The sequence below is a fragment of the Zonotrichia leucophrys genome, chromosome 4A (genome assembly GCF_028769735.1).
Source record: "Zonotrichia leucophrys gambelii isolate GWCS_2022_RI chromosome 4A, RI_Zleu_2.0, whole genome shotgun sequence".
NCBI classification, from domain to species: domain Eukaryota; kingdom Metazoa; phylum Chordata; class Aves; order Passeriformes; family Passerellidae; genus Zonotrichia; species Zonotrichia leucophrys.
In genome coordinates, this window is record NC_088174.1 from 3,058,707 (window position 1) to 3,124,488 (window position 65,782).

At 43.8% G+C, this 65,782-nt stretch overlaps 3 protein-coding genes across 3 annotated transcripts; all 3 read right to left on the reverse strand.

Moving 5' to 3' along the window:
* Window positions 1-349: 349 nt before the first annotated feature.
* On the reverse strand, window positions 350-22,579 carry LOC135447794 (putative bifunctional UDP-N-acetylglucosamine transferase and deubiquitinase ALG13). Its single transcript, XM_064712868.1, has 24 exons — window positions 22,529-22,579; window positions 22,139-22,366; window positions 21,739-21,822; window positions 20,952-21,002; window positions 20,127-20,173; window positions 18,954-19,026; window positions 17,537-17,618; window positions 17,009-17,189; window positions 16,225-16,300; window positions 15,409-15,517; window positions 14,141-14,205; window positions 13,164-13,264; window positions 12,433-12,557; window positions 11,517-11,751; window positions 10,637-10,808; window positions 8,579-8,711; window positions 8,309-8,344; window positions 8,119-8,174; window positions 7,390-7,452; window positions 6,972-7,032; window positions 5,538-5,660; window positions 2,418-2,458; window positions 1,389-1,572; window positions 350-1,280 (listed from the first exon to the last, which is right to left on the reverse strand). The coding sequence occupies exons 1-24, from the start codon at window positions 22,577-22,579 to the stop codon at window positions 1,015-1,017; spliced, it is 2,643 nt and encodes an 880-aa protein (XP_064568938.1). The 3' UTR covers window positions 350-1,014.
* Window positions 22,580-23,870: 1,291 nt separating this feature from the next.
* Window positions 23,871-26,302, reverse strand: LOC135447891 (UDP-N-acetylglucosamine transferase subunit ALG13 homolog). The gene is made up of 4 exons (XM_064713072.1): window positions 26,125-26,302; window positions 25,612-25,771; window positions 25,303-25,441; window positions 23,871-24,035 (listed from the first exon to the last, which is right to left on the reverse strand). Exons 1-4 carry the CDS (start codon window positions 26,203-26,205, stop codon window positions 23,924-23,926), a joined length of 492 nt encoding a protein of 163 aa, XP_064569142.1. The 5' UTR covers window positions 26,206-26,302; the 3' UTR covers window positions 23,871-23,923.
* Window positions 26,303-43,860: 17,558 nt separating this feature from the next.
* Window positions 43,861-44,398, reverse strand: SERTM2 (serine rich and transmembrane domain containing 2). The gene has a single exon (XM_064713073.1). The coding sequence runs from the start codon at window positions 44,265-44,267 to the stop codon at window positions 43,992-43,994; it is 276 nt and encodes a 91-aa protein (XP_064569143.1). The 5' UTR covers window positions 44,268-44,398; the 3' UTR covers window positions 43,861-43,991.
* Window positions 44,399-65,782: the final 21,384 nt, after the last annotated feature.

Genomic DNA, 65,782 nt, shown 5'->3' on the forward strand with positions numbered 1-65,782 from the left:
CCTCTCCCAGTTCTGTGCTTAATCCCCTTTTCACCACCACCTGTTTTACAGAAAGGAAAAAATATTTTTTAAAAAAAATCACCAAACAGTAGACCGGGCCAATAGAGCTGATTTACATTTTGTGTAGAAGGCTATTTGAGGGCCAAGCATGTTGTGCCTGAGTTTAGAGGGCAAAAGGTGCAGTTACCAGGAATTATTCTGCTTCCATTTCCATGCTGAAAGCTTTTGCTGCTTTCTCACAGAAGGCTAGAACAGCCTTGTCCCACACCAGTGCATTTCTTCACTCCAGGCTGTGGGATAGCTAATTGCCAGGAACATTACCTGCCAGTGATAAATGACCACTCATTTTCAGGTGTTCAATGCTTTTATTTTGTGCTGTCAGTGCAACTTAACCACCACGGCCACCACCATATGTGCAACAGCTTTCACAAAACAAATCTTACAAATATACAATATACAACAGATCAAAACATTATTCTTACACTTTCCACAGCCATGAAACCTAAGCACCACAAAGTCAGACAGAAGAAATAAAAATATGTGTTTCAAATATGTGACCACTAGAGAAAGCAGCTTTGTTCTGCAAAATCTGAAAAATTCAACTTACTTTAAACATTATTATCTCCCTCTAATGACCCTGTGCCCAGTGTTTACCCAAGTTGTGATGGCAGTGGTTCAGTGCTTCAGCAAGAATCAGGTGTTTAAGTGCTCAGTGCAAGCCCTCAGAGACACACAACGTGTCTTTAGTCACAGCAAGCTTTTCCACATCCTTCCTCTACTCACATCCAAGCTGTTCCCTGCACTACAGTACTTTTCTCCTATGCTTCCCTAATCAACTAAAGCAACATCTTGTTATCTATCAGTAGCATAAACCTAAACAGAAACATGGAATTTGAACACAGCTTGAGCAAACTGACTCAACCCTCTAAGAGAGGGTAACATTTACAAAACAATATTAACAAGAGCTGGCAAACAAGAAAGGAGAAGCCAAGGAGGAGCCTCCAGCTCCCAGGTTTACATTCCCTGAGGTGCATCAGGAGGTGCAGGGTTAGGGGAGGCCATGTAGCCCACCTGGGGTGGTGCTCCTGAGCTCCCAGCCTTGGCCACAGGTGGGGAATTTCCATGGGGAGGATTTACAGGATGCCAGGTGCCAACGTAGCGGTAGGCAGGAACCACAGAGTCAAAGCCAGGCACAGGCTGCTGGCTGTAGGGGTCTGACACCACTGGGTAATACACTGGCCCATAGGACAGGGGTGGAGGCTCTGTGTTTTGGAAGTTTCCTTAAAAAAAAAACAGAACAAAAAGCACATTCACACACTTCAGCCACACTGATGGCCTTTTTATGTAGAATTTCATGAGCATGAAGGCAGCATTGCTCAAGTACAAACCATTTGCTGATGCCTCCAAGGGGACCTGGTGGACCTCAGCTTGCCCAGCATCAGGGAAGAGCTGGGGCACTGACTGATCCAGGACTGGAGCTGGCTCAGCATAGGCTGGGTAAACTTCCACTGGAGATGGAGGCAGCACTGGCTGCACGTACATCATGGAAGGCCAGCAGCTCTGATGGCAGTACTTGCAGGAAAAGGAAAAACATGGTCACAGCCACACACTCGCCAGCCCTCCTCCAAATCACTGCTACTTTCAGAGCTAAAGTTAGAAAAAAGTGATTTTTTTTCCTCCCTACCCCTTTTAAGGCAAATAAACAAACACAAAAACCCATCAAACCAACATAGCCTACCAGGAAAATACCTGCAGCAACAGCCACACTGCTGTTGTGTCTGAAGTCTTTACAGAGAAAGAAAATTCCCACTTATTAACTTTGTCATAATCAGAGAATTTCCCCATTTCTTCAGTTGCAGGAGCTCACATTGCTCTTTTTACTTCTCTGAGCAGCAGCACTAACACTGCACTTTACAGGTACAGAGAATGCTTCAGCAGAGCAGGTTTCCAGAACAGAGAAATGGTGCTAACCAGTCTGAGCTCAGCTGCACAAGCTCTAGAAGACTCCATCCACACATCTCTAAGTGGTCTTTGATTTCTTATCCAAGTACACAAATTCTTTTTAAGAATGGCTCAGGTTCTTCCCTTCTCTTCATAGAAAGAATACTTATCCAACATCCAAATACAAAAAAAAAAAACCCAAAAAACCCAACAAAACCCCAAAAAGCTATCAGTAAAACTATAAAACCACCACAACCCACAGTAAAACAATTAATATGGTGTACTTCACATTTTGTGGTAGAACTTTACTTCCTGAGCCAGGCTTTAATCTCCACCAAGAAAGTCCATCCATATTAATAGTTCAGTGCACAAAATGCACATTTAGGACACTTGAAGTTTTGAATATATCAGTAAATTTGTCAGAAAACCCAGCAGTTTTTACAGGCAATTGCTATACTCATTTTAAAAGCACTTACTTGCAATCCCATATTAAAATAATACCGCAAGACCTTTGTATCTGAAATTAAAGACAGGACATTAAAGAGCAGAGGAACATAAAGCAAGAAGCAAAAGCAACTTACATTAACAACATTTTACCTGAAGTTATTCTTACTTAATGAGTAACAGTATTTCAGCATTACCTTTTCTTTAGCATTCTTTATCCTTAAAAATAAAAATCCTTATCTTGAATACAAATCATTGTTAAACTAGTTTTATCTTTTAAATTAAACCCAGTTAGATGTTTGTGCAATGGCAGAGCATTTGTCTGGCCAATTAATTATTTAATTCAATGATTACATTAGCTTTAGTTTTGGTTTATTCAACTTGATTACTCAAGTGATAACTCAGTTTTTTTACAAAATAATAAAAAAAATTGTCTAAGCAACTAGGACTTCACACAGAACTTCTCACCAAATTTTGCACCCCTCCAACTGTTATATTAAGCTCAGTGGGGGCAGGAATAAGGAATAAATTCCTTCCTCACAAGGGTACTCAGTTCCCTACTGTCTTGCAGAGTCTTTGACTTCTGCCTTCCCTGTACTGAATAATTTGTCCCCAGCCAAGTAAGTGACATGCTGAGAAACAGTCCCAGGTGCATGAAGAGACTTTGAAACCTCTCTCCAAAAGCAACAGGGTTTTGAACTTGGAAACACATTTCCAACTCTCCTAAAGCTGTGAAGCAGCTTTAAACCTTTAAAGTTGACCCACTGAAAGGACAAAAAAAAAAAAGAAAAAGAGGGTGTGTCTTTAATCCCATGATAGAGTTCTGGAACTGTGCATGAGAAAAATTGATTTCTTAGATTTCAATCCAGATTTGCTTTGAAGGAAGAGCATGTGACCTATTCCACAGCACAGCCTTTGAGCTCCCAGCTGTACTAAAGCCAAGGGAAAGCAGGGAGACAACTCAAAAGGAATTTTCTAGGGATTCAACTCAGCAACACCTCCAGAGCTACCACATTCCATCTTCACAAACACCCACCCTGCCCCAGACCAGGCTCCACAGTGCCTCCCTGCCCACCCATCTCCCGCACTTCACCAGCCCTGCTTCTGTGGCACTTTGTGTTGTGCTTTGCTGCAGGAAGGCAAAAGCATCAGCAAAGCAAACCACAATTTTAAAATGCACGTGGATTTATGCCTCTGTTGCTGCTGCCAATTCTCAATTCTTTTACTGCTCAGCCCAATTATCAGGGCAACAATCCATGCAGCTGTTTCAGGAAATGCTCACAGATCCTTCCTTCCTTAGTCCTGGAGGTATTGGTGGTCTGGCTTTAACACTGACCATGGTCAGTGAAATAGTAAAAATAACTCAAAGGCTTACACAAGCGCAAACCTTTTAGTATCCAGCTGAAATTTCATCTACATCTGGAAGTTGGATGTTTTTTTAAAAACCCAATTTTGTTCTTCAATTGTTTATGCAAATCTATGCAAAGCAAGCATAAGAGCTGAATGAAACAGCTGCTTCCATAGCAGCAATAACAGTACAAAGGAACTGCTGGGAGACTGAAGTGACAAAGTGACACTGGAAACACTGACATCTGTAGAATGATGGAAAAGAAACCAGTACAGTAGGAAACCAGTTTGTGTTTAGATTCCTCTTTTAGATGTCTGGAAATCAAGTCCATCTTCAGTAAAACATGTTGCTTAGGAAGCAACAGCTAAGCCATAAAAAGTTACCCATTCTGATATGAAAATATAAAGATCACATTGATGCCTGATAAAAATCTCATCTGGTGATAGAGTTTTCACTGTGCTGTTGGGAAGCTCTAGCCAGTACTGAACACTCTGTTTCTGGAACACGGCAATTTCAAGCAGGCTTTTATCAACAGCTCCTTCAAATACAAGGCACCACGCAAGGGCAGGACACTTGAGGTTAATAAACACACTTGACAAATCCTAAATGCCATTAAAACAAGATACAGGATGCTATGAAAACTGGAATAAATGCAGATACAACCAATGCTAGAGCCCACAGCAGGATTTCCTCCCAGGTCCAGGACTCCAGTCTATTGACAAGTCCTGCTCCCCATCTGTACCAGGCCTGGTGTCTTTAGCAAAGCACACAGAACTCCAGATCAAGCACACCCACATATTTCACCCTGCCCTACTCCAAAAACCTGCTGGGCTTCTTAACTTAAAGGCCATCCAGATTATACTCCAGCAATGTAACATAACAGTACTGCATGTAGCATTTAACAAGCAACCTTTAAAATTCCTACAGCCTGTGCCAAGGACAGGACCAATATGATGTGGACTGACTCAGCTGAAGAGCTCCAGGCAGGGTCTGGAGAGGTTATTAATCCACATCCACTCCAGATTCTTGTCAGTACACTTCACACCCCATTCTCCCAAGTGGGGAAAGCCTCAGTTAAAGGGCATTCAACTCAAGCTGGAAAGCAGGAGCTCTGATGTGTGCATGGGGTCAGAGTGATGCTACCACAGCAGGGAAGGGAGCCAGAAGAGCCAAGATGAACAAATCTTGGATTTGAGGGCACAGGGGAGGCAGCAGAGCAACTGCAGAGCACAGCAGCAGCAGTGTGAAAGCAGCAGGCTTGGGCTCTGCACTCACTGCTCAATGTGGACATGAGACACTGTCCCAGCTGATGGCAGTGTGTGACAAAGCTGCACACACAAGGAACAAGCTGACCCCACACTTCAGCCCTGGTTTGTCATATCACAGAACTACAGCTTGGAGCCATTAAGGAAAACAACTAAAATGCCCCACTGTGCAACAGCACAACTTATAAACACACAGCTCTTATTTTAATCAGTTATCAGAAAAGTGGTTACTTTGCCACAAACAAGTATGATACAGGCCAAGCACTCTCTCCCTGGGCTTTCATTTATTTAAGGTACTGTCTAGAGCTACAATAATCACGTATTTGAGTCAGATACAAACTCTGTTCCAAACTGGGAATGAAAATGTTTCAGCATAAGTACTTATAATATTATTTCTCATTCCCTGCAAGTTGCAGAGAGCCATTTCTTCTCACTATGTATTCTCACTTGGTGTTCTGCTAAGCTTCCAAGGAGAGCACAAGTCAGAAGTGCACTGGAGAGCAACAGGAGTAAAAATACAAACCACCATCATTAATTACCTCGAGGCAAATCACTGCCACTGGGATCACAGGAGTAAGCTGGAAGCACAGCACTGGCTTCTCCCACCTCACTCACTGGGGGAAGAGGAGCTGAGTAAACTGGGAATGGCACTGAAGGAACTGCTACAATTGGAAGGAAACAAATGTCACTCAAAAGGTTAACTTTGCCATAATATGTCAAATGAATAAGGTGTTAACTTACACAATTCAGCATGCACTTTGACATCTTGGTGCCCCTAAATACAGGTTCTAACAAAATACTGTTCAGTAATCACTTTGAAAGGTGTACAGAAGAAATTTTATAACTAGATAGGAAGGTTTCCATCTCTCAAGCCTTAACTGCACTTCTATCTGCAAGCTGTATATCCCAGTTAAAGGAAAAAGAGTATTTTTCAATTATTTCTTCATATTAGAAGGCAGGCCAGACTTCTCTGTTGTAAGAGAACAACAGCTTTAGGCTAATCACCTGAAGTCCTCAGAAGTGTGACAGTAAACCCACAAAAACAAGGGAAGGTTTGAGACATATCAGAACAAAAATCATCTGGATAGACAACTGTTAAATATCTTTTAGGTAGCCCACACCTCTAACACAGCAGCAGCTTGGCACCAGTGTGCAGACAGCTTTGAGAACCATGCTGACTAAACTCTCATACAGAGTAGGAGCAAAAAAAAAAAAAAAAAAAGAAAAGTGACACAGAACTGAGCAGAATGGAAGGTGGAGATGTCTTAGATGCTAAATGAAAAGTTACAGAAGACAGGAAAAGTGCTTTCTGTAAGAAGGAAAACAGAATTTTTTCATAACTGCCATTTTCTAAGAGCAAAGCAAATAGAGGACCTAAGGTGAAGAGTGCACCCTGTGCACCCACAAACCTGATCTCCCTGCACAGAGGAAACTAAGGGTCACAAAAATAAACTGGAACACCGCAGCCAGTGACTGTCCTGGAAGGGATGGTGCTCTAGAGGCTTGCTACCTCAGCTCAAGAGGAAAATTAGCTGTAGGAAAGGGGAGGTGAAAGCAATCACACTGAACTTCTGCCTTCTGAAAAGAATTTTCTAGCAAACACTTGGCATTAATGGTTAAAAGGTGGCAAGGGGGGGAACCCAAAGCAGAGAACTCCAATTCCCACAAAAATTCAGGGGCAACAGCCCCTTCAAAACAAGAAGCCAGCAGCCAAGTTACAGCTATGTAATCTTAAACCAAAGCAAGTGACACTTTTTTTTAAAGCCTTTTAACACTTGTTTTGGATGGAGGGAGAAAGGGAGGGGAAAATGTAACTGAAAACTTGGAAATCCAAGTCCACAGCTGCAGTCTGTACACTCTACCTGGCCTCCCCACAGAAAAGGGAGATACTATGACAGGCTGCACTGCTGTTTGTGGGGGAGCTGCTGTAATGACACTGGCTGGAGTGGAGGCAGCAGAATTTGAAGAGAGACCTGTAGCTGGAGCAGTATAAACATCTGGGGAGGTGGAAACTGTTGCAGAGTTCACCAACACCTGGAAAAGAGTCAAGAGTATTCAACAGTCTGCCTCTGCAACTGGCTTTGACAAAGACTATGAAAAATACCACACACTTCAAAAATTCTCACTTCACACAAATCCATCTTGTAAATCCTAGCTGTAAAGGCACTAACTATCCAAACTCTGTAAAAATTGGCTTGAAAATACCAGTTTAGAGTTACAGACACCTGCAAGGCATCTTCTGCTTTGCTTGTATTTAGAGGGAATTGCATTCTCTGCTGCCAGAGGCTGTGAGGGGTCCCCAGAAAGTGTCACAGTCCAAGCAGAGTGGTCACCTCCCTGCAGGGCCACCACAGTGCAGTGTGAGATACAGCTCAGAGTAGCAGACACTACCTTCTGGGGATAGCTGTAGGAAGCCGCTTCATCTGGAGGTGACACCGAGACTGGCCCCTCTTCCTGAAGGGATTCCAAAGCACAGCATGGTCCATTTCAGTGGCAAAGAAGCCACAAGGCACACACACCACACCCCTAGCTTTTATTTTTAAGTTTACAGACTATACACCCAGAGTGTCTCTTGTAGCTCCATTAAACACAGTTTTATTCTGGCATGCTCAGGACTGCTTTCACACTCACTGTGGAGCAGCAGGTGACTAAAGATTTAGTTTCAAATAAAAAAATATTAAGTTCCAAGATAAGTTCTATCACAGATGAGACCTCTCCAGTCTCACAGAGAGATCATATTATATGAATATTATACATATACATATTATATGAATATTATACATATACATATTATATGAATATAACCTGAAGGGTGGCCGGATAAAAGCAAGTTCTGTCTGGAGCAGAGAAAGAAAAGTAAACAGCACTCAAATACACATTCCCTCTTTGCAGAGGGAAAGGTGGAAAATCATTAATGCATCCAGTGCAATTCAGACTGTACCTGCAGACTCAGATAAAAACCTCACCATTCACAGAGGAAAAGGATGGTGAATATAGAAAGGAATGCTGATTTCATTTCTTTTATTAAGTCTCTAACCTACTGTGCATCCAAGGACAGTTTCCATGAATGCCACACACCTCAAAGATCTCAAATCTGAACAGTCTGTGAGTAAAACTTACCAAGTTTGCTGCAGGTTCTGGTGAACTAAACACTGTTGTAGTTTCACAGTTGGGATCTGGGGAACATAAGCAAAATTAATTGAAAAGAGCTGCACTAAATCTAATCCTTCAGAAACATATAAAGAGCTCATAATTGAGTGTATTACATGATAGAACATGTTCTATCAGTAAAGACTAAACTTTTACTTACCTGAAGATACATAGATATATTCCTCATGAAATTTCCCTACAAGGGAAAGAGAACAGGAAGTTTTGATTCAGGGGGAAAAAAGGGGAAGGCAAAAAAGCTTAAGCCTGGAGTTACTGCAATTATACTTCAGTGCATCTATAAATAACCTGCTTTCAGTATCATCTCACTTTGTCAATGTGCTTTTCATTGTCAAAAGTAGGTTCCTTACATCTCCTAAAAGATAGAATCTCTTAAATATTTTTTTTGCCCATTAATCCTTCAAGAACTCACCGTTTTCACTTGCTTCTTCCTCTTCCTCTAAGGCACTCAGAGTCTGCTTGTTGGATGGAACAGAGTTTGGACCTCTCCTTGCTACCCAAAATGCCCCTGGACCATGGACAATGGGAGCATGGCTAGTGTGGCTCTGAAAAGCAAAGTCAGAAGCACACATTTAGAAATAATTCAGAACCTTTCCATGCCCTGTAGACAGATACACAGAACCAGGCTGGCAGACCCAGCTTGCTGCAACCAAAGCTTACAAGAAGCATCATCTGTGTGTCCATTCTAATGCAACAAGCATTTCTTTTCTTTTCCTCCTGTTCTGCCTTGCACACTTAAGGCAATTCAGAAGCTTTACCACTGTCCTATGCCAGGCAGTCATGCTGCTCCCTCCCAGAACTCAGCCAGCTTTTTCCCAAGCTCTAACAAAGCTGCAAAGGAAGGAGCAGATCCCAGGCAAGGCTGCATTAGTGCATTCCTCATTCTAGAGCATTCCCCCCACACCAGCAGCAGATCAGTTCATCCAAACACTGATCACCATGAAGAAAGGTCATCTTCAGTCCCAACTAGTGGAAGCAGAAGGTGGCTGCTGGCACAGAAAGCACTGTCTGCACTAAGCTGATCCACACGTGCAACCCTGACTATTTCAGAGAGCAGCACACCCCAAGGCTGCCCACAGCACTCCATTTTTCACAAGCCCTTTGCTGCTGCACTGAAATCACTCTTTAGCTGCATCACAATTTAAAAGATCATTTCTCTGAAGGAGCAATGTAGGGTTGAGATCCTTAAGTAAAATAAGTTGATTCACTCTTGTGGTGGCTAAGGTGACACTCAAAACTCTCCTCAGAAGCCACTGGTGACTACGAGATCGATAAAGCGCTCAGAGAGGCTTGAAAGATTTCCAAGGTTGAAGCAGAGATGGTAAGTCAGAAGATTCTCCCACCAGGCCTCTGGCAGCATGGCAGAGTCCTCTGTGAGATGCATCTTTCCCCAGGAAATGTCACATTCCTTTACTAAACAAGACAAGGAAGAGACAGAGAAAAAGCTTTGGCATTGACAATAACAAAGTCACTGAATGAACATGAAAACCTATTCATTAGAGCTGCAGGCAAGTCTAGCAAAGGGGGAGAAAAAGCCACTGAGCTGTATTGATTTCATGTTGGAAAAAAGAAATTGCAGGATAATGTGTCCTTCTTCCTTGGCACTCTTGGAGGAAAAATTAGAGCAAAGACTACAGATCTAGTACATCAGAGCAAAGAAAAAATGACTGGTGCTGAAACAGCCCTAAGCATATTCTCTCTTCCTCATTTAAATATGAGTCTAACAATAGTTCACTGCATCAACACAGAAAAAAAATTCAAACATACCAGGTTGGTTTTGGTTTTTTTAAAATCTGTTTTCCTATTCAGATACCTATGTATAATTTTTTTTCTTTTAGCACTCCCAGTTTTGGACTAGGTTTAGACTACAAATAAAGAAAAAAAGGCATTTTAAAGTTTAAGAATATGCTTTGCCACTTTATCTACAACTCAACAGAAAGACTGCTTTAAGAAAAGTCTAGGTTTGCAATTTTTTCCTGTTTTGGTAGCAGAAGAAACTGTCAGGAACAACACATTAATCCAAGACATCACAACTACAAATTCATAAGGAAAAAACCCAGGCTATCACTATCCAGTTTCTGAATCTTGCTCCCAAAATGATAAATTATAGCGTGGCAAACAAGTGAAAAGCTTTCTCCCACAATATTTAGAGCTAGACACGCACAGGAGGAAAAGATTTTGTTTCCAAACTGCAATAGAAAGGAGAAACATGATTATGTTTATGAAAATATGCTTAAAAGAAAACAAGCGTTGCTACTGAGGATACAAAGAAGGGAATATCTAGAAAAACTGATATTTTTTAAGAATGTTTTACAGGAACTAGACTAATTTCAGTCTTCCATTGTCAAAAATACATTCACTGCTAAACCTTACTCCAAGAAAACCAAAAAACCCTGCTCTATATATTGAGTAAAGAATCACTGTGCATTTAGTTACCGCCTCCTCCTCTCTCTGAGAGGCTTCAACTTACCCTTTGTTCATAACTCACAGGCAGAGCAGGAAAAGCAGTGTCATCTCCTTCGATTTCACAGAAGGTGACAGTTTCCTCCGGGCCCTGGGGCTCCTCGGCAGCCCCTGGCACGAAGCCGTACTGGCACTCCTTGCTGGCGCACGGCAGCGGGCGGCGGCTGCGGCTGTACGAGCTGGGGAGCAAGAGAGGGCTCAGCAGCCACCACCACCTGCACTTCCACCTGCCTCTGGCTGCTCACTTTGAACCCAGCTCCTTCTGCAGAGCCACCAAGAAACCTGCTTTTTCACACTCTGCTGCCAACAGGCAACTCGTGCCCCAGCATCCTGGTAGAGCAATTTTTGGTGGAAGAGGTTTGTTGTCACTCACCAGGACATGTTATCATAACTCTGACAAGCCCCTCTTCCCTGGGCTGGGGTAGAATGCTATCTGAGGGCCAAGCTGGTATCTTGCCTCTTAGCTGCTCACAAGACTGATTTTACTTTTTTTTATCCTGCCTGAAGTTAGTACAGCACTCTTTATTTTTGTTGCTGTTTTGAAGTATTTGAGACTCCTGGGCCAGCTCAGTAACATGGGACTGGCTGGGAGCAGCCTGTGCTATCAGTGGTTTGTGGACAACATTCTGATGCAGTTTAAGCTTTTCTAGAGCTTCCCTTGTTCTCTCTCCAGGTGATATATATATACACACCATGTCTACAAACCACGTGCATACCCATGCCTACAAACCAGGCAGATCCCCTGAGTTTAAAGGGGAAAAGGAGCAACTACCAGAAGTGCCTCTCAGCTGTAGTTTTATCTGGACAGCACAAACTCTCTCCCAACCAGTGTGCAGCAAGAGGGAATAGGAAACAAGCAGCCAGCTCATGTTTTTAAAGGTTCCTACCTGGGCATGCCGGAGTCGCGGTGCTGTCTGGGAGGGTTCTGCTGGTGATAGGGTTTGTAGGGTGCCATGGCTGCAGCTCCCTGGGAGCAGTGGATGGGAGGGAAGCGCCCTGAGGGAGCACTGTGCTGCAGCCTGGGAGGCAGCACTGGCTGGCCCCTGCTGTAAGCCACAGCCATGAACACTTCCTTCCCACGGACCTTCTTGAGCATCCTCTTCCGTGTTTTTATATCCATTTCTGCAGTTTCCATGAGACAGAAAAGAGATTTGCACCTTAAACCTGAGCCATGGCCTCAAATGATAAAGTGAGGAATTAATATTTGAATCCATAGAGAAGAAAACCAGTGGCTTGTTCCAGAAAAAGTGCATTGTAAATGTGGACACTACAGACCCTTCTTTAAAACAATCACAAAGGAATTCTACATGATACAAGCATCTAACATGGGAGCACCTTCATAGCTTCAGCTAATCCAACCAGTACTCAGTGTTAAAACCTCTCTATGCCTGCTGCATTTATTCATAAAAGTAAAAAACCTCACCACTCCTCCTCCAAATTAAATTGAGCCCATATTTAAGTGGGTCCCTGCTCCATCCATGCATCTCTGCTAATGCCAGGTCAGACAAGCTCTCCAGTTCACTAATATGTCTTTTTAGATGGTTCTCAAGTGGCAAATTTGTTCTGGGCAATTTTGAGCAATACCAAATTTGCCCTGTATTTCAATAGATTTGCTCTATTGAAAAGTTAAATTCATCTCTGTCTGAAAGATAGCTTTCTATAAAACCCCTACAGAGGCCAAGTTTTACATTACAGGGGGAATTGAGTCCATTCCAATATCCAAAGACTGCTACAGTTACAACTCCCATGAGCAACTCCCCTACTTCCCCAGGGAAGAAATGTTTCTGGAAGCATTGTACAAACCTATTCCTGAGAAGTGTCCACCTGTTACTTTCTGATAAGCTCCTCTTCTGTTGTGAGCCATATTCCAAGCAAGGACAGGAGCCACTTGTGACACTGGCTTTAAGTTTGCCAAAGGAACTGTGTGCCTGCAGGAAGGACACACATGTTAGCAGTGCCCCAGGGATACACTCTGCACAATAACATAAGCTGAAGCAACTCCAAGACAGAGGAAATAGCTTGTGAAAATAAATAATCTGCTTCTCTGGCACCAAGCACACACTACTGCTACTTGTTTAATAAGAAAAGACAAGCTAGGCTTTAGGTTAAACACTATTTTAGTTTAATCACTATTATTTCCTGGGTCAAGTCTCTCTCCCCAGCCTGCTTCTGTGTGCCTCCAGAGGTACACCTAAAAGCAGGGTACAACACAGAATTTTTGCAGGATGTTGGCAATCCCAGCTTTGGAGGAGGGTGAATGATTGAACAGCAAGGGGGAGAAAGTGATTAGATTCACCAGAAGTGCCAATTATTTTGTTGCTTGGGTACAGCATAAAAACTCCAGAGAAACCCAACAGAGGAGGGCAATTTGCTCTCTGTGAATTAAGCCCAAGCTGTAAAGATCACTTTTACATTCCAGTGAAGGAGAAGCAGCAAGGTTTCACATAAAGCATTACAATAATGATTTTGGTCATTAGAAAAAAAAGAAAGCCCTCAACCATAAAGAGTTTAAACTCAAAGTCATCACTGCTTACTTTTCTGCCAGCTCCTCAACAAATACAGTCAAAGTGTTGCTATCCTGTCCAACTTCCTGGATGTGAGCATTGTAATACTTCTCTCCTGGTTCCAGACGCACCTGGAGGGAGAATAAGGAAAGCTCTAAAAAACTTGAGCTGCATCAGGATATTGCCCACAAACCACTAACACAAAAGGCTGCTCCCAGCCAGTGCCATGTTAGTGAGCTGGCCCAGCAGTCTCAAATATTTCTTCAAAACAGCAACCAAAATAAAGAGCAGTGTACTAACTACAGGGAGGATAAAACGACAAAATCAGTCTTGTGAGCAACTGAGAGGCAAGATACCAGCTCCTTAACTTATTTTTATCCCCTGAGCCCAGCAGATAAGTGCCAAGGAAGACTGCTGCTTAAGAACTTGAGGAGAACAGAAGATAAAGTAAGGAAAGCTTCGCACAGTAAGAAACAAATCACTGAGTGAATAATTAGCACTATCTAAAGACTGATTAAAAAAAATGTGCCCTCACTATATATGACATCAGAATACAAAGAAAACAGATCTTTCTTTCAGCATCTCCTGTCCAGATCTACTCCTCCCTTTTTAGCTCTTCCCTTTTTATTTTATAAAAATATTTTGCTACTTCACTTTTGAGAAAGATAAGACTATCCAGAATTGTTGCTTAGCCCAAGTGAAAAATCCAAAGACAACTACATCAAAAGCACCCCCTGTGCATTTTGAGCTCTGCCTGGAACTTCCACACTCAGAGAATGTGGAGGACTGGTTTACATTGAATCCCCAAACTGCTTTTCTATCAGAAACTACCAAGTTTAAAGGTAGATTTCAGAAAGAAATTTCATTTAAAAGAACACCTACAGGGAAGAGAATTAGAAAAGCATTAGAGAATGCTATGAAGTCAAATGACTTCACTGTTTATCATAGTCCATTTAAAGTAGTTTTAACAGCTAAACATCAGAAGTGAATCTCCTTTGAGTACTGACCTGACACTTATCTCCTAAATAGTACTGTCTCCCAGCAAACACCATGTAGTCAGTTTTTTGGAGCTCTAAAAAGAAATGAAAAAATAAATAAATGGTGAGGAAAAGCCTTTAAGCTACTGTTCTTTCTTCACATATCCTACAAGTACTTCATGACAGCAGCCAACTACAATTTATAGGCCAATTGAGTTAAATAATTTCTGTGAACACCAAAATATTCCCCATAGTAACAGAGGAGTAACTCTAGGTGTTCTTACAATAGACCATAACCAGGCTAAGTCACATGAGACCAGCAACAGCCAGATAATGCAGCAAGCAGCACTGCTACAACACTGCAGCTTCTGTGGTGGCACAGAGCTAATCCTGCATTTAATATAAATCCTGGAATTAAAAATGTTGGACATCTCTTATCTTGCCAGAGTCCCAGTGGCACTTGGCAAAACATGAAATGTCATCCAGGAAAAGCTAACATTGCCTAAAGTCTCCTTGCTGTTAGATTTCAGCTTTTTTTACCTCTGTTCCTTGCCTGGCTTTTCTGCACGTCAGTATTCTACGCAGATAATTGGTTACCACACTCTGTTCCAAGAATTTTAATGATCCTCATTACTGATTACTCCGTGGTGAAATGCTGGAGTTCTTCAGCATGCAAAGCACTTTGGGTCAGACATCAAGCATCACTTAAAAACTTATCTTTCTTGGTAACTTCTTGCTTTACAGATCAGCCACAGCGAATGCCAAAAAGCAGCCAACCTCTCCCAAGCCACAAGAACCACGAAATCTCTGCAGAATGTTCAGGCCCAGGAGGGCTGGGAGGCAGGAGAAAAACTTATCTGACAGATCTCAATGCTAAATTTGAGATCTTCATTATTATACAATTCTGAGGCCAAAATCGTGCTCTAAAAAGAAGTCTCTGCACACATGCTGTAACAAAAAACTCTTGCATTTGAATGCTTTCCAATACAACAGAATGGCAACAGAGTTCTGTGCTCTGCTGTGAATCCTCCTATTTCCTGTGTACAGTCAATGAGTAGCAGAGATCAGATTTTTAGCAACCTTGCACCATTACACAGTTATCAAAAGCTGGGTATTTTGTACTTTGAATGCCAGACAGGACACCAAGAGCATGTCCTACCTACAGCTGTCTGCTGGGTTCACCCCTGCCCTTCACATTTCAGCTGTGCAGAATCAGGTGACAGGACTCAAGATTCATAAATTTAATGTTAACCCTACTGCAGGAAGAGTTTTTTGGCTTTTCCCTTTCCCAAAGATACCTTTTCTACTGTCCAGCCAAACATCAAACTCCACATTTCGATAGATGGTAGAGTCCAGTGCCTTTAGCACTTTATAAGGAACAGGCATCTTTGGAGGATTTTCTGGAGGCTAAAAACAGAATTGGAATGGAGCATTAACAAGTGCATTTCGTGTGTTCAGCACAGTCTCTATTCTGCCAGCATCTGTGCACCATTTAAAAAAGTACAGATGCTATTTTCCAAAATTTTCACTTCCACTGTATTTCCCTAAAAACTAAAACTCAAAGAGTATGAAAACAGATTCAGGCACTCAGGTGCTGAGCAAACTGACTCTGGAAAGCAGAACAGGCTCAAGAGTAACACTTGGCATTGTTCTGTACTCAAAATGAATCAAAGGAAGCTAACCAGATCAATGATGCCACAGCTTCAAAAGTAAGTGAGCATTTCAGTTATTACATCTGAAAACTCTGCACAATTTCCAGAAGTATTCTGAAGCAATTTATACTATGGTCAAGACAAAAGTGAACTAATTTAAATCATATTCTGGGAAAAACAAACAAATCAGGAAACATCTGCTAAGCTCCATCTTTTGGGAGAAATAAAAATCAGCTAGAAAGGGACTAGAGAATTTCAGAAAGTAAAAGAGGCATTTCCAGTTTAAGAGAATCTCAAGGGCAAAACCAAAAGACAAGTAGATGGAAGAAATAAACCACCTACTAACCAAAAATACATTTTTAGAAAGTGGTAAAGATGATTTAGCCCTAACAAAGGTAACGCCATACAACAGGAAAAAACCCCCAAAAGCAAACCAGAAGGATTTTTCCTGAAGTGCCAAACCTTTTGTTCTTCAATTCCTTGTCTGAACTTGGTTTCCTGGGGATTGTCAGCATCGTTGCCTTCCCAGTCGTCCAGTCTAAAAAATTGAAAATAAGATTACAAAAGCTACAACACACGAATTCCAGCCAGGATTAACACCACCAACTGTTCAGACAACCTGAAAAAGCACCATGGTGCCATCAAGTGGCACATTTTGCCTTAAACACCAGCAAGGTGCAATGCAGTGCAGGACCAGCCTTTTCCAAGCTTTAAGAACTTGACCTTTGTTTGTTCCAATACCCATCCCTAAGGAGGGCTTGCATTAGGAAAGGGTGAAGGTGATCCCACTGACTGAATTCTTGCACTGTCAAGGACAAAAAGACACTGTGCCAGGTACCATCAAACCAATGCTGTCTGCAAGCATTCAGAGGCAGCTCTCAAGCCTTTCAGAGCTATGGAGGCTTAGAAAAATAAGTCTCTCATTAAAAAAATAATTTAAAAAGCCCTAATGAATAAGGAGCAATTTTACTTACAAATAAGCTGTCATTTTACAGAGTAACACACAACTACAGAACAGCCTGCAGCAGAGGACAGTCAATTATGTGGCACTTCCCAACTCCAAGAACAGCACACTCTCTTCCGTTATATATTTGAGCTTTGTGTTTGTGTCATAACATAGGAAAAGAAGAGTTAATACTCCATAAAAATTCATAGAAACTTGGAAAAGTTGTCTTCTGCAAGGTTTTTAAGGTGTTTCTTATTTTTTTTGCTGTCCTCTTACCAGATCCCCTTCCCAAAATACTACCTCTTTTCTGATGGATTTCGGGGCACTTTTTCATGGAGACAACCAAAGTTTGCATCCTCACTTCCTACAGGAGCACTGTTTCTGTTCTTCTTGGATCCACTTCGAAACACCTCAACTGCAGACCTTAATTCTTCCTCATCCATGCCAAACACATCTTTGTAGAGGATCTCATATAATACAGCTGAACAAACCAACACAAAGCTCAACAATATGAGATCCATAAGAACTCCTGCAGTTTAAGGCAGGCAGATCTTCAGATATTCTCTACTGTTAAAGGGCTGTACTGACATCAAATGCAGTTAAGGACAGGATCATAAAGTAACTTAGTTGGGAATAAGGGACCTCTGGAAGTCATTTAGTTCAAAAACTCACTTAACAGGTTAAAAAAAATGAGTCTATGCATAAAAATATACCAGAAGTGAGCTTCCATCTCTCTTCTCCCCACCCCTGAAAACTGAAACCAACCCTGCCTCTAAACATATGAAAACACACAATTCTCTTTCACAGAAAAAATTATTTCAAGTTTACCCTGGCAAATGGCAGCATTTTCCTGAAATTGTTTTGTATACACAGAGTCATAGTGGCCGTTACCGGAACAACACAGTAAAATCTGGGAAAATGAAAAAAACAAAGTTTTAAGGCTGGAATAATGTAATCCCATCAATTATGATGAATTCAGTAAATTCTGATATCATTTTATTCTACGGTTGACACCAACTCACCAAGAAAACAGTAAATATTCTCATGTTAAGCATAAAAAAGCTGAGCTTTTTTTGAGCTGTACCATCAGCTCAAAACTGAAATTTAGGTAAAGTCTCTATGCAACTTTGTTTCATACAAAGAAAAAAACTCCATCTGTATATCCTGCTGTACTGAAATAGGAGTTTGTTTCCAAGATCACCATTTGCTCAGGAGGTAAAATAAATACAACCCATTGCAGGCAGCACCCCAAGACACACTACCCCAAGTGCCAAAGGCACATTTCATCCTTCTCTGCCTGCAAGAGTAGAAGAGCATTTACTCCTCTAGCCCTTAAAAACTTGCTTTTTAGAAGCAGAAGAGATGCTTTCTGCATCACAGGAATTGACACATCATGTAAACATGTGCCACCAAACTTCTTGGCACACAACCACAGCCAATTGCAGCGGGCAGGAGCCCTGAGGCAGCTGTCAGCACACTGCCAGCGAGGATGCTGCCCAGAAAAGCAGCTCCCAGAAGGAGCCCAGATGCCAGGACTCTTCATTCTGGGTGCTCTGTGGATTCTGCCAACACAAGCTCTCCTCTTGTGGTGAGGAGGAGCAACACCAGAAGGAGCTGCTGCCCAAACTCAACAGTGTAATGCCAGACAGCTGCCAACACTTAATGAGACTTCTGGTGGGAAAGCCTTGAGCACTTAGACCATGCTGTTTGATTTTTAAACTCAGCTCATTCTGGAATTAAATTAAGCTACACAGGAAACTGGGTAGATGAAGAAAGAAGCACATGTAATGAAGACAGCAATGCTCATCAACAAATCAGTAACAGCTGCAGCAGCTCAGGTTCAGAGCAGACTGGCCACCTTTGCAAATCTAGCAGCCCACACTGAAATCCACGCCACAGCAGCTTCACTGGCATCATGCCTGAAGTAGCCACATAATTGTGCACCCACATCTACACAGCTCCAGAGGGGCCAGATGCAAGGTAATACACAGTATTTGTCTTTATGCTCCTTCCTTTGGCTCCTACTACTATCAGCAGTTCTGATGTAGATAAGCTGTTCCAATAACTCTCACTCTGAACTGGGATCAGTTTGTAGATCACAAAAATCAATCAATTCATTACAATCATCCCTTCCCATTAACTTCCCCTTCTCAGGGAAAAAATTACACAACCCATCCAGCTTCAGTGAAAGTAAAGGAACAGACTGGCAGGGGAACAGCAGGAGATTTCCCTCACTTCTACTGACCTTGTCTTCAAAGCCATTGTCTGTAGCACGTGTGGGTGCCTTCCCAGGGTACCGGTACACTATGAAGTCTCGCCTAGGTATGCAGAGGGAAAACAAGACTTGCAAGAGCACACTCTCAGTAATCTATCTTATGAAGAAGTTTCCAGGGAGCAATTTAGAGCTGTTGGTTTACAGAAAAATCAAGCAAAGCACTTTCCCTGATAAATGAATGCTACCATAAAGGAATAGCCAGATGAGCAAACCTATCTTGAGAGGGAAACAAAAATTATCTGTGAAAGGCCATGACGATTACTCATAGATTAAGTCAAGTACTTACACTTACAGAAGGGTGTTCTAGTCAGTCTAAGTGATTTAGGCACCCTGCAAAAGGACTAGAACCTCAGTGCAGGGAGCTAGTAATTCCTACTTTACTTTTCTTACTATTCAGTAAGAACAGGAACAATAATTATTCTTACTATTCAGTAAGAACAGTAATTCCTGCTTTACTGTTCTTACCAGTCACTTAATTCCTATTCTTACTATTCAGTCTAAGTGATTTAAGCACCCTGCAAAAGGACTAGAACCTCAGTGCAGGGAGCTAGTGATTTCTGCCAAACTTCAATTGCTCCTTTAGTACTGGGACAGAGTGAGCCTGCAAAAGGAGGCTTTAATCTCCCACCACTAGAGAGCCAGACTGCTTTTTACAATTGGCATCATTTAATTAGCTTAATTCAGCAAGACAGCAGCACCTGCACAGTTCTGTGTTACCTCTGAAATAAACAGCAGTGTTTACACACCAGGTAGGGCAGGTATTCCTCACTGCTGGAGCTTTCAGTAACACCTACATGAGTTTTAGCCATGCTTGTAGCTATCACACAGTGCTTGCACTGCACACAGCTCCTCAGTTTTGCCCATTTTCCAGTCTTCAACCACTAGAAGCAAACACCTGACATTCAAGTTTAATATCAGCAAAATGATAGCAAACAAGGATTTCTGGAAACTGACCCTGCCCTCAACCCCCATTAGAACAGGGGCTGTGATGGCACCATTTACATGTCAGTTAAGGTTTTTAGGGAAGCATTTTTCATCCTGTTTCATACATTTGCCTCTCAGTGGCAAACACACAAAGTTTTGGGGCCAGAATCCCCACACCAAAGGGCAAAACAAAGTAAACCTTAAGAAAGAGGTACCTACTTGTACATCATTGATAAGGCACTTATTTCCAGCTGGCCAGCACTTTCCTATGCAATATGATGAGATTATGTGAGATAGAAGAAGAATCTAAACATCAACAACTATATTCTACATTTCTGTAATATTAGAATTCTATTCTACTATTAAAACATCTGTTCAAAATCATCAGTTTGTTAAAGCAATAATGCACTGAAAGTTGATATATAAGGATTTGGGGGAGAGTGAGGTAAAAGGAGTCTGCTACATAGGGTGGATATAAGGATTTGGGGGAGAGTGAGGTAAAAGGAGTCTGCTACATAGGGTGGCCACATTTACCAAAATTTTTAAGACTGAGCTGCTCCAACACATCACTTTAGATTTTTTTTTTTTTTTTTTAAACCCACATTTGTTTCAGAAACTGCTGCACTCACCAAGGTTACTGGATAAAGACTAAAGAAATAGAAATCTGAACAGTAAAGGAAGAAGCAGGGAATTGTAAAGCCTGACAGATATTTCATTTAAGATACATGCCACATATTTATTTTTGTTTCTTCTTAAAGAGTTACAGTTAGGAATAAGCTTTTTACTGTCCAGCCTGCAGAGACTGGACTGCTCCTCTGCACCCATGCAAATTCCCTACTAAAACTGGTATTGTTTACACATGTACACTTTATTCACATTTATCAGTACAAACCCTTAGTATTACTTATGTAATTGATTCCCCAAGATCTGGGTCTATCTAAAAAAACCCCTCAAACTCAAATAACCACATTTCAAAAAACTACCTAAACACCTTCCTCTTCTCTTAAAATTTAAATCTCTTAATAAGTCCCAAATCAGGCTTACCTTTGGATCTCCTAGTCGTTCTAGATATTTCTCAAATGAGCCTTCCACATACTTCAAAAAAAAAAAAAAAAAACCAAAAAAACAAAGAAGAAAACAGATATAAAAATTACAGCAGTTAGAAAACAAAGTCAAAATTAAACCTAGACAGTACTTAATAGCTACCAGCTGTTGTTTTGGAAGGGGCAAGGCACATAGAACATAGGAATGATTTGGGGTATCAAGGTGAGAATACCAAGAGATCCTAAAAAACATTAAGGATATGAGTCCAAGTAATATTCAAGTTCCTCCTAGATTAAATGAGGCACTTCAATGTGATTAGAGAGAAAACAATGAAAAGCCCCATAACACCTCAAAACCCTACAACACTACAATGCACACACACAAACTGCCACAGAGAAAACCAACCAAAAACCATATCTCAAAACTCCATGACTTTATGAAATTATTCCAGAATTTCCCACCATCTTTTGATATGAATTTCTTGCTCCAGAAACCTACACATTTCCCACCTACTAAATTCTGCAATGGTCACTTCACAGAGAATATGCTACACAAATAACTTGCCCCATTCACTACTAACTGGTTTCAGAAACTTCATAACCAAAGGCAAGTAAAACTTGTGTAACTGCAACTCAACATAAGGAAGCAGTCACCCTGTCATTTCCCATGTCTTTCAGGCATAAAGTGCGCCAAACCATCGTGTTCTCGGTGCTAAACTACTGACCCCCTCCCACAGCACTTCCCAACCGCACGCACCCAGCTCAGACACAGAACTCGGGGTACTTACGGATTCAAATCTCGACTGGTGCTGCCTCATATACGAGACGCAAGCTTTCCTAACTTCTGCGTGATGAATTTGAGATGAAAACAGCTGGGGAAATAACGGTAACAAAGAGATAACGTCAATAGTTTAACTCACGCCTCGCGTTAGGCATGAATCCTCCAGTCTAACGCCACCACAACAGGAGGCGGTGCAGAGGCTGGGGACACCTGGGGACACCTGAAGCTGAGGGGAGCCCAAGCGCCCGGAGCCGCTCGCACCCATCCCCACACACATTGCCAGCCATCCCTGTGCCACCTCCTCGCTCTGGGCTCACGGCCGGGTCTCCAGGAGCTCTCTGGGGGCACCCCCGGCCCGCCCCGGGCCTGAGGCGCCCCGGCTGCCCCCAGCCCGGCCGCCTGCGCACCTGCTCGGAGACGGCTCGGAAGAGGCAGGAGGCGTCCTTGGCCGTCATCTTGCGGTACAGCCCCAGGCTGCCCAGGTACTCGTCCATGGCCACCTCGCTGAAGGACTTCTGCCCGAAGTACTTCTTGGAGCCTTTGTGCATCTTCCCGGCCGGGGCGGCTGAGGCGGGCGCGGAGACGCGGGCGAGGCGCGAGGCACCGGGCGCGCGGCCGCCGCTAATAAGGCGCCGCTAATGAGGCACCTCGCCCACCTGCGGGACGGACAGCCCGGCCCGGCCCCTCGGATCCCGCCGGGGCTATTTTAGGTTGGTTTAGGGCAGTTTTTAGAGCGCCTGGTGCCCGGCGTGGGTGCGCATCCCAAGCCCGTGGGAAGTGGCTCCTCCCGTACCTGCCTTGGCTGAGCTCAACTTCATGGCTCGGCTGCGGGGAACCAGCGCGGACATCGCCCCGGTGGTTATCCAGGATTCCTCTGCTCTCCCGGGCTGGAAGCGAGTTGCTAGCAGTGGGTTTGAAATAACTCCATCGAAATCGTTAAGAGAGTGAAGAATCTTAGTGGGTCCTAATCAAGTATTTGGGGCAAACTTTGGGGGATTGGCAAAACTGAGCCTTGCACAGCTGTGCGGCCTGATTTATTCCACCTGTGGCCCTTTGTGCTTGATTTGAATGCTTCTATGTACATTTAACTTCCTCATGAAAATTGTACTTAGACATCCAATGGGCCAATTCAGGAGTTTCATTTTCTTGTTTTAAACAACAAAAGCAACACGCCCCCCCCCCCCATGTCTTTGTGGGAAGGGCAATTAGCACCAATTATGCACTTCTAAAGTTCTAGAGCATTAGAAACCTAAGAACATGCATGAACATTTTTAAAGTTTAAACCCCCTTTGGTTTTCAAAATATTTACTTGATGAAATCGATGTCACACATCATTGTTAAATTCGATACTCTGAATGGGAAGCTCTGATCAGCATCAAAGAATCCCAGAAAGGCTTGGGTTTGCAGGAACCCTAAAGTTCATCTGGTTTCAACACTCCTACCATGGGCAGGGACACCTTCTAACATTCCAGCCTGCTCCAAGCCCTGTCCAGCCTGGCCTTGGGCACTGCCAGGGATCCAGGGGCAGCCACAGCTGCTCTGGGAACCTGTGCCAGGGCCTGCCCACCCTCACAGAGGAGAATTTCTTCCTTACATATAATGTAAATAGGAAACACTGGGTTATGATGGGGTAACACCATGCAAAAGGAGCAATTGCATTGCCAAGCCCATTCCTGTCCTATGTTTTGTGGGTAAATCACCCAAACAAAGGGCAGCAGTTTGGCAGCTTGTAACTGTTTTCACCTGGATGCACCACATGCCTTTTTCCCTTTTGAGCCTTAAATAGCTCACTTTTAAGCTCTCTTTTCAGTGATTCTGTAAACACATGAACCAAGAGCCGAAGGCATCTGCAGGACATCACAGGAACATCAACAAGGACAATTTATTTACACCTGGACTTGGCAAAAAAGGTCAAGAGACCACAAGGCATATGCCATGCCTGTAAAGAAGTAGTTTGGCATGTCCTCATCCGTGGAATTACCATCTCAGTGCAGCTTTTGTGATAGAAATATGTCTGTCCGCTCCCTCCTTAGTGGCATTGTTCTCTTTTATGCAGAAAGCTGAATGAGTTTGACACTAAATTGTAAGCCATTTAATATCAGTTAATATTAAATGATATTTTCTTTGAGTGTTTGCAGACCTTAAGAGGAGATGAGACATTTTATTCCAACTTTTTTATTTCTCTTTTTTGTTTACTGCAACCCAAAAACTTTATCCAAGAATGAAGCAAACTTTTCTGGCTGTCCAGGAGGAAAAGGTTTCAAAGCTGACAAGTCCATCGACTGCAGCGTCTCCACAAGAGTGCTGTAAAAACAGACCAAAGGCAAAAATTAAAGAAGAAATAGCCATCCCATAGGAAATTTTTAAACACAGTTTTCTTTCTATGCACTCATATGTAATTCTTTAGCATGGAAATATTAAATAAGGATATGTATGGAAAGGAAGAAAATGCCCAGAGCAGCAGGCCCCTGCCAGCACTGGCTCGTAGGCAGCATTGCTGAGAACACACTTCCATCAGCTTTCTGAGACAAACTCAACTTTGAAACTTTTTAATCTTCTGTGGTTGCAATGCTGGGAGACTGAACAAGATCTGAAGCTCTGCTCCATAAACCATAAGAGGAAATCCATCCTAACTGAACACATGGCAGAGTTCTCCCCTGATCACAGAGCCAGAAAGAACAGCTACATCAATCTGTTACTTGCTATTATCAGGCTGAAAATAAAGCTCAAATGCTTGGCACTGCCCAACACAAAGAAATAAAAATTCCAAAGCTGACAGAAGCACCAAGATAATGAGTTTAAGAAACTTGCTCAATTTAAATGAATGCCAGGCCTGGTCTGTTCAGAAAGCTCTTCTGAAACATATGAAACTCTGCTTGCAGAGCAAAGGAACAAGATGCAGACTAAGTAATGGGAGTTACATGTTTTCTGCCTTCAGTTTAAAAGTAATCTTATATTTTTAGAGTGGAGTTAATCACAAGTAAAGAGAAAACAGTAAGATACAGTCAAAACCAGGAGAATAAATAAACCCAAAAAGAGTCAGGATGAACTCTTAAAAAAGGAGCTAGGGGTTTTGGTGATGGTGGGATTTTTTCATGTGTAGTTTGGTTGTGGGGTGGGGGTTTTGTTGTGTGTTTTTGTTTGTTTAGTTTGGGTTTTTCTCCTGAAGTGACAGGCAGTAGATCTGTGAAACTCCTTGTCAGAGGGTATGGTGGATTCAGGAAGTTTGGTTAAAAGCGGGGCCTGAATGAGTACTTGAAAGACAGGGGTACTTCAAGTTACTAACCAGATAATATCTATATCTGCTTTATTAATCCCCTGAATCCAAGCATTTTTTTAATCTAAATACATGTTACCTCAAATGGAAAAACATAATTAGATGAGGTCGTGGTAAAAAGGCTTGGTAAGTGTGGTAAATTTCTACCTAGTGTTAGTCTGTTCACTCTGGAAAATGTAATATCCAGATGGAGATGACAGAGAAGGATGTAAATTTCCTTGTCGCATTCTCAGCTGTGCAGTCACATGGACTGAATGCTCTTGCCCAGCAGGAACAGCCCCAGCAGCTCCATACCTGCAGTTACAGTACAGGACACAGCCATCTCTGTGCAGCTGTTTGGCCAGCTCAAGCTGATGGTTGTTCATCAGCTTGTCATTTATTACTACTATTAGTGGTTTTCCTTTCTCTAGAGTCTCCAGGCAGCTACCAGCACCTACGAGAGAAACAGAAAACATGGTGAGAGATCAAATAACCCCCTACTTGCTGCTGAAACAGGGGAGCCTCTAGAACAACCCAACTCTAGTGTGGACCTCAGCACTCTCAGCCAGCCCACCCCAGGCCGGGGAGATTTCATCCACGGACCTCCCGCAGCCCCAGCTGTACCTGCGTGGCTGATGACCAAGTCTGCGCTCTGCAGGTCCTCAGCCAGCGACTCCTTGAACCGGAACGCTTCCACCGCCACGGCCGGGCTGCTGCTGGGCTGCGGCAGCGAGCCCCGGCCCACCTGCAGCACCAGCCTCTGGTAGCCGCGGCTCTGCAGCGCCTGCGGGCACGGCACCGGTGAATGGAGGCGATAACGGGGGTGGGGAGATGGAGAAGAAGGGAGGGATGACAGGGGTGGAATGAAGGGGATGAGGCGGGGATACAGAAGGTGTGTGAGGGATGTGCCCAGCTCCCGACTACCCGGCCCCGGTACCGCCGCCCCCTCCCCGTCCCTCCCCTTCCTCCACCAACACTTTACGCTTCTCCCCCGGGAACCCCCGAACGGCCCCGGCGCCCTCAGGCACCCCGGGACGCGGCAGGGAGGGCGGGGCAGCCCGCGGCGCGCAGGCGCCAGCCCCGGGAGGGCAGGCCCGGCCTGGCCCGGGGCCAGTGTCGGTGTCTCGGCCGGCTGACCTGCAGCGCGGGCGGGGAGCGGGCTGTGGCGATCAGCTCATCGAAGCTGGTGGTGCCCACGGTGACGAACACGGACTTCATGGCCGCCGGGACGGGCCGGGCCGGCTGCGGGGCCGCCAGGGGGCGCCGCGCGCCCGCGCACAGCTCCCGAAATGGCGGCCGGGCTGAGGGGAGGGACGGGGCGGGCGGGAACGCCTCCTTCCCTCACGGGCCCGGCCCTCCCTGTCCCTCCCTGTCCACTCCCGCGGCTTCTCTTCACGGATGTTTTTTTGTCCGCTCGTTTCGGTGCCCTTGCGCCGTGGGGTTCTCCCTCCCGGTGCCGCACCAGCAGCGATGGTGGCCGCTTTAACGAGCCCACTGTCCGGCAGCGTTTAGAGGCTGTTTCAGGCTTTTAGACTTTAAAGGAGAAGAGGTAAAAAATAAATTTGAAAGGAGATTTTGGCCTCCACGTGTTATTTCGGCATTGGAGACGTACATAACTCGCGGACAGCCTGTGTGGGTGTGTTCAGAAGTGCCATTGGCAGAGCAGGGCCACAACCACCTTCCCTTTACAGGCTGACAATGGCCCAAGCCTCCCACAACACTTATTGGGGGAGTAACACTTTAACTTCTACTCCAAAATCATGAATATTAAATGTGCTAACACAGTTATGAATATTAGATGTGTTAAATGTGTTCACTGAAGAGTAAGAATGACCCCTGAACAGTTGCCCAAACTGAGCTGGCAGTTTTGTTTCTTATTAGTAAGTGCAACACAATGCATAATTTGCTACGAAGATAAACCAAAGTTAGACATCTAAATCTATTTATTCCCTGAATTAAAGTCAACAGATGATGTCACAACTGTATACACAGTTGTGTATACATGGTGTTGGAAGAGGGATGCAGCTTCTTGTGGAAACCTCTGATTGCCATGTTAATACCTTGTTCACAATGCTCATTAGCCCCCTGTTGTTTTCATTTAGCATAATGAGCCACGCTGAAATGGTTTTTTTATTTTTTGATTAAAGCAAGTAGTGCTGACAGCAGACACTGTCTGGGGGGAAAATGCTGGAGAACAAAACATTATTGGTGTCCTGAGTGCACAGGGACTTAGTGGCTCTGCCCAGCCTCGTCCAGCTCTTGCTGTTGTCCCTCAGGAAAAGGAATTTGGGAGCTGAGGATGGCCACAACACCAGCCAGGTAAAGACCTCACCGACAGGACATGGTCCAATGACCATCCAGCAGGGATATGGACACAATGTCAGCCCAGGAAACCCAATCAGCAGTTCAGGAACAGAATTAGCAGCAAAGACACCCATGAGTCACCTCTGTCATCCCAGCAGGAGAAGGACATGGTTAGGTAGGTTCAGAGGAAGGCCACAAAGAGGCTCAGGAGCTGGAACACCTCCCCTGGGAGAGCTCAGTGTTCAGCCTGGAGAAGAGAAGGCTCCAGGGACACCTTGGAATCCCTTCCAGTGCTTAAAGGGGCTCCAAGAGAAAGCTGGAGAGGGACTTTGGACAAGGGCCTGGAGTGACAGGACACAGGAAAATGGCTTTAAACTGAAAAAGGGCAGATTTAGACTGGATATTGAGAATTAATTCTTCCCTGTGAGAGTGGTGAGGCCCTGGCACAGGTGCCCAGAGAAGCAGTGGCTGCCCCTGGATTCCTGGAAGCATCCAAGGCCAGGCTGGGGCTTGGAACAGGAAGGTGTCCCTGACCATGGCAGAGAGTTAAAACTGGATGAACTTAAGGTTCCTACAAACCCAAACCATTCTATGGTTCTATTTAAACCCCAAGGCTCAATAAAGTCCCTGTCCAAGAGAGTGAGTCGAAGCCCCAGCTGAGACTGGTCACACAATTAGTGCAGTCAGGGCCCTGATAGCTGTGGGAGAAGAAGGTGGATTGGGGATGAAAAGGAAAATGCTAAATTTTTCAGGTATTGGAGGTTCAGCACCTGGTAAAGAACAGGATAATTAAATGTTAGGGGGTTTGGTTGTTTTTTTCCCTGTGTGTCACTAGAAGTTAGTGTCCTCTGCTAGCTGCAGCTAGCACTTCCAGCTTCATGCTGTATAGGGGTTAGAAGAAAAAATATTCACATGTAAAATTGCAGTGACTAAAATTTGAATTTTCACTGGAGGATACATTCCACTTGCACATTGAATCAGGCTTGTTAGGGTGATTTTAAATGGAAGAGAAAAGGGAAAACCATCCATTAAGGGACTCAATTTCATGCTAATTTGTACCTGCTGTTTTAATTAGAAGTTGTGTAGGGCATAAGCAGAATTTTGCCCATGAGTGCTTATGCTGAGGTCTGTGAGAACTACAGATCACTCTCAAAATGAGGTGCTTGGAGCTGAGCCTGTGCAGTTTTGAGGCAGGTAGAGGTCATGTAATCCAGGCTTGGTGCTCTGTATTGTTTCATTGCTGCCTCTGTGATAAACCACACAGTGGTCACAGAACTGACCTGCCAGTGACTTGTTTGCAGTTAGATCAGCTCACTGGGCTGCACAAGCAGCACTACCAGCACAAGGGAGAGCTGTGGTACATTGGATTTAGTCTGTTTTAGACACTGGGGGATTGCATCTCCATCCACCCTTTTGTTGCCAAAGCTTCAGGCACGTTCTCTGAGCCCTGTGGCTCAGGCAGCTGAGTGCCCATAGCTTTGGGGCAAACCTTGTGTGAACCTAGCCCTGCTTGGGCTGGCCAGTCTCTCTTTGCAGTGCCAATTGTCTCTCTCCAGTCTGTATGTGTGTGGTATTATCAGAACAGTCCAGAACTAGAGGCTCCATCTGACATAACATGGCCCTGGGCCCCAGGGAGGGGCTAGGACAGGGCTGAAATGGAAAATAGATTCTCGTGAGAGCTTGCTCCCATCTGTGTTTTATAGGGCATAATTTGTATTCTCATATTTTCTTCCTGTGACAACATCTGGGCAAGAAAGTGAAGATGTCATGAGTGCAAGCTGGTTTTTGTTGAGGGAGGAATGACATATCCCTCCCCTTTTCTCCTGAGCTGGTGTTTGAAATGTTTCTGGATGGCTCAGTTCTGAGCACTGTCGCTTTGTATTCAGCTTGCCACAATTTGCCCAGAAAGCTCTATAATTATATTATTCAGGGGTAAGAAAGTGAATGAAAATAAACTAGTCAGCTCACATCTTTGTTTCTGAAAAATTCACCCTGCCTTAGTTTGCTCTTGAAGTCTAAAGGCTGACCCACAACTGTGGAGAAAAAACTCAGATGACCCTTGAAATGCATGGAGCACATGTATCAAATAATGAATCATTAAAAAATACACACCAACAGGAAGGCAGGAAACCTGTATGAGTCTACAAACTTTGATTTTCTTTGAAGGAAATAAAGCCAATGACTGGCTAGTTATTGACTTTCCTTTCCCTTGTATTTTGTGCACAGATTGATTCTCCATATGGCTTGTGATATAATGCTGCAGTGGATGACATGAAGCACAGGAGAGCAATTAGACTTCTCCACACTAAATTTATGGTTTTTCTATGTTTATAAATGTGCAGAAAGAGTAAAGGTAGTCTTACTTCTCTTTCTGATTTGCTTTATATAAATTTGAACTGAAAAAATATTTGCTTCCTTTTCCTCTCACATTGAGATATAGTGCTGTACCTTTGAGGGTTGATATTTTTGTTACTGTAGGGAGCTTTAAAAATCAGATGGAGGATCTTTTGGGGAATAATTCCTTCATATTACTGTGATTCAGAGATGCTTGGCCTGGGAAAATAACAGAGTAGCATTTGTCAGGCAAATGTCAATTTGAAATATTTCATCACATTTCTACATCCTTTGAATTGTGTCTTTGTGGGGTTGTTATTTAGCAGCTGGATTGACACAAAGGCTCAGGCTGACTGGAGACAGGGAGATGTTGGATCACCTCCTCCTCAGGGCTGATGGCAGAAGACAGACACCAAAGCACGGGGAGGAACTCCTCTGACTGAACATCTCATGGGTGGATGGAACAGGAGGCTGTGGCTCAGCCAGAATGAGTGTCCACCATCTGACAGCTCTTGTGGATTTTTCTGAATTTTGCCACATTTTGTGGTGTGCCTTGAGGCCCCTAGTTCTAGAACTATGGAATCATAGTTTTTAAGGCTTTATGTTTCTGAAGAGGAGACAGAAAACCACTCAGTGACTCTCAGGACACAAACAAAATTTGTTGGAGATCTATAACTATGTATCTGTTTGTTACTCCTGTTTTGCTCCCTATTTAAACAATGTAATGATCCATGGAGGCCTGAGCTTCAGGAAGCTGAGTGTTTACTCATTTATGGAAGTGAAGTGCTGCTGGCCTTTGCTCTGCCATGAAGCAGGAGGGCATCCCTGGGATACAGCACATGCTTCAATCCTTGTTACAGGACTGTGGCTGGGCTGATTGGTACCTGGAGCTGGATCCTTACTGATGCTCAAGGCCTCTGCTAGTTTTCTGTCATAAATGAAATGCTCGCCTAAAGAACCAGAAAATTGGCTTCATATCAAATAAATGAAATTTCTCAAAGCTGGCAATTCTCAGTAGTGTTTGGGTTTTTGGGAGATTAAAGGAAATAATTTGAAGAGCGGTGGCAAACCAGGCCAGTGTGCAGAGCAAGGAGGGAGTCAGGTCTGTTGCAAGGAGGACTCGGTGTTGTGGTGTCTCCTGGCAACTGGTCCCCTCAGCTGCCCTGGGATCCTGCTCCTTGCTGTCTGTGGAAAACACTGGCCACCATTCCTGCCTGCTGGCCACCAGCACACACCTCCACAGCAGCACCCTGCCGCTTCATATTCCTGCATAATCCCTCTGACAACCAAATCTATTAAAAATTCATTCCCATCCAGGCAAATCAGACTCCCTGAAATCAATTGAGCTTTGTTCTCTCAGGGCAGCTTGTGCTGGTGCAAATATAATCAAATCCTGAGGTGCCTTGCATGCATTTTTACAAGCACTGAGATGGAATTCATGTTTCAATTATTCTTTTTGATGTGCATTTTTAAAGGAAATTAGAATATTATGCTCAAGTAAACCAACAGTTTTAGATCTTTAGGAGGGAACTCCAAGTGAGCCAAATTCCTTTTCCCAGACAGTCTCAATTATCCAAGTGCATACGAATATCTCTATTTGTCACACAGCATAAAAATGGGCAAGGAGGTGAACCCAGTGTGAACTCAGACTAAATTTCACTTCTGTCCATTTGCCTGCTGTTCTCCAGAAGCTGGCTTGAGACAGCAGCAGTCTATGTAGACAGTTTGAATTGTTCTCCAGAAGTATCCAGGGACTCCTAAGTCAGCCCACTGATGAAGTAAATGGATTTTGGAAATATGCAGACTTGCTGAAAATGCCCTACAATGAATGAAAAGCTGCTGTGATTCTGCCAGAACAGCAAAGGGCTGTTGGGCAGACGTGAGCAGTGTGTTTACACCAGGAGAGGGCTGCCTGCCTTCGCTGCAGTGAGGGCACCCAGCCTGCAGGCTCCATTTTGCTCCATCTTTCCTGCACAGCGTTAGCATCTTCCCATTTGCAAAGCCTGCTTTTAATCGCCAAGCTGCCTCTCAGAACCAAAGAGAAACAGTGAAAGCGTTTGAGGCTCACTTCCCAGCCACAGCCAACACAGATCTGCTCAAGGTCTGAGAATCCAGTGATGTTTCATGGACTGAGCCTGCCTGTTTGCAGCCAGTCCTGCTCAGAGGGTCTGTGCCCTCTGCATCATCCCCTGCTGCTTTGCAACAGCAGCAGGGGTGCTAAAAGCAGTGTCAGTCATGATTCATTTCTCTCTGCTGTTTGTTTGTGCTAACAAGATGATAGCTCATTATTTACAAGCAGTCTAGTTTCCATCAGACATTAGGGATCACAGCAGCCACAAGGTACTCAGCAAAACCACTGAGCTCAATTTGGAGATTCTTTAATAGCTCTGGGCCACCAGGTTTTTTTTGTGTGCATGATATACAGCATATACTGAGAAGAATCAATACCAGAAACGTTTTTGCATGCATTTCCTGTTTATGGCCTTCTTTTTATCACCAGAAATGCTAGAAATGTTTTATGCAGAGTCAAACCAGGAGGTTAATGGTATGCAGTGAATTTCACAAAGATGAAAAATTGTGGCTCTTATTTTTTAATGTTCTAAAGATATATGCAGAGAGACATGTAAGAGAGATAAAGTCATATTTATGCCTGGAAAACAGTTTTGAGTGTGTGTGCATGTGTGCTTTACAAATAAATCCTCTTATTTAGGTATCTGCTATTTAGGTGAATCTTCTTTCAGGATTTCTTGTGTCATAATTCCAGGATAACATTAAGCTGTTTAAAATAAATCATCATTCTACAACTTGCTGGGAGATATTGGACCAGATTCATCCCAGGTGTGACTGAACTAGCTTAGATCTAAATCAGAGCTTGGTGTTACAATTGGGAGAGCCATTATTACTGCATGCACTAAAGTCAAAACAAAAATATTTTTCATTATCTTGCCTCTAGAGAAATCTTCTGCACTCAAATTAGTCCTGTTTGCTTCACCCTTTAGCACACTTATGCATGGCCACCTGTACTTAATCCATTATAATTTTCCTTTTCCTTTTCCTTTTCCTTTTCCTTTTCCTTTTCCTTTTCCTTTTCCTTTTCCTTTTCCTTTTCCTTTTCCTTTTCCTTTTCCTTTTCCTTTTCCTTTTCCTTTTCCTTTTTCCTCTTTCCCTGCTGAAACCAAGAGCTGTTCAGCTGCTGAATGTTTGTGTTCATTAAACGAGGCTTTGTGTACCAACATTTCCTGTGCCATCTTAAAATGGTGATTCATGGTTAAATCCATCCAAAAGAAGGGCCTTGGTTTTGTTTTTTGATTTCTAAGTGTATCACAGATTGGGCTGATGGCTGAAGCCCTAAATCTCTCAGAAGTGGGGTGAAGCATGGCAGATGTACAGACAGCTCAGCTTTATGTGCCTGGCTTGGAAGGTGGAACTATTAAAGCTGAAAAATTTTTCCCACTCATGGTCCATGTTTGATCCTTTTGGTGATGGCTCTGAGGTTTCAGTGTGGGTGTGGGCAGCTGGCCACCAGAAATTGGCCTGGGGACCCTTGCAGGCTGCTGTGCCACCAGCAGTCAGACAGTGCTGAACTTGACCCAATGCCTTTGCCATGAAGCAAATTATGTTCCTTTTCTGTCCCTTATCAAAAGGATGGAATTGCCTGGCAGCACCCACACTTATATGTTGACACTTGTGGCATAACTAGTAAAATAAATTAATTTTTCCAAAGGTAATGAGCTTGATATTAAAGAAATGATTCATGCCTAAGATCAAAAGGAAATGTCTTCTGAAGGAGTGTCCCATGTCCCTCCAGGGCCTTAGATCTCTGTCATCATAGGCAAAATCATTCCCTTTGGTTTCTTTGAACCTGGAGTTTTATTTTTTATTTTGAGGCAGTAAATTGGTGAGGATTCAGGTGAAATCTTCATTGATTCTGAGACTGGTATTACACAAGGCACTGCTGGGATGTAGTGGTCCCTTACTGTTTTCTGTTTATGAACAACCTACCCCAAGGTGCTAATTAGCTGGAGGAGTTGCATGTACACAGAGCATGGTTTGTTCCTCTGTAAAAATACATTTGGGGTTGATGTGACTTGGCTTAATTGTGAACATCCTCTGTTTTCTGAAATCAGCAAGGTAATAGCAAAAAAATGTGAGACTGGTATTTATCACTTAAAAACTACTTACAAATATTTGGTTAATTCTTAATAACAACTATCCTCAATAATGATTTGTTAGATGCAATAAACACATTTAAGTATTTTTATCTTCCACAAAATCTGGCCACATCTTGTTTGCACTCAGTAAGATCTGTTCTTAGGGGTTGGTGCCTTTGTTCTGTGATTGTCACCAGCTATTTTTTTGTCCCAGGTGCTGTACAGGCTGGAAGAAATTCTTCTGTGTGCCTTACTTTGACATAGAAATATCATTTATGCCATGCCAGGTGTTTGTGTTGTGACTTCGAGGATGCCAGAAAAAACACAAAGCAAAGCTGGTTATAATCTGTGGCTTCTGAGATTAAGTAAAGCAGATGCCTTAAACTGATCTTAAGTTTTATTTTGCTCAGAGGAAGAAGGTTCACATTATACTCAGATGAAAGTTTTGAAGATATTTGTGGGTTCTAGATAATAATGGTACATCAGTTTTAAATTGAGCTCTGTGCTTCAGAAGTGGCTGCAAGAGGAGGAGCCAGCATGATCTGCATGGGTTTATGTAACAAAAATGAACACCAATTACAGTGCATTTTTTCCATTGGGACTTAGCCCATCATTTTGTCTAATTATGGTATGAATCCCACTATGGAGAAACCCTTCCTCTGTAAAGAAGTAATTCCCCTTAGAAATGCAAAAAAATCTTAAAGAACTCCAATTACAATGAATTTTGCAATAGATAAAGAGCGCCTGTGCCAGCCACAGAAAAAAAAAAAACCCAAAACAACAAAAAAACCCAAACCAAACCAACCAACCAACAACAACACCACAAAAAAACCAACCAAACAAACAAACAAAAAAACCCCCCACAACAACAACAACAACAAAACAAACAAAAAAAAACCCGAATAAACCCCCCAGAAAACCACGAAGGACTGGCCTGGAGACGAAGAAGGAATGTGTAATAGTTTGTTTAAACTCCTCTCATACTTTACCTAGATTTATATTAAATAAAATGACTGATGTATGAAATGTTAATGTCAATTGATTCCTGATGGATTTATTTACATAAAGTCAAGAAATAATGTTGGATTTGAGAAATTTGGGAGGAAAATGGCTGAAAACATATTCTACACCACTAAGAAATTCTGAGACAAGGGGACCAGTGGTTCTGTCACCAGGCATGTTACATCCCAGAATGGGTTGCCTGTGGTCAAGAAGGGAAAATCTCTGATTTCCTCACTCACAGCTCTATTCTACATCCCAAATTCCAGCATTGATTTGATTGGATTTCTGCAGATCTGAGATGGTTCACTAAGCTGCAAAGCTCTGCTGAGGGTTGTTCAAAAGACTGCTGAGTGACAAAAAAGGGAGAAGAGCTGCAAGGCTTCTTTGGCACAGTGGAGGATGAAAATGACAAAGATTAGGCTGTGGTCACTCGGGGATGAAAACTCCACATACACATATTTTATTTTGCCTGATGTTCTCTTATGAGTTTAAAACCAGCAGTATTAAATAAAGAGGCAATGTTTAATATTGAAATTGCCTTCCCCAGCTGTCTGGTGAAATCGAATCCAAGCTCTTATTTTCCTTCAATAGAAAGCAATATATGTTCATACTTCATAACACTGAATGAAAGATCTTTCAGACTCACTTACAAGAAAGAATAAACAGCCTTCCCCAGAGCAAGACTGCATTTATTTACAAATTTGTCTGCTAAAAACAAAAAACAGCGAGCAAACCAAATGATGACTACTACTGAAAAATTATACCTTGGGAAATGGAAACCTGGTACAGCTGGATCTAATCATGTGGAGGGGGTGACAACAGCTCTCAGGCTTCCTGGCTGTAGGGATGTTTGTCACGTTTGTCTTTCCTTCAAGGAAACCATTGAGAGAATTTATACACCCAGAAAGACAAACCCTTGCAATTCTCAGACCTTCCAGCTTCAATAACACTGAACTCAAACCATGTAGGGGCAGTCCAGGGAGAGCTGGTTGTCTTCTCCTTATTTTACCTTTAAATTACATTCAAAGATTTTATCTAGCTAATTCCTTGCTCTCAGTTTGCTGTGTTCTTCTGGGAGTGGTTGTCACAGTGATGTGCCAAGGTAAATGGAAGGAGCAGCACTGAACCTGACCTCAGTGGAAGGGGCTGCTTGTCCCAAAATATTTTCAAAGCAGGGCATAGCTGGAGAAAGCAGACTCCTGGTCTGTCTGCATTCCCAAGTCCCAGGCTGGCAGTGCAGCTTGGACTCCTGCATTTGGTTTGGCTGTTTCTGGTTTCTCAGCATCTGCTGCCTGCTGAGAGGGAGGGCACATTGCTCTGAAGTGAGAAATGTCTGGGCTTTTTGTCTGATGTATCCTAACATGTATTTTTACTCTCTATGAACATTGCTGGCACTCTGCTGTGATTCCTTCCTGTGATTTACTGTTGTGTTTGGATTCAGCTGGATTATAAGTAAAACAGTAGGAGAAAGCTACAGTCACACGTCCATCCAGAACAGACCTTCCTTGGCCTTGTACACCTCTTCTGTGGATTAATATTCTCTGTGTAATGAGTATTTGTGTGCCTGCATAAACTGGACACTCTGACCTAAAGTTTTCATGGTAAGGATCTTGCTCTGTCCCCTGCTCTTGAGGTGTGAATAATTCTTGTGTTCTCAAGTTTCCTCAGGAGGATAAAAATAAAAAAGAGGCAGCAATGCTGAACTAATCAGTATTCATAAGATGGAAAGACTTACCTGAGCTTTTAAGTGGCAGAAGTGACACCAAATGCAAAGGTGTTGTCTACAAGCTTTATGTCTGAGCTGTGACTTGCTCATGGATATGGAAAGTAGCTTTCTAGAGAAAGGCCTTCAAGACACCCCACTACTCAAAGTGTGATAAACATTTCCCAATCTCTTTGTAATTGCTGTTGTCCAGCATGGGCCTTGAAGGCACTGTGTTGCTCTATTTTTTAAAGATTTTCTAAACTTTCTGATGTTTACATTCTTGCAACAAACTTTATCACACACTTTGTGTAAATAACTGATTGTTTTGCATTCTTTTATAAAAAAAGAGAAATTTAATAAACTGTTAGTTTGTCCAGTGTCATTGGAGAGGTAGCACTTTCACCCTCCAATCCACTGTCACTTTTAGAAATGTATAAATGTTTAAGTGAGAAAATAAACTCCCCTTTTTTCACCTTAAAAACAGCAGTGTGTGTGCATTGTGTTGTTTTGTCTCTTATAGTGACAGTTCTGAATTTCCACAAAAGCAGTTTCCTTTTGGAGACATTTTTAGAATTCTAATCCAGCAAAACTCATTGAAAAAGTAGAAATAGAACAAAATCTCACCTAGGCTAAGTATACCCTCAGCCTGTCAGCATTTATTTTCTAAATTGCTTTGCAGCAAATTATTATTCATCTGAGCAGTGTGAGTGGAGGGAAGCAGGTCAGCAGAATGATGATGTATCTCTAGTAAATTGATGGATAGTTACCAGCAAATGTCAAACAAAGGAAAAGCAGCCTCAGCACTCTGATCCCAGCGGTTTCTTTCTTCCTGAGAAGCTTGCAGAAGTGCACGTGGAGAATACTGCTGTGCTGTGGTTAGCTGTTACCCATCCCTTCAGTGCTGGTCATGCTCTGAAAGAATAAACAGCTTGGGAATTCAGCCCAGCATGAGCCCAAACCAGGTGCATTCAGGGTGCTTCCTGCTTCCCTCTCTTTTGTTGGACACAAAGAAGAAGAAGTCACATTTCTTCCCCTCTAGGTGCCAACATGAAGTGCAAACTGGTGTGGTGTTCCCATCCTGACAGAGTCAGTGCTGAAAGGGCTGTTGGGAGCTTTCCCGGGGTGTGAAAGCATGAAAAATTTGTGAACAACAGCAAGCCCACGTCAGTTTGATTCCGCAGTGACAAGCTGTGAGATTTGCCACTGAGTCCATTGCAGCAACCTCACCCCAGCCCAGATCTGAGCTTCCTGGGGCATTGTGTGCTGCTCATGCCACACCAACTTGGACACGTCCTTGTCACCTAAAGATTATGGACTAACATGACAAAAAATGCTGCATGTAACTGCTGGGAGCATGAATTAATTTGAATTAGGGTTGCTAAGGCATAAGGAGTAAACTGGAAACACTCATTTGTGAGTGAGACAGAATTCTGGTATGGGAAGAAGAATGGGAAGCTGGAGGATGCCAAAGCCTGTGGTACACTCAAATCCAGCTCAGGTGTTGTCCTGTAGAGTTTCCCAGTGCAGAACTTGCTTGCCCACACAGCTCAAAGGGCAGCCCAGGGCCAGTTTGCTTCCAAATCAACCCTGCACTGCAAGGAAGAGCTTCTCTGCCTGTTGTTTGCTCACACATGTGAGCAAAATATCACACAGAAATATCCCAGACAGGCCCTCCTTGATCCTTCAGCATTGTTGGTAGGATGTGGTTTAGATTTCTCTTGGTTTAATTTTTTGTTTAGTTTTGGTTTTGTGTGGGTTTGTTTTTTGTTTGTTTTGTTTTGATGTGGTTTTGTTGTTTTTGTTTTTAACAAAACTGCATAAATAAACTTCATCCACTAGCTAAGTGTTTGAGGACTTATAGAGGAACTGGCTTCAGGACAACAGCCCACCTTAAATAAGATAAATTTATTGCTTGCAGAGAAGAACAGACTTCAAGCATCAAAGAATGTTGCTGAGTTCTCATTTGGCTTTCAGGTGCCTTTTGTTGTTTTGTAATTGATTTTTATTAGTTGGTACTGTGGGACTATGGCCATGCAGAGAGAATTAATGCAGAGAGAGTCAGCTTAGGAAGTCTGTGGCTATTAGCTTGATCATATTATACTTTGAAAATGGGTTAATAAATCTAGAGGAGAAGGGAGGGAGGAGAAGGTATTTTGAATTATTCATCATTTGTTTGACAAGTTTACATAGCCATGAAATGCAGGTGGGAGTATAAGGAGTGGGTTATTTATTAATTACATATGAGTTGCACAGACCTTTCCCTCTTGCAGCCAGATCTGCTTTCACAACTTAGCTTTGACTACAGCTGGGCAAATTCTTTTTGCCTTCAGCTGAAGAAATTCTAAGTACCTTTGAAAAATCCAATCCATCAAAATTCAAATCCAGTTTATTTTTCCACTCTTAACATCAGTCAATTTAGATGACAGTTTAACTATTCTTGATAATGAAAGGGCTGAGGAGGGAATGTTCATATATCACATTCTGGAGAGCAAGTGTACAAGAAACCAAATGATCACTGTGGGTTTTTTAGGCTTTATTTTGATATCTGTGTCCCCACATGAATGAGTGAACACCAGGAGTTGCAGACTGCTCTTACCCTTGTTGGAACTTCACAACCTTCTGGAAAAGCCTGAGGAAGGTGAAGATCTGAGAGGGCAGTATGGGGTAAGGTTTTTTGGCAGATGGAATGCATAACATGCAGTTCCTTTTTTTGAACAAATGTGAAATCTGTGTCAGGAACCATAACTGAAAATACCTTCCCTGATCCACAAGTATTTCTCTTTTTTCCTTAACATTCTGTGTAGCCTTTTTTTGAGCCCACTGCGAAGATCAAGCAGACTTCACCATCTCCAGCTTTATTTTTCTACTGAAATGTCAACATTTGAGTCTACAGCTCATGCACCAACAAAACGCTGTTTGGGATTTCCCCTTTCCAGATATATCTGCATCTGAATTGTAGTCATGAATGCCATTTTCCATTTTTTGCAGGCACATGAATAAACTGAACCAACTTTCTTTCCATACCAGAATTAAGCTAAAGTGTAGAGACAATACAAAGATGCATTTCTTTGGAAAAAAGTGCAGCCATTCCACAATTTCACTTCCCTTGCTGCCTAACCTGTGGCAAAGCAGATTTGTGGCATTACCTACCAGCAGAGGAGTTGTCTGCATGTGTCCTGCTCTCCAGCCTGCTCTAAAGCTGGAGCTGTCTGTCTGTGCTTCCCTCCTCAGCAGTCACCTCATCAGTGACTGCAGGGTAATAATATGTAAGGAAATATCAATTCCTAGTGAGGATAAATTATACATCTAAGTTTCCATTAATGCTGGGTGACTTCACAAAATTTTGGGGTTTTGAACATTTAAAATTTCTTTTTCAAGTGAAATCCAAAAAGATCCTTTGGGAAGGATCAAGGATCAGGGTTGAACCTCTGCTGAGTCATGTTGTTTGCAAAATCAAGTTTTTCTCTGCAGCTCTAAGAGGGTATTGTGGCATTCACATTCTCTGGAAAAATCCCTTTGCCCAGGATATTTCTCCTGGGAAGCTGAGAAGCCTCAGAGAAAAGGAAAACAATTCTTATCTCATTTGCTTCTCCTGTGTTTTGCTCCTTTGGAATGTGTTTGGAGATTGTTTACTCACAGGGGATTGATTTTTTGGTTTCTGGTGTGAGTTGTTTTGACTCATTTGGCAAAATTCTGGAAAGAGTCATGAGTTTTCATTATTATCTTTTTAACATTCAGTAAGTATCCTTTCTGTATTCTTTAGTACAGTTTAGTATAGTATTCTTTAATATAATATAGTATCATAAAATAATAAATTAGCCTTCTGAGAACATGGAGTCAGATTCATCATTCCTCCCTGCCACAGGGGACCCTGCAAATACAACAGGGTATGAAAATATTTATGTTTATTCTGACATAGAGAAGGAACAGATTCTACATATCCACCCTTAAGGGTCTGTTAATACAGAAAATTCCTGCTTGTGGATGGAAACCACGTGGGTGAGATTACTCAATGATTAATGCTGTGTGGTTTGGGGAGTCACACCCTGCTCCTGACAGCTCCCCGGCTAAGAACCCTGCGAGATTTGGGAGCACTGGTGGTGATGCTCGGGTGTGTTTTCTGCTCCTTCCCAACAACAGGTGGCTGTGCTCCCCCGCAGGCAGGGCGTGGAGGAGGTGAGGAATTTACTCAATACTCGATTTATTCCCAGTGTCTGATGGGAGTAAGGGGGGGGGGCAAACTGTGTTGATTCAAGTAATACTCACACAGAGTGGTGGAGGGTTTTCTTGCCCAGTTGGTTTGGAATAGTGGCACCACCTGAGCCTTTTTGTGAGCAGGTCCTCCAGACTCACAGGCGGGAACGTACAGAGCAGTCAGTGACTCAGCATTGGTAGCACTGTGCCTCTTTATTTTTGAAAAAAAAAATCCCATTTTCTATAGCACATGGACAAGTGGGAAGGGAACAGCCTGCAGGAGGGGAAGGGTATGGCTGTGAGACCTGCAGTGCTCCAAGATGCAGCAAAAGTTCCAAAAGATGCTCCAAAACTGTGCAAAAATTCCAATAACCACTTTGGAAGGCCAAAGGATGCCAAACTCCACTAGAGGCCACTCACCAAGCACAGACCAGCACATCCAAACATTCTCTCTTCCCAGACACATCCCTCAGGTCTGGGACGCTGCAAATGATAATGAAAAGAGGGGAAAGGCATTCTTCTATTTCTCAGTGGGAAAGGTTTTAAAATATACTGGCATTTTACAGACAAATGAGGCACCCTGGGTGCCACTGTAGATGTGTCAAGTGGGACACAGAGACTTTATGTGAAATCAAGCTTTGGAAAGGAAAACTTGTCATTTTCCTGTGAGAAGATAGGGCAGCCTTCCATAAGAGTACTCTATAAAAATACCCAGTCTGCCCAAAGATACCATCTGATATATAAAGAGATTACTCATTTATTTAAAGGATAGTTACTGAATAAGTTTTAAAGTGTTGTGGGACTCTTCTGAATTAACATTCCTTAGTGTGATGGAAAGAAGCTCAGTCCTGACCTGTACCTCAGGGGCCATTTGGGCTGAGGTCAGAGCACTCAGAATTTGATACTGTCATTTTCCATCAGCAGGTCTGATATTTTATATCAATAAAAGCTGAGTCTGTCCTGCAGACTCTTGGATACAAGGCTTTTCTGCAGATAGCTGTGCTGGGAAGCTAATATGGTTGAGTTGCTGATTTAGTAAGTTAGAACAGGGTCTAGGTAAGTGGTAGCTTTTGAATGGAGAAGTTTTCCACGGTAAGTCATAAGCTGAGCCTGGGCTGAGCTGCCTCATGATGGCTCAATGAATGACACATACCAAACCAATTTGAGCAGCATGGATTTTTGTTAATTTTAAATGTCATTGTCTAACTCAGTAGCCATCTGTCTTAGTTGGATTAATATCCTGATCATCACAAAAAAATTTGGCTCTTGTGCAGTACTGAGAGTCGAGGAGCCAATCTTCAGATACTGTGTGATCCTGCCTGGTGTTGTCCCCATAGAGGCTAACCTACATCCTGCCATTTTTCCAGGGAAACACAGCCAAGCATGGCATGGAGAGACACTGCTGAGAGTGAATATTTTGTGTATTCCCTCACACAGTCACTGTTCTGGTTCACTGTCCCAAGCCACGCTGGGCATGGGGGCTTGGAGCAGCCTGGGATGGTGGAAGGAGTCCCTGCCCATGGCAGGGGGTGGAACAAGGTGATCTTTAAGGTCCTTTCTAACCCAAACCATTCTGGGTTTCTGTGACTCACAGGGATTAATGAAGTAAAATGAACTATTCAGTATAAGGAAGCAATGTTTAAATGGTTTTGTACTCAATACATCAGTGAGAAGTTGCACTAGTCCTGCCCACGGATCCAGTGTATCCAGGGGGGATTTTACCTGTCATTCTGCTTCCCCCCAACCATCTGTAAAAGCCCAGATATTCGCAGCCCAAACAGCTCACCCAGACCTTCAAAGGTAAGCAAAAAACCTGTTGTACACAGAGCATTTGAAGAAAAATTTCATGCTACTATCACAGGTCCAAGTGACAGCATCTTCTCTAATTTTGCACTGGGTTTGTGTGAGGACTTTACACTGTCCAAGCCCTTGGAGAGAGGAGAATTGGCAAATAAGAATGTAGATATGTGTGGAAAACATCCAGGGCATTTTATTGCTGAACTAGAGTTAGACTGTAATAAAGTGGATAAGCTGTGTAAAATACCTGCCCTTTAGAGATGTGGCTGAAACAATTCACTGAAGGTTTTTCTGTGAGAGACAGTGGCTGTCCCAGGAGTGCTTTGCCATATTTGGTTCCATCTTTTCCATGCACAGCAGCAAAGGCTACCTCTGTACGTCACTCATAGGACTGGGTCAGATTGTTGTTCCATAAATCCAAATAAACATTTCTTTCCCCCGTGAGATTCCATCAGGATATTTGAATCCAATCGTATCTTTCAGTGTTCAGTGAGTTTATTTTCCATCTGCATGTTCCCTGTTAGTCTGTGTCCAAAGCTGTTCCCACTATTCCTTATTGCAGTGCCAGGCCTGGGCATCTCCTCAGCTTTCTTTGAAGGAAAACAAACGAAAAATCTTTGGAAGAACTCGTCTGTCTTTTGAGGAAGAAAACCCAATATGGATATGAGAGAACATGTTATTATGAAGTGGAGTCTGTTAGGAGAGCAATGTCAATTGGGCTCCCAAAACTTACACTGCATTTTAATGACTGAATGATACTGGGGAGCCTAAAAGCATGGGAGCATAAAATGTTTGTGTTCTGCTCAGTTAATATAAAGAAGGACTAAGGAAGAGGTAGAGTGTCTTATAAGTTTTTTAATCTCATTTCCTGCTGCTGCTTCTTTTTGTTTTAAACCTTGCTTCAATTTTGGCTTTATTCTCTTTCCTCTTTAAAGTTCTCTCTCTTTTTGATATCTGGTGTGCAACTATTCACTAAATGGGTTCTGATGTCAGAAAGACGTAGTTCCAGCAGATGATGAAAGATTTCTATATTTGTGAAGATCCATTGTTTAATTGCCATTTAAGTGAAAGAGAACAATTTAATGTTTTCCTTCTTGAATGGGACAAATGCCTGAGAATTTTCAAGCCACCCACAATTTCTGTGTGCCCTGTGGGTTCTTCCCACTTACACCACTTCAGCTTTCTTGATTCAGAGAGAGGTCAGCAAACACAGGCTCCAGGACACATTCTGCTATGTTTCTCTGGGCTTTTGGCTGTCATTATTGTGGCTTTTCCCATTTTCTGCAAAGTTTTTAGAGGGGTGTGAGCCACCCCTGACAGCAGCAGGTTTCTGTGATGTCCATTTTATGGAAGATGTTGCACACATGCTGCCCGTGGTACCAGCGACACCCTCCAGATGCTGCTGAGGCTTTGCAAGAACTTGTGGGGCTCAGCAGGCACCCGGAGCTTCTTTCCACCACCTTTGCTGAACAAAAACCACCTTTCCCAAGCACGGAGCCCTGTTTGCTGTGGGCTCCCTACGTGGTGGGGATCCTGCTGTGCATTTCCACGTCCGTGAAGTGCTGCACGTTCTCAGTGCTCTCTGGGGAGGTGATGGGGGACACAACGTGCTTCAGGCGCAGGAGCATGGAGAAGAGCAGGATCAGGAGGAGAGCCAGCAGGGTTAGGAACAGCCCCACGTACACATAGAGGCCAGAATATTTGTCTGCTGTTGTGTCTACTTCAGTAGCCAGGGTTGGAAGGTGGACACGGCCAGTCAGGTTCCCGCGGAACTTGAAATAAGTCTCAGTCATTGCTCTCTGTCAGCTTTGGTCCATTTTCTGTATTTACCTTCAGAACTCCTGTCTCCCCTCACCAGGCTCACAGAGGAGGTCAGGAGAGGAAACTCAGCACAGATGGCAGGATGGCTTCAGCAGGAGCTGCTCCATCCCCTCGGTGTTGAGGCTGCTGCTCACAGAACTGAGGGACAGGCCTGTGCAGACCATTTTGCACCTTGCTGTCATAATGACAACGAGCACCACACTTGTGCTTTACACTTCCTTCTGGCTTTTATTTCATCCTATAAATACTTTGGGCCTCCTCTTGGTAGGTCACCTCCTTTGGATGGTGAAAAGCTTTGGTTCTTGTCTCAAGCTGAGCTGCGAAGGTTGGCACAGCTTTGGTCTTTGCAAGTGTTGTTTCTCCAGACAGGCTGAGCAATCAGCTTTCTGCCAGCTTCTCTCTCCCACAGCAGGTGGTTTATCCTTGGGTGAGCTGGGGAAGGTTGTTTTTTGCTTTGCCAAACGTCTGGGAGGATCTCTTCTCTCCTAATTCAGGGCTTAAGGAGTCTGGAGTTCTGAGTTTCTCATTAGGAACGGTCAAAAAGTCAGATTTCTAAAGGGAAAAAAGTGTGAGAGAGAGAAATGACACCAGGTACCAAAATAGCCTCGCCTGGATGTGGTATCTTTAGAGCAAATAGATAAGAAAACCCCTGTAATGCTCCTGGGAGACACTCTGAGATGAGGAGAAGCACTGAGTATTTAACTTTAGAAAAACACAGTGCAAATCTAATGGTTGATATCCTCTCTGGTAACACATTATTAAGGGTAATACATATAAGGGTAATACATTATTGCACAAGCTATGCAATCAGATGTCAGAGAGGAAGGGGAGATATGAATCCAATCAGTGTTTTTCACCATGTGTCTCATTTATTGTCTATCAGCACCCTCTTTTTCTGTGGCTGGATGCACCTGGCAGCTGTCCAGAGCCCTACCTGTCCCCCTGCTGCAGGATGTGACACTTCCCTCTCCTGGCAGTACAATTTACTAGAAATTGGGGGAATTTTAACATTTTTGCTGTTTCAGTTCTTCCAGCTGGAAACAGAAATGAAAATTCTGAAATTTCACTGTAAATGGTGCATTCAAAAGCATTATGTCTGCTCTGATAAGACCAAAATTTTGGTTTTAGCTGAAACAAAAATGGAAGCACTGAACAAACTGATGCAATAATTTATAATGTCCACTGCCTATAAACCTACACAAGGTGTAAATAGAGTAATATTAACATCATAAAATAGAGTAATATTAACATGGTAGTACGCTATGATAATCAGAATAAATGAAACATTAGGTCAATATGATAAAAGCTCTGACACAATTCACCTAAATGTCAAATTGCTGCAAAATATTTTGACTTTCCAGGGACTCAAACTTTCACTACAAGCAAGAAATACCTGCTTTGGCTCATGGGATGAGGAAATATCTGATTTGCTGAGTTTTGGAGAAGGGACATGGGGGCTTGGGTACACGTTGCCTCCCAGCTCCTCCTTCAGTACCAAAGCATTTGAGCTCAGTGTTCTTGCAGGGGCTGACCCAGCCCTTCTGGAGCTGTATTTTCTGTATTTATTTTCTGTATTAACCTGTAGTTACTCTGGCAGAGGGCTTGGTGCTGGTGCAGAGGTTTGGGCAGGGCAGCCAGGCTGTTCTGCTCTCAATTACAGGGCAATAACTGTGATTTTCACACTTGGAATCTATAAATGGAAATTCTTCTCCCGTGAAGAATATTCTCATGTTACACAGCAGGTGGGGAATAGAGGGTGTGAAGGTAACTGTATTAAATTCTGTTCTTACAATGTGATTTCTCTGCTGATAATGAAGTGCAACCAGCCTGGAATCTGACACTTGTGTGAGTTAAAGCACAGAGCCATGTCTTTGCCCATCCCATCTGCTCTGCTACTGAGAGAAAAAGCCAGAGCTGGCTTCTCCCCTTAACGAGCAGACAGCCTAATTGCTTTATATCCTTCATAAAATTAGACTGCAGAATGCTAAGGACATTAGTCTGAAGTTCAATAATTAACTACAAACCAAGATGCTGAATTAGTAAAGCTCAGCTGGGTATTTATTGAAAAAAAGAGCAGATTAATAGTAAGAAGTATTAGAAATGGGGAGCTGGCACTGTTTGGGGTTTTTTTTAGGCTCAACTATAGATTTGTCAGGAGCAATCAACTATTCAGACTATTGAAAGCTGCAACATTAACTGCATCTTCTCCAGAAATGAGCCAGAAATAATTCAATAGCTCCAGGCAACCCCAAAGATTTTTTGCTTTTCAATCTACCAATTATCCCATTGAGCACATCTCTTTGGATACAATTAGATTCAGATTTTGTACACTTCCCTCTAAGGAAGAGAAGCTGAATGACTGTAGAGACCAACATGATGTGAAAACAAGTGGTAGACAATAATTCTGTGTGTAAAGCTGTGTATGACTCAGATTAGAGGAGGCAGAACCTCACTGGTGACCATGAGGAGCTCTCAAGTTCATGGACACAGGAGCATTCCCTGTGATCTCAGTTTCCAAGATTCAGTCATTCTCTGGCTGAACAATGCTCCAATTCTGACTGATCACTGGTGCTCAGTGGGTGCAGACTGATTCCAAGCAGACGCTTGGAGGTTTTTTTATCAGTTTGTGGCTTTTTTTAATCAGGAATTAAAAAAAACCCAGACCCAAACCCAACACATTTCATTTAATAAAAATCTGCAATGAAAATAGAAGCCTTCATACACAACAGGAGAAGGTTTTTTTCCCCACAGCGTGTCTCTGAGCCAGGAAATTCATCAGCCAAAACTTCATGGGCACTGACATTAGCAGCCTCCCACTGCAGCTCTCAGGGTGTGGGGAGCTTCAGCCCTGGGGAGCATTTATGAAGCCTGCATTGCTCTGCTCTGCACCTTTGGAGGTCACAGGGGAGCAGAAAGAAAGATTTTCCCCAAACAGTGCACACAGGCAGTACAAATTGACCCTGCAGCTGCAGTAAATGTTTTTGTCTTGCCCACCTGCTTCCTTCTACTCCCGTGCTCAGTGTGAGCACCACTTGTCAGCACAGCACCTCTGAAAGTGCAGGCAACTTTCCTGAGCTCCCCTTGGCCTCTCCTCCCTTCCAGCCCTCAGGACAGTCCCCAAACTTACAAACAGGTAAGTGGGACAAAATAGAACAATTCCTTGTGTAGCTTTTTCAAGTGCACCCAGCTGGCTGGCGAGTACAGGGTGGTTTGGGGTCGAACACACAGCACCAGGTGTGCTCTGTTCAGGTCACCCTTACAGAAAAAATATCAGCACTGATAAACACAAAAAACCCATCAAAACTATCAATTCCATCCATGGCTTGCATTTTCTCCCTCGGGGAGAGAAGAGAGGTAGGGGCGTGATTGTGTCTCCTCTTTTAGTGGCAGAGGAGATATTTTGTTCTCATGCTGAACACCTGGGAGGGTTCTGGCCATGCTGGTGCACAGGGAGAGAAGAGAATAAAGCACAATTACCTTTCAGAGCTGGCAGCAGGGCTGGGATGAGGTTCCAGAGCCCCTGCTCCACACCATGAGCTCGCTGCTGTTGGTGTCCCCTGGAGCATCTCCTCGGTGGGATCTGTGCAGAAGGCTCTGCTGTCCTGGAGCCAGGACCGTGCCCTCCAGCCCAGTGCACTTCTCCTCCTCTGCTGTGGATCTCCGAGGCAGGGATGGCACTGAAATCCCGACCCTGGGATGCCACCGGGGCAGGGTGGCACTGCTGATGGATGGAGGGCACCGCTGATGATGGGCACCGCTGATGGATGGAGGGCACAGCTGATGATGGAGAACACCCCTGGGTCCCTGCAGGGGCAGGGTAAGGGCCGGGGAGCTGCTGTGGCTGAGCTGCTCTGTGGGATGGATGCAGGCAGAGCCTCCCTGCCTTCCTCCCTCCCTCGGCAGCACCAGGAGGGGATGAGCCGAGCTCCGGCTCCGAGCGAAGGGAGGGACGCTCTGAGCTCAGCTCGCTGCAAAGTTTGAGCGAGGCTCGCTTTAACTCTTTCTCGCTCGGTTTAACTCCTTCTCTCTCCCTTTAACTCTTTCTCCCTCGCTTAAACTCTTTCTCCCTCGCTTTAACTCCTTCTCTCTCGTTTTAACCCTTTCGTGCTTGCAAGGCTGCGCTGCCCGCTGGTTGAGTGAGACATCGCCCTGGAGAGCAGCTTAGGGTTCCTCTCGTTTTCTAGGGAAGTTCAAAATTTGGGGTTTTTTTGTTTGTTTTGTGCCTCCTGGTGAGGGTTCCTAACCCCCCTATTCGCCTGATCAGTCCTAATTACCGCAGTACCCTACTTCTGTCCCTTCCAGTCCTCACAGACCGTAACCTTAACACCACATTCTTCGACCCTGCAGGGGGAGGAGACCCTGTTCGATGCATCCTGTGTGGAGCACGGACACCTGTCCCCTTCCAGCCCTCAGGACAGTCCCCAAGCGTTGCTCTTTGGCCGTGCAGATATTGGTGCATTTTTGTCCCCGTGCCTGCTGGTCGGTGCTTTGGGAAGGGCTGTGCTGAGTTGACAGGTCCTGCCTCCCCTGAGTAGTTTGGAACTGCAAGAATAAGCATAATCCCAACCCTGCAGTGTTGTGGGCAAAGATTTTTTTTGCTGATTTATGAATGTGTGAAGCACAAATTTACAGACACAGAAATGAGGCAGGAGGAGCCCGGGCTGAGGGAGAGCCCAAAGCACGTGGATCTCTCTCACTGCCACACCTCCCAACCTGCATTTCCTCACCCTCCCGGGCTGACAGAGTGGGGATGTTTTCTGACAGATGCCAGTCTGGGATGCACAGCTCTCGGGTTGCTGTTGATAATTGCTGTCCCGAGATGTGCAGGATGTCTTTGTTTCAGTCCAGCAACTGAAGAACGAGTCTGGACTCTTCACTTTTCGGTCTTGAGGTTGTTTATTAATTCTTATCTATAAAATTTTCTGTGGGTGAGGTCTGCTCAGCAGGGCAGCCACAGGCACTCTGTGTTGTCCTTTTATACTACAAACTACTATAACATATTTACACTTAATTCCCAATTCCTATCACCTATGTTTGACAGTGCACTTCTACTCTAAACCAATCCCAAAGTGCCAACATCACTGCAGAAAATGGAGAACAAGAAGAAAAAGAAGGAAGGCTGCACACACCCAAGCTCCTCCATCTTGTCCCCATAACCCCCATACCAAAAATCCTAAAATCTGCATTTTCACCCTGCGATCATTTTGTTATTACACTATTCAAACCTGTGTGACTTTCAGGTCCTCATACAAAGTTGGCAACTTGCTCCAAGGGTCAAAATCAAATCCCCAGGTGCTCTGGGCTGTGTGCCAGGGTCTCTGAGCCCCCTGACAAGGTTCTTAGCAACTCTGGGTATCCAAAGGGATGTATTGAGTTGCAACAGACTGCAGCTGTCCCCAAGGTGTCACCAGCACATGAGATGCAGTTTGCACCTCTGAGCAGCTTGGGCAGCTGTGTGCAGCTGTATTTAGTGTGCCCATGTCCCCGTGCCCCAGCAAGGGCTGGAGGCACCTTCATGGGGTGGACTTGACCCACAGCCCCACTCTGGCCTCTGGGCTTGTGGAATTTCCTAGGTTGTTGCTCATGGCCTGTGTTTGGGGCACTGGAAACAAGCTTCCCCTCTGAAAAGTAGGTCCTGCACAGGGGTTTTGGAAAGACCTGTTAATTCTCTCTCTCTGCAGCTTTCTGTGTGACAAAATAGAGACATTTAATCTCCAAGCTGTCTCCTAGAATAGCTTTCCCTCCCTGGTTCCCCATGGCCACAGCCTGAGCAGAGGGGCCAAAGGGTAATGAAAGCCAGAGCTGCACAGCTCTTTCATCCTCCTGGGATGCATTATAAATCCATCTCTCCAAAGGCTCTTCAGTCTCTGGAGCTCACAAGCACAGTGTATTATTACAATGCAGCACTCTTTAGATAAATAAAACATAGTCCCTTAAAAGAAACCCCAATTCCTCCATGCTTCTGTGCAGGGATGAACTCTGTAAACTAAGACATAAAAGGCAGCTTTGACTGCTGACTTTAGTTCATATTTCCTTTGTTGCAATATCAAGTGCTGTCCCCAATATTGCAGTCTATGTCACCATTCCCTGCTAGGCACACAGGAATGAAAGTACAGTGGTAAAGCAGAAGGAAGATTGTGTATTTTTCCCCTGGAATTGCTACAACTGCTGCTTTACCAACAAACCACCTCCAAACCCTTGGTACACATCCTTGTATTTAAGAAGAAAGAAGTGAGAGCTCTGTTTAAGCAGGAATTCTGTTGCTGGTTGAATTTATGAGACCCAGAAGAGACAGATATGTTGAAACCTTGCATCCTTGCTTGCTATATAATGCTAATGAGCAGTGCTGAAATGAAAGGCTCTCTCCCTGTCCATGCCATCCAGCTTCTTTTTGTTGATTTTGCAATAAATTATCTCTCCCTTTTGTAGGACCAAGCTGCTGCTTGCTGGGTGGGTGCACTTGGATTTCTTGTTTGTTTTGTAGCAGGGTATAATAATGACAGATGAATTTTAAATACTGCCACAATTTATACCAGCTGAGGCTGATGAATACTTGACTGAATGATTGCTGAATCCCCAAATTGTTGAGAAGTATGTAAATTTTTGGGACAATCAGCGACAAATTTGTGTTACATAAAATAAAGGTGTACAAACTCGCTTGGAGCTGCTCAGAGATATGACCCCAGGGAATGTATATTTTTAAATAGCCCTTGGGAATTTGGGGGCAAAAACCCAGGGAGCTTGTTGGACTCTTTCCTGTGCACCATTTGGCCCATGTCTCAAGATTTAATCAGGTCATTTTGCACATCTTATAACAATCCCCACCAGTCTTAGAGTGAAATTTGGATTTAAGAAGCAAACAAGATCTCTGCATGATTGTTAGAGAGTATAATCTGTGTGTCCCTATAGGGATCCTTGTGTTACCCTAACTCAGAAATCTTATCAACACAGTAAATGCATAATTTGGGTCTTTAAAATTTCCTTCCAGTGCAGCTGCAGTGACTGGGGACACGCTGAAGCAAGGGGTAGCTGTTTGTCTTGGCAGACTGGGATCTGTTTTTGTTCTAATCTGTTTTGTTCTGTACCACAAGCAGGCTTGTAGAACACGTAAAAAAGACATGTTCTGGTAGGCTTTGAACCAGGGGTCTCTAAAGGATGGAATTTAAAATATGATAAATATTCAGGTTCCTGTGAAATGGGTCCAGCTGCCAGCAGCTTTGAGGAGAAACCCCACAGTGCAAGGGGTGGCAACCTTGGAAGCAAAGACAGTTGCCTCAGGCTTGTTCCTTGCTTAGGCCCCAGCCAAATGTTCTGACTTCTCTCTGTCTCATTTCTTTTTCATGAAAAAGGAAAATTATTGTTCCCTTCCCCCCCAAGAGCTACACAAATGCAGTGGTCATGTGTGCCCTGCTCCAGCAGCACCCTTTCCCTCTGTGCATTCCCACACAATCTCCTTTTCTCCAGTCTGAAAATGCTCATGGAGTTTGGACTGAAAGAGTTTTGTTGCTTTGAAAGGCTCTGGGGCTGTTTTGACAATTTGGCTTTGTCTGGAACTTCATCATGGCAATGCTTCAGTTTATTTATAGAAACTTAGTCTCCCACAGATGACTGAAGAAATTCAGTGTTGTCTGATGTCGCTGCTAATTTTTAGGAACGTTTCTAATTTGATTTACAGTTGTCAGTGAAGGGCTGCATTGTTCTGCACAAAATTCTGTCTGGAACAGCCCTGGGCTTCATTTTTGTGAGTGAGTTTGTGGGGAAGGCATTGCATGATCCCAGCATGGCATTAGCACCTCTTGCAGAAGGATGAGTCAGTGAGGGCTGGCTCAGGTAGGGCAGCTGGCAGTGAACAGGGTCCTGTGAACACCTTTGGAGCAGGAGATATTTGGGAAGTAGATTCCAGCAGGATCCAAGCCACAAGCTCATGTCAGCCACCCTCCATCAAGATCCCACATGGATCACGTGGGTCTTGGCAAAAATTTATTGAAAAATAAACAGATCTTGTGTTCTCCAGCCCACAGTCTGGAATATTATTATTATTATTTCTCCTGAAGTAGGATACTTCTTGCAGCAGTGCCTATTTTTACAGTATGGTAATGTAGTGATTCTTATAGGCTGTATGTAAATGCTATAGGGTTTGTATATTGTACTAGATTGATTAGTGAGAATGAGAATATTGAACACAGAAGATTATTTATTGTATTGTAATGGGAACTTCTCTCTCTTAGCTCTTGCTTTTTACTCTCTTACCCTTTTACTCTCTTACCCTCCCATTCTCTCTGCCCCTCTCTTCTCTCAGGCCTGCTCTGAGCTGTGTCTGGCAGCTCCCAGCAGAGCCCTGCACCCAGGCCCTTTGCAATAAACCCCAAATTCCAGCCCTGGCTGCAGAGATCTCTGTCTCCATCCTACCCTGATGCTCCTACAATCACCCATGAGGACAATGCAGGGTTTTTTGAGTCACCCATGGAATTTTCTCCTTCCTATCTTCATGGTAGGGCTGGTGCCCCAGGGGACGCCTGGCATGGGCCTCAGCATCAAACCAACACCTGAGGTGTGTAAATGAGTGAAATCTGCAGCTTTTGTGCTCTCTGCATTCCTCTGGGCATTCTGGATGGAGCCTGGAAATGTATTTTGTATTCCCAGCTCATTTCCCCCCTGCCAGCTCCATGCTCTGGCTGAGGGCAGCGTTTCCCTTGGTGTCAGCCCGTGGTCACTCCTGAGGCACTGGAGGACACCTTGTCACCATAGAGCCCTGCCAGCCCACCAGAGCTGTGTGCTGAGAGCCCTTGCACTCCTGAGGGCTTCTCCCAGATCTCTGCCTGCAGGAACAGCTTGTGGGGTTAATGCAGGATTCCCTGAAAGGTGCTTTTCACAGCACAGGGTGTGTCAGGAAGGTCTCAGATAAGGTCACGCATGTTAAAACCAAGGCACCCCTGAGCTTGCCAGGCAGCCCTTGTGCTGATCACAACACTGATCAGCAATTCCTGAGCAGAGCCATCCCTAAGCTGGAGATCCCTGTTAGCAGGATGGCATTTGGTCTGAGCCCAGTGCTCACAGAGCCAGGTATTGACCAACTCACTCCTGCCAAGGGACCCACAAGGCAAATCTTTAAAATATGAACAGATAATTCCTGGATTGTGACCAAATCCCCCCAGCCAGGCCACAAAGCTGAGTGCAGGGTGGGGAATGTGAGCTGCAAAACAGTTAAAGCCTTCTCTGAAGGGTTGGTGCCACATTATTTGCATGATTCACAGTTAACAGATGGGCTTCTGCCTATACTGAGGGGGGACCAGTTCTTCAATTACCATCATTAAATAATAATCATGACCATTTACACTGAAAGGAAAACAATTTTGTGGTGACCCCATTACACCAATTTTTATTTCCTTGGTTTGTTTGTTTTAATTCCAGTCTTAGGGAAGAAGGTCTCTTTTCTCAATTCTCATTTGCAGAATATGCAGCTGAGAGAGCTCTGCCCACCCACACACTTTAACATTTCAGATATCAGCATTTCCAAGCAGGCTGGATGAACTCTTTCTAAACCTGTCTGGAGGAAGCATGGTTGAAATCTTCCCAGCAGAAGAGTGAAAAACAGTGATAGATGCAAACACTGCCATCTCTGCTCTGCCACCCATTTCCACTGCATGTTTTGAGGAAATCCTCTGTTTGGATGCATCTGTTCTGTACAGGAGAGCACAGCACAGGAATCCTGAGCTGCTGGCAGTTGTACTCAAAGAATTATTGTAGTTTAAGCTAAAAACAAAAAAAATCTTACAAGTGATACAAAAGCCATTCAGGTGTTTCTCTTTAATCCATTCTCAACAGCAGGGATCCCTCTCTTGCCATGGCTCCCTTGGCTTCCACCCCAAAGCATTTGTACCTCAGCATCTGCCATTTACTGACACTGAGCCCATGTGTTGCCCTGTGTTATCCCACTTTATTCTGCTGCACTGAGGCAACGAGCAGAGAGTTAAATCGCATAAACCACTCCTGAAATCCTTTCTGATTCATGGGGAGACCAATTGTGTCATAGGTGGGACAGTCACAATACAAAGCAATGCTCCATTTTTTTCAGAAGGCTTCAAACCTTGTTTTATGATAGCCTGCATGCTTTTCATACATTCTTACAAAACTCATAACTTTACATTTTACTCATTGGTCACCAGAGACAAACAAAGTGCTCATTGGAATAGGCAATTGCAGGTTTCTCTTATTTGTCCTTCTTTCTTTCTTGGTTTCTACATCAACAACCTTGGTAGAAAATTCTTTCAGGGGTGAACATGGATCCTCTTATCAAACATGGATCCTCTTATCAAACTCCTCTCTGGCTCACAGAAGTCACTGTAAAACCTGTTCCACATAGTTGGTGCCTGGGGAGTGCTGAAGGGGAGAGCAGGCAGGGTGAAGATGTGAATAACAACTGCCCAGTTCCCATTTTGTTTCACATTTGTGCAACTAATTGTTTTATACAACAATTTTTAACTTGTCCTGTTTTCATGAGAGAGTGGAGACAGGGTGTCAGCCCAGGCAGCCCCTCAGTCTGAGCTGTGGCAGCAATTCCTACACATTTCTAGTAAATCTAAATGGGAGGATGTTTCCATTTGTTGCCTTTGTTTGTCTAATAGCAGTCAAGTTCCCTCTAGAATACTAGAATAACAAGTTCCCTCTTCCCCAGCCTCTGGGTCAGTAGCAGAACAAGCTCACTGGCCAGTTCCACTTAATTATTGCTCATTTTTGGTGAAGGAAAGAATAAACATCCCTGTGTGATTCTGCTTAACTGATGTACCTGGTTATTAATAGCCAGTTTTGGTCTCCCTTCCAGCCTATGTGCCACAAAATGCATTTCCCTTCTGTCTCCAGGATCAGGCTGTCTGGGAAGAAACTGTTCTGTGAAAACACTGGACAAAAAGCTTATTGAACAACCCTTCCTTTTGAACAGAAGACTGATCTCTCTTTTTATTTTTAGCCTATTAACAACAAATGTTGCTTTATTGCCTCACTTTTCATGGCTGAAGATGTGTTTTCAATTTGGACAAAGATCTCTACCCAGAAAGATTCACCACGTGATCCTTTTCCTCTGCCTTGCTCTACACAACCCTCTGAGTTCTCACTGGATGCAGGTTTATCCATTGTGAAAAATGCATGTGTTTTATGATTGGCTTTTCGCAAATATTAAAATGAATATTATATGTGTTATGTCAGAAAGTTATGCTGCATTAATTCTCTTAAGTAGTGTGTTAAATATAGTTTTAGGTTATAAAAAAATGTTAAAATAGAAACTATGCTATGTAGGATACTTTTTTAAAGAAAGGACTTGCACCAAGATAGCAGCCACAGGGCACCTGAATCTTTCAGAGAAAGAGAATTTATTGCACCATTATCAGAAGAAATAAACTTCTTCCCGCCTCGAAGGCGCAGTCAGGATTCAGAGGAAGAAACTGACACTGACCAGACAGAATCCTGTGTTTGAATGGAATTTATGCATCATGGATGAGGCGTATGAATATGCAACAGGCTGTTGCTTTTAAGGGTTAATCCTCTGTTAACATGGGTCCGTTTTTGGGCTTGTGCTGCCCAGAAAGAGGTACCTGGACTGTCCATAACTCTTTGTTTCTATTGTCTCATATTATCCTAATTTAAATTGCCTAAATTATTATTACTCTAATTGTATTACTATTTTTATAACCATTTTATTACTATTAAACTTTTAAAATTTTAAAAACCCAAGTGATTGGCTTTTTTCACATCCATGCTCCAGACTGACTTTGCAGCAAGTCCCAGCTTCTAAAACCCCAGAAAACTTCTAAAACTTTTCCAGTGCCTGGGCATCAGCTCCAAACTCTGACCACTCTGCCACGTGGATCTCGTGCTGGAATCAGGTGATGCTCTGGAGAGGACAGAGGGGCTTTTGTCCTCCTCCTTTTTGGGCATCATTGACCAGCTGAGAGTCCCTGGCTGCAGGGAGGATGCTGGAAAGAGGCAGGGTGTGGATGCCAGGCTGCTGCTGAAGATGGGCTTCTGTCCCTCAGTAATAGTTGCCTCTTTCAGCCAGGTCTCATAAGCTCTTGGAGGTCTGTAACACACCCAAGATAGCTCAGCTACCTTTGGAAGCATTAAATCAGCAGGATGGCTCCTGTTGCAGTGTTGGAAACAAAAATGTTTAATAAAAGGCAAAATAACAAACAGAAAAACCAAGCCAGGTGCAAGAGGCTCCTGCTCCTGGTAAAACACCTCACAATAGCCATCAGTTTCTTTGTTCACTTCTTTTTCTGGTAAATTGCTCAGGCAGGACTTTCTGGCTCCTGTCCAATTGGCCATCCTTAAGTTTGAGGTGAAGTCCCCCAGGCCTATGAAGTGGCATTTTCACCCAACTGAGGAGAGAAACTTCTGGGCTTCATTCCTTTTTGAGGGGACAAAGGAGAGTTTTGTCACTCCATTAACAGGGAGCACATTTCTATATCTCATCCTTTCCATACATCTAAAAAGAAGGAGGAGAAAGGAACATGAACTGAAAAAGTCTCACCCTTGTTGACAATTTGTAGTTATGCCAATAATTTCTAAATTTAGTTCTAACTTTCTGTCTTAACTTTGGTGAAGTGTTTTCCTAGGCAAGCCTCAAATTTCTGACTACATGTGATTTGAACATAGAGGTAGGTTAACAACTTTTTGACACAACAACATTCCTATATCCCTTTGGTATTTAAACAGCAGTTCCATGTGCCCAGATTAAGGGACATTTAAACATCCCAGGTCAGCTCTGCACACCTGACTCCCCCTGGAATTGTAGAGGCTCTCAATCCTTCTCTGCCAATGTTTTTAGGGAGTGTCAGGTTTGTGTCAGTGTCTCTTCAGTGCTAGTGCTGTTCTCTGTAAAGATTTCAAATTCTCTATTTCCACTTCTGGAAGGGAGAGGAGCTTTCCATCTTACCCAGTAAAATCCCTGTTCCCATTCCCAAGGATTTTATTCCTGTGCTACAGGGAGGACAAGGCACATCATCTGCTTCTGCATACAATTTATTATCAACATTTCCTCCTGCTTCAGCTCTGCTTCTGATGACAGGCTGAAAACAACAAAGAAAAAGAGGAGCAAGTGCAGGAATAATGTGCTGGACTGCACATGAAGTGTCCTTCTTAAGCTGCACCAGGAGCAAGTGGAACCTGTGTGTGATGGTCTGGGGCTCTCAGCAGAGACCAGTCCTGCAAAGATTATCCTGGGAATAAATATATGCATTAACATGGGATCAGAATGTAAGAGAATAGAGGAAATCTCCATGGCCATGAGCCTGGAGTAGACCCAGAACCATCAGCTGTGAGATTTCTGTAGAAATTTCCATGTGTGGACCCCACCAGACTGCAGGAGTGCCCTGCCTGGTTTAATGCAAACAGTTGAATTAATCATTAATCATTAATCTCACAGATAACTGTGAGAGTGCAGCTTAAATTCCACTGGGGATCACTAAAGTCCAGACACTCCAGAAGAACTTTATAGCACCCTGCAGTGTAATCAACTCTGATTTAAATAAAAGTCCTCTGAAGGGAATTTAAACCTCTGAATCTTCCTGAACCAGCTGATCTCCTTTCAAGAAGGAGGAAGATTTGTACCACTACTCTTTCTACTCATAAAATGCCTCTTGCCCTTTCACATTTTGAGAGATTTCATTTTCAGTGCCTATAATTCCACAAAGCACCTTCATGTTGTGTAAAATACACAGACACTTTGCAGTGCATGACCTCAAATATCAAATATTTCCTGTAGGCAGGAAAACACTTTTTAAAAGAAAATAAAACAATCTGGAATTATTTCCTGCTCTTTGTCCCAGGAAAGCACAACATCAGACCTGATGGTAAGACAAGGTCCACAAAGGAATAACTCTTTCCAAAGGAATCCAAGACAAGGTCCACAAAAGAATAATAAAGGAATTGTGTGTTAATAGAAGCTGGCACATCAGTCCCTGCATTCACAGGTTCCTGTGTGAGGAAATCGTGGCTGTCACTTTCAGAGACACATCCTGCTCTTTCTGGTGCTGGGAGATTGAGGTCTTGCTCAGATCTGCTGACATGTGAGGATTCTCTTTGTTGCCCTGCTTGTGGCTGTCACAGCACATCAGGTTCATTACCAGCTGAGGTAAGATTTGTTTGATGAGCCTGACAAGAAATGTTGAAGTGTCTGAGGTTGCTTGGGATAATTCATCTGAGAGAGAGGGTGAGGTCCTTGCACTGGAAAATGCTTGTGTACTGGAAAGAGCTACAGCTGAAGGGAGAGCAGATGTACAGAAGAATTCCATCACAAAGGATTGCACCATGTCACCTTCCCTTAATAACCTTGGCCTGACACAGCCAGGTGAGGGATGCAGCTGCCAAGCTGACATTTCCCTCAGGAAATTCTCTGTCCCTCATCTGGTTCCCCCCCTCCCTTCACTTGCAAAATCTTTGATAATTAAATCACTGTGAAGGCAAATGATCTGTTGGTATAATTCATTTGATAATTCAGCCTAAGCCCCACATTTCTCTTTGCACAAATGAAATTAGCTCTGCTCACAAAAGATCTGCTCCTGAGCTACCTGCTCACTCACACAATCCCTTTCCTAATTAGATGACTGATACCAGCAAAGCATGGCTTTCTTCCCAGCACAGGGGAACCAAAAAGCTGCTTTTCACTGGAGAGGCCCTGGAGACCCTGATGGAAAGGAGAGGGAGAGATTCATTCTGATTTCTTACTCTTTTTCTCCCATCACTCAGCTATGCTTCCTTTTCTTTAATGTGTTTCTGAGACAACTGAATGAAGTTTTTATAAATCCCTGTTTAGAGAAGAAGAGCAGCAGTCAAGTTTGGCCTGGAGAGCATAGACTTTTTGACAAATACCTTTTTGAAGAAGAGCATCACCCAGGTTTGGCCTGGAGAGCACAGACTTTCCCCTGCTCTGGAAGTGCCAGCAGACACTTTTGCCCTATTGCCTCCCAGTCCTGCTGCTCCAGAGGATGCAGCACCTTCAGGGAGGATTCCACCTGAAACAAACCCCATGGATTTCTGTTGTTGCTGCCCATGGATGAAGCTTGAATGTTTTTTCCATCAGAAATCAGAGGGGTGTAATGGTCCTTGGCTCTGCATCCTTCCCCCAGGGCAGGTGGTATCAAACTTCACTCTCCAACCACAAATCCCCAAACCCCTCTGGGACTGCAGAGATAAAAGCAATTCTCTCTGTAATTAATATGTTTGATAAGTAATGGGCAGCCATTTAAAACCCAGGAGATGCAAGTGATGGCAGAAGTGGCTGAGGATGGCAGTGAGAGAGGGTTGGAGAACAGGAGCCAAGCAGGGACTAGGCTGGGATAGGAACTTACAGGACAGGTTCATTGGGGCTCCAGAAGAAAGGGGAAACTGAAAATCAACACCCCAAAAGCTGTAGCTGACATAAAAGGGTCCTGCTGCAACATCAGCACTGCCAGAACTTTACAGCATGGGTAGCCAGCACCCAGCTGGGGCTGACAAGTACCCCAGGATGAGCTGTTGTCCCAGCATCACTGCTCAGATTGTACAGCAGCTTCAGGAGCAGCTGCCATACTTTGTCCCTGACCAGCAAAACCAGATGAACCCTGCTCTGATCTAGCTTCTAGTTGGTGGCTGGCTAAATCAGTGTTAGCTGCTGGCCTCCTGATCATGTGGTGTCACATTTCCCCCTGGAATAAGCCCAAATTAGCACATTTTAATTTAGGGGTGTTGGGGAAGATGAAACAGGAAAGCCTTATAAATATGATTGTCTGGCAAAAGATTTTGAGAATATAGAAACTATAAGTGAGGTTGAAATGAAAGCAAGCTTTGAGATCCCTCAGTTACTGAACAACTGGACAACAATGGTGTGGTTGGCTGAAGGCAATCCCCTTTTGATGGAACAACACCCTCTGCTTGCAGACAGGCCCAAGGGTCAGAGCAGACCCCACAGCTTGGCAGAAGGGGCCCAAGGAGGAGTTTTTAGGGTTTCAAATGTAACACAGTATGGTAATGTAGTCATTCTTATAGGCTGTATGGAAATGCTGTAGGATTTGTATATTGTACTAGATTGGTTAGTGAGAATCAGAATATTCAACACAGAAGAAGATTTATTGTATTGTAATGGGAACCTTGCTCTCTCACCCTCTCATCCTCTCTCCCCCTCTCTTCTCTCAGTCCTGCTCCGAGCTGTGTTTGGCAGCTCCCAGCAGGGCCCTGCACCCAGGCCCTTTGCAATAAACCCCAAGTTCCAGGCCTGGCTGCAGAGATCTCTGTCTCCATCCGTCCTGACCATCCTACCTGCCAATACTCCTACATGGGGGAAGGCAAATCTCTTTGTTGTGTTTGACCTGAAACTCCAGTGTGCCTGTAATTCACAGGGAAGGCTTTGTTGTCCCGTGCTTGCAGAGCCAGGGCCCAGCTCAGCTCTGCTGCCTCAGCTCTCTCAGGCGTGACCCTCATGTGTGCCTCCAACACTGGAACAGTTTTCTCATGGGAGCCTGAGGGAATCAGGGAGGAGAAAATGGGGGAAGCCATTCCAAGCCTTGATTTCTGAAGAGGAGAGCACCACAGGCTGACTGATATCCTCACCCCAACAGAGGGCAAACCCAGTTTTCCCGGCTTCTCTAATTCAGATTTTGCCTGTAACTCATTGAAGCACAAAGGGCTTAGACTTTGGGAGCCCATAATGACTGAAGAGAGAAATAAACACATTGTACTACAAACTTATACACTTTTGTAGTGTTATAATTTCTCTACCACATCCTACCAGTATCAGCAAACACTAGGAAAAAAACAAGGAAATAATCTCTTTTATTTAAAGTACTCTGAATGGCGAGACCTGGCCTTTGTTTAAGAATTGTTGAAGTTGGAAAAGACCTTAAAATTCATCAAGTCCAGCCTTTGACTGAATACCACCATAGTACTGGATTTTTAACCTGAAAAGGAAAACAGTGCTCTGGTCTGTGCAAAAGGCCTGGTTTCACTTGAGTGGTTTTTGTGCTGTAGTATCAGAACAAGGCAAGGGAAATCTGTGCTGACTTGTGCCAAAGATGCCAGGCAGTCCTACAGAACCCTGTGTGCTAAACTTTATAGACTCGACTCCCTTAGCAAGTGAGGCAATCTTTGTTTCTTCAAGCATGGCAGAGAACTGCCTGTTGTGATGTCCCTGCTGTCATTTTGGTGTTCACATCTGCCATTTTCACTGCTGGGTGATTTCCTGACTCAGTGGGGTTAGGAACTTCCCTGAATGACTGTTTTTCTTATTTCTTCCTCCTAATATTGCTCTCAGGTTAACTCTCCTTTCCCTTTCCTCATGTGAGCAAACAGACTGAAAACATTTCCTACAGCTCCTTGCTCTTAGTGAAACATCAATTCCAGGCTCTTTAAGAGCAGCTCTCCCCCAGTTTGCTCCTTCCCTTGCTCTCCCTTCTCTCCAGGCTGTGCCTGTGCTCCCTGCTCGGAGTCACCCAGCCCCGAGTGCTGCTGGCACGGGGCCACCTCACAGCCCAGATGGTGCCACCTGCTGCTCCTGCCAGGGGCTCTGGAGACCAGCTCCTCGTTCCAGACACAAATCCAAATGTTGGGGAAGATGAAACAGGAAAGCATTATAAATATCAATATATAAATATATTATATTTACGTATAATATATAAACATTATACATATAATATTATATAACATATATTATTAATAATGTAATGTAATGTAATATAATATAATATAATATAAGCCTTCTAAGAACATGGAGTCAGATTCATTCATCTCTCACCTTGTCCTAGGGACCCCTGCAAATACCACACTTTCTCTTTACCTCTCTTTCTCTCTTTGCTGCTCTGAGCTGTGTCTGGCAGCTCCCAGCAGGGCCCTGCACCCAGGCCCTTTTTAATAAATGCAATAAACCACAAGTTCCATAACCTGGCTTCAGAGATCTCTGTCTCTGTCTGTCCTGACTGTCCCACCCACTGTCCCTACAGTCCTCACATCAGGTAATGGTGACACCAGGAGGAGCTGCAGCCTGCTTCCCTCCTGAAGGACACTGTGGGATTTTTGGGGTCCCCCGTTGTGGGGAGGAAAGATGAATCTGACTCCATGTTCTTAGAAGGCATATTATATTATATTATATTATATTATATTATATTATATTATATTATATTATATTATATTATATTATATTATATTATATTATATTATATTTATTATGCTATACTAAAACTATACTAAAGAATAGAGAAAGGATCCTTACAGAAGGCTTAACAAGATACTAATGAAAAACCTGTGACTCACTAGAGTCTCGACACAGCTGGCTGTGATTGGTCATTAAGTAAAAACAATTCACATGTTGGATAAACAATCTCCATCTCACATTCCAAAGCAGCAAAACACAGGAGAAGCAAATGAGATAATATTGTTCTCCTTTTTCTCTGAGGCTTCTCAGCTTCCCACAAGGAGAAATTCTGGCAAAGGGATTTTTCCAGAAAATATGACAGTGCCAGGATGCCTTCACCCCTCCTGAAGACATCTTTGTTTAGCACCATCTGAATCTGCTCCAGGCTCCCTGGCTGAGGCACGGAGCAGGCTGCTGCTCACCTAGGTGAGCTAGCACCTCTCCTCCTTGCAGCTGCTGTCCTGGTGATGACTGTCACTTTGGGGCTGGTTATTCTTGGTTTTATCCACTCCATGGTCTGTGGGTTTTTCCCAGCTGCTGTGGCAAACAGAAAGGAACCAAAAGCTCTTTTGCCAGCTGGTGTGATGCAACCTCTACCAGCTTCTGAGGAGCTTGCTGCTGGTTGTTTGGAATGGTACTGCTCCACTCACATTGTGATCTTTGTTTCAGTGCTCTAGAAATGTGGATTTGGGGCTTTAGGTCTTGTAAGCTGTGATTTTGCTTATGGATCCCATGGTACCCTCTAGAGACTTCACAGCACCTATTCTACAATAGGGCATTGCTTTTCTTAAAAAGTAATACTTTTCTAAGTATATTTATTAGAAAAGAATACTTTTCTCCTGCTGTGCTGAAACCTGCATGGTCTGGCCACAGCAAAAAAGTTATCCCGGAATGTAGGCACAGTTTGGGGTCACTGGGATGGGGCTGTGCTGTGGGCACAGTTTGGGGTCACTGGGATGGGGCTGCAGGCACAGTTTGGGGTCACTGGCATGGGCTGGCCCAGCCCCATCCCCAGTGGGCACAGCTGTGAGCAGCAGGTGAGCAGCACTGACAGCAATGAGCCATGGAGTGCCCAGGTGTGCTGAGCAACCACCAAAGGGAGCAGAGGGCACACAGGGGCAGGGCATCAACATGAGGGGGCAAAAGATTGGGCTAAAGAACAAGAAGGGCAGATGCTTGCAGCCTTCTGAGGTGGCATGGGGCTGTTCTGTGATTCTCTTGACATATGCTGCAACACTGGAGCCAGTTCTTATTGATGGGAAAGTAAATGGAGACATGTGGAAAGGTCAGTGCATGGCCATGTGTGTGCAGAGAATATAGAAAATGGTGCCACTTTCTGGGATGCCCACACCCAGCTGGATTGTGGTTATACTGGAGGGAGGAATTTAGGTAGGGAGTAGCAAAGTTGAAAGCGTGATGAGTGATTGTTTCATATTAGCAAGTACAATTAGGGTTTGAGCTCTCCTTTCCTTTGGGGCAAAGGGATGTATGAAGGTGTTTGGGAAATGCAAGACAGAGAACAAATATTATGCAAAGCAAAGGCTTAGAGAGGCCCTGAAGAACCATAAGATAAAGCTGAGCTCTACCTCCTCTGTAACTTGAAGTTAGTTTGAGAAACCAGAATAAGGAAAAGCCCAAGAGACTGTGTGTGCTCATCCTGGGACTGTGGCAGAAACACAGAAATGCCACCTACCACATCCCACAGCTGTGAGCTGTGCCCACCCTGCCACAGCTCTGCTCCAACACCCCCTGACCCAATATGACCCCTGCTCTGCAACAAATCCAATGTGAGCAGTGACACAGCTGCCATCCACAGCCTTCTAAATCCTGCAGTGGATTAGAAATGTATTTATAGGAGCTGAGATGAATATTAATAAGTAGTTCCTCCCTGAAATCTAAATGTCTCCTAAAATCACCAGCTTTTCAGCCAACATAAATTAGCATAAAACTACTGCTAATCTCTGTCCTGGGTGAGGGGTTGGAAAGCAGCCCTGCAGCACAGCAACTCAGAGTCTAATTAAAAGCACCAGCTCAATCAGTAGTTCAGTGGATGGGACCTCCTGTCTATTAATTAGCAGGATGCTGCTGTAATCTCAGCCCTCACCAGGCAGATCACTCATATCCCCTTTAATGGCTCCAAGTGGTCACTAAAGGTCCTTCTAGATGTGTTTACCACAGCAGCTGCTTTGCCCTGTGGAGGGATAATCAATAGTTTGTCTCTTCTCAAGAAAACTCATGTTGGTGAAAATGTGCCTGGGTTTGGGGTTTGTTCAAGTGCTGGGAAGCCTGAGCAGTGTTCTCCATTTCAGATCTAAATTCTCCATTTTGTAGATGTAGAAGCACAGGTTTAAGAATATTCTGGACTCTAATCTGAGCAGGTATCTCTCATGTAGACCCAGTCACCAGAGAGGCACCTTGGGTGGGCTCTTTCTCAGCACAGAGCTGAGCCATTGGCAGGAACATGAGGGAAAAGCATGTGGGCTGTGGCTTGTCAGAATTCCTGCTCTAGCTTCAGCCCTTGGGGTCCTGCTGTGTCCCTGGGCACCCTGGTCCTGTGGCTGAGAATTGCTCCTTCAGAAGGGGCAGCACAGCAAGTCTGCAGAGAGCATCAGACCTGCTCCCTGACAGCCTCTGAAAATCCAGGAGGACTTTGCAGAAACATTTTCAGTAGTGCTTTAAGCATCCAAACCCTAATAAGTTGTTAGAGGAAGAGGGAAATATGACCAGCAATTCACTGCATAAAGTAGGAGCTCTTATAGAGCTGGCTGAAATGAATTCCTGGGCATGGGGATGTGAGAACATGGGCTGAGGGCAGATGGATTTGTGCTGCCTGAAATGCCAGAGTGTGTGAGATCAATGCTGTGCCTTGGACAGCACTGCTCAAAGGAAACCACCTGCACCCAGCCTGCAGGGGTGGGAGAGAAAAGGGACTCTGACACTGCTAAATCACAGTGACCACGTGCAGTGGGGTGAACTTCCACGTGCCAGCACTGAGAGGCCAGCAAGAATTCCATGGGATGAGTTAAAGGCTTTTGAAATGGGCAGGAATTCCATGGGATGAGTTAAAGGCTATTGAAATGGATAGGAATTCCATGGGATGAGTTAAATGCTATCAAAATGGGTAAGAATTCCATGGGATGAGTTAAATACCCATTACTGAAATGGGTATTTTGGGGAATACCATGAAGGTGTCTCTACTGCAGAGTGGTTGGCTGGAGTCTAAAACACCCAGGGGTTCTCTTCAGCCTCTGAGCTCCTTTAGAGATTTGGCTGCAGTGGCACAGTGTGGGGTCTTTGCTTCTTTTTTGCCAGGTTTGGCATTAAATGCCCAAT

Bases quoted from the DNA above. Each gene is read 5' to 3' on its own strand.
- LOC135447891 (XM_064713072.1), bottom strand. From the start codon at position 26,205: ATGAAGTCCGTGTTCGTCACCGTGGGCACCACCAGCTTCGATGAGCTG. The intron at 25,772-26,124 runs GTCAGCCGGCCG...CCGTGCCCGCAG, and splicing joins GCTCCCCGCCCGCGCTGCAG to GCGCTGCAGAGCCGCGGCTA. The intron at 24,036-25,302 runs GTATGGAGCTGC...CTGTTTTTACAG, and splicing joins GTCCTGTACTGTAACTGCAG to CACTCTTGTGGAGACGCTGC.
- LOC135447794 (XM_064712868.1), bottom strand. From the start codon at position 22,579: ATGTCCGCGCTGGTTCCCCGCAGCCGAGCCATGAAGTTGAGCTCAGCC. The intron at 10,809-11,516 runs GTAGGAACCTTT...CTTGCTCCCCAG, and splicing joins CGCGACTCCGGCATGCCCAG to CTCGTACAGCCGCAGCCGCC. The intron at 8,175-8,308 runs GTAAGTAAAAGT...TATGTTCCCCAG, and splicing joins ATATATCTATGTATCTTCAG to ATCCCAACTGTGAAACTACA.
- SERTM2 (XM_064713073.1), bottom strand. From the start codon at position 44,267: ATGACTGAGACTTATTTCAAGTTCCGCGGGAACCTGACTGGCCGTGTC.